The 72089-nt window shown below is 39.8% G+C and overlaps 2 protein-coding genes across 2 annotated transcripts in view; both read left to right on the forward strand.

Moving 5' to 3' along the window:
• The first annotated feature begins 33520 nt into the window (after positions 1-33520).
• Positions 33521-53561, forward strand: LOC114657391 (cytochrome P450 2B11-like). The gene is made up of 9 exons (XM_028809188.2): positions 33521-33801; positions 39258-39420; positions 39660-39809; positions 43672-43832; positions 45687-45863; positions 46581-46722; positions 48350-48537; positions 48702-48843; positions 53226-53561. The coding sequence occupies exons 1-9, from the start codon at positions 33622-33624 to the stop codon at positions 53411-53413; spliced, it is 1491 nt and encodes a 496-aa protein (XP_028665021.1). The 5' UTR covers positions 33521-33621; the 3' UTR covers positions 53414-53561.
• A 5541-nt stretch (positions 53562-59102) lies between these two features.
• The window catches only part of sardh (sarcosine dehydrogenase), a 278779-nt gene continuing 265792 nt past the window's right edge, over positions 59103-72089 (forward strand). Inside the window, exon 1 of the mRNA XM_051931764.1 lies at positions 59103-59233. The gene's annotated coding sequence lies outside the window, so the exon portion shown is untranslated. The remainder of the gene's footprint in view (positions 59234-72089) is intronic.

A 72089-nucleotide genomic window follows, 5' to 3' on the forward strand; every position in this document is an offset into this window, starting at 1 on the left:
ATAATATTATATAATTAGTAACAAAACCGAAACATAACACCCAGAGACCTGCATGGTAGATTGTTAAGCCATTCTAAAATTGTCCTTCTCATTTTGGCTGGGTGTTTGCTCTGATTCATATTGTCACCTGTTGGACGTTTCTTAGACAGGAGTGTGTGCCTTTCCTAATCATTTCAAGTGACATAGCAAATCGTCTGAATCCTTACACTGGCTCCCGGTTAAGTTTAGGGCAGATTTCAAAATCCTCCTTTTAACATATAAAGCTTTAAATGGCCAAGGTCTGGCTTACTTATCTGAACTTATCATGACTTACAAACCAGAGCGCACATTAAGATCTCAAGATGCTGGTCTGCTTATGATTCCAAGAATTCATAAAATAACAGAGGGAGGTCGAGATTTTAGTGACAGAGGCCCTAAACTGTGGAATGGTCTGCCTGCTACTATAAGAGATGCTCCTTCTGTCTCAGCTTTCAAATTCCGCCTGAAGACTCACTACTTCAGTTTAGCATATACTGACTAGAGGTGCTGATTAACTGTACAGACTGCATCTCTGTTATTAGTCATTAGCACTTAAACATAAGTAACAAGATAGTTATAATTTATTAACCCTCATCTATTCTGTTTCTCTCCTCGGTACTGAAATGTGGCACTTGGTTCCACTGCCCACCTGGCCAAGTTGTTTTGCCTGCCAACGGTAAAGTCATCTCTGATGGAGGATCACAGGAATCATCAAGTAGAGGAGTCCTTTCATCGGATTGGCTGGCCCAGCACTGACTCAGCTGTGGAATGGCCAATTGGGAGAGGCAGCTTGATGGCCGAGATCTCCAGGACTCTAAACAAATCCAAATCCTATTATGTGATATCATCTACTGTTGAGTTCTGCTCTGTACTTGTAAGATTTCTATTGTACTATTATATTGTAGTGAGGATTACTTGTGTTCTGTTCGGTGTGTTGTATTGTATTTACCCCCTTTTTTAACACCCACTGCACGCTCAACCTACCTGGAAAGGAGTCTCCTTGTCTGATTTTGGGCTATACACAAATAAATTGTATTATATTGTATTGTACTTATATCAAATGGATAATTTAGTTTTGTATTTTGTTAAATTGCAAAAATTCCTAAATCTTGTTTTTTCTTTGTCCTTCTGAGGTATCAATTGATGTTCAATGAGGGAAAAACTGAATGTAAATTATTTTAGCACAATACTGCAACATGTCAAAATGTTAACAAAGTGAAAGGCTCGGAATACTTTATGAATCCACTGTATATTACTAGAGTTTGAAATGTATGCTTCCGAATAACAAATAAATTAAGGTTTAGAGTCACTGTGAAAGGCGAATTATTTTACAAGATTTTATATTATAAAAGACTTATTAGGCTCATATGCTTGGCGGAGTAAATAGATGAATGGGTGATTAGAGGAATTTCTACCAGCAGCAGAGGCAGTGCATTTGGATTCATGCACAATGCTGTTTTTCTTAATGTAATTTTTAATGTAATTTTAATTTAATTTAAAATTCAATTACATTTTTAATTAAATGACATTTAATTTTAATTTTATTTTTTCCTGTGTGGGGCATGCAGTGCTGCAATTTGAATGGTAGCTTAAATATCTTGAATCTCATGTATTTTGAAAAAAGTATTTCTCCAGATACTAGAGTTTTCCTCCCACATCACAAAGAGGTGCGTGTTAAAGCAATTTGTGTCTCTAAACTGGCCCTGTTTGGTATGTGAACAAATGGAACCCCGGATTAACAGGCACCCCATCAATCCAATAATACCAGAGCAGGCTCTAGTCTCCCACAACTTTGAATTTGAGAATGTTACTATGTACTGATTTCAGCAACAGTGGAATTTCCATTAGAAACAGCTTACACAAAATTGTTATGGTATTGCCATATTTTATTGTTCTTTGCATTCTCAGTTAAAAATTAAGGTTTTAAAATTATGTTTACTCTCTCCTTTTTGCAGTTTATTATTCTTTAACACAAATTTTGTGCATTTTGTCTATGTATGAATTACCGTATTTTTCGCACCATAAGACGCACTTTTTTTTCCCTAAAAGAAGGTTGGAAATGTCTGTGCGTCTTATGGAGCGAATATTGCATCACAGACCATGATGTGTAATACCTGACAAAAGTCGACATCCAGGGGTAGAGGGCGCCAAAACTCACTGTTACGTTACAGGCATTCCCTCTGTGCTTGGAGGAATGTTAGACTCATTGACTCGGCATCTAATCCTTGCGTGTGCGTGAGTTGCGAAATCTAAACAAATATAAACAAAGGCAAGATAGCATCTACATCTCATGAGGGAGCGAAGCGAGTGCAGAAAACAAAATACTCAGTGCATATGTTTTGCGCATTATCACTGAGTTGGACTCTGGACTCGATAGATTACCAGCCGCTGGACTACTTCAGGCTGTTCTTTCCTGAAGCTGCCTTTCAGCTACTGTCAGACGAGACAAACAGGTATGCAGAGCAATTTTTTGAATCGAGGGCTGTGCTTGCACCGCATTCTCATTTTTCAAACTGGAAACCCACAACAAAACACGAGATGAAGGGCTTTGTGGCATTACAAATATAGATGGGACTAGACTGGCGATATAACTTCAGGGAGCATTGGTCCAAACGTGCTTTGTCCCCTGGTGGCTTTGGACAGGTTATGTCCTGTGATGATAGGTACGTGATGCTGCAAAGTGATTGTGAGCAACTGAGCTTAATAAATTCTGACACTAGTGATGAGGAGTTCTTGGGGTTTCCATATAACTAGAAGAGTGCTTGAACCTTAAAGTCTCTCCTTATTTGTTAATGACAGTGATGTTTCTTAATACCGCTGTTGAATTTACATGGTTGAAATATTATTCTGCTATATTTTATTAAACATATTAGTGCACCATTTGGTTCAGAATATTTTTTTTCTTCTTTTCCTCCTCTAAACCTAGGTGCGTCTAATGGTCAGGTGCGTCTTATGGTGCAAAAAATACGGTATGTTCTTCTATTCAGTCATATTTGTTCTCTGACTTATATTTTTTATCTTTATATGCTGAGTCTAAAGGGGTAGGGTCCCCTGACACCCCCAGGCCTTTATAAACCTGCATAAATCTCATGGCTAATGCCAACTATTGTGTATTTTTGTATATTTGTTTGGCTACCTTTTAATTTTTGATTTGTCCAGGCATTTTTGACTGTGTTGATACTCTTTTCCTGATTCTTTGATTTATGTACTCTGGTCTAATATTTGGAATTTCATTTCTGGATAATGGATTTGGTTTTGTTAAACTTTTTTGCCCCTTTAAGGCAAACCTTTTTAATCCTCATTATTTTTTTTCTTGCTTTTGTATTCTTGCTAATTTAATTTTTTGATATAGAGAATCATTGTTTTGTTGCTGGGGTCTGAGATTTTTATGGGCCCCTTACAGGTTTTTTTTTCCCCAGTAATCTAGAACAATCACAGAAGTATGATGATTCATAGCACATGAAGAATGGCAAAAAGAAGCATTAGGCCTTCAAGATGGAGTCAAAAAGCAGGCCAGATTCCCTTACAGCCTGCCCAGAAAAGGTTCACTCCAAGGCAGCCTGATTGCCTGCTCCAATGGCTGGCTTCAGCCTACGCCAGGCCAAATGGTTTTATTATATTGAATTGTAACTGAATTGTATTTTGTTCTGAGCTCTTTACTTGTGATGATCAATTCTCTAACTTTGTCATGTAGCACTTGTTCCCAAACAGTCCTACTGTGTGATGTTTACTCAATTATTTTTATTTCTTTTCTATGTTGCTTTGTATAAAAAACTCTGCTAAATTTAAATGGTGTTTTGGCTTCAAAAGTGCTAAAATAATGTCAGAGTTCCAAAAAGTCTTTAAAATGCCCTACAAGGTAGGAGAACACTTTCAATGCTAGGCTTATGTAAAAAGAGCAACAAAAAGAATATCAATAAAAAATAATGTATTGACACTAATGGAAAAAAATGCTCAAAAATATAACAGGGCAAAAAGATTTGTCTTAAAGGAATTCCACAGAGAGACCAACTCCCAATGCAAACATCTTATAACTCTCAACATCCAAAGAAGGGCAAAATTTCCAGCAAATCAAGAAAGTCAAAATAAGGGCAATTCATACCATATAAATGCTCTACTCCACAAAGCCCATTTAAATGAACTGCAAGGTTACTCACTTTTGCAGCTGGCCTTATAGGATGGGGTGGCAGTTCCTTAGTGATGAGGCCTAGCCAGCAGCCATACCACATACACTTCAGAACAGGTAATTCACCTGAAGCTACACATGTTCAGGCTTGGCCAGTACTTGGATGGGAGACCAACCAGGTAAAATGCTTGGGTTGCTGCTGTGATTAAATATATATGTATATATACATTATGTATACATACAGTATACTAGCTGTCCCCCGCAGCTCCGCCCATGTAGTAGTGAAGCAGCATAAACTTTAAAAATCAATAAACAAACAGGTATCGCTAGCTAAGCAGAGGCAAGGTATGCTCCAAGCCATGGCAAGAGGTATACCGACTCGAACGGAGGCTGGTGTGTGAGTCAGGATGGCCCCGCCAGGCTCCCCACTCCTGACATCACGCTTCCCCCTACCCTTGGCCCACAGCCTCTGTCTCACATTAGTGTGAATAAATCACTGCCGCAAGTGAACTATGATACTTAGCACAATGAGAGAAGTCGCAAAATCAACCAGAATCTTCAGGCAAATTACAGGAAAAAAAAGATCTAAATCCGTTAAGTAGTTCTCTCGCGAAAAGCAGACAGACAGACATTGGATTTTATATATATCTCTGTATTATATAAAAAAATCTTGGGATGAGACAAGACTTTCAGAGAGACGAGACGTGACTTTCTCAGAGAGACACTTTCACGTCTTGCGAGACGAGACTTTGTGCCAAGAGATTTAACCACGCTCGGGGCCGGAAATAAAAGACAAAGAGTAGATGACAAAGAAGAACATCGTAAAGAGTTCAAAAACATTGGTGCGATATACATGCAGTGCAGGTTAGAGATAATGGAAGTCCGAAAATTCGAACGTCTCAAAAAAATGATAGTAAAGATCATATTAGCGCAAACAAATGGAAATTATTACTCGGTGAAATAATGGAACAGCGAAAAGAGATCGAATATATTGTTCGGATTTACACTTTAAGTTGGAGACTTGTAGATTGTCTAATTCATGTTGCCATCAGGGAAAAGTAGTGTTTCTTCCCAATGAAGAGGCGTATACGCAAGAATTTAAAGATTTGTTGTTTGTTGAAAGTGAAATCCACATACGCTGTCATGCTTGGGTTACAGAGTTGCACAGATACACAGGAGATTTTAGAGACAGAAACATTATTCAGACATTTCAAACAAAACCTAAGTCTCTTTCAGGAGTGAATCGAGCTCTGTGTGTAGTCGGAGGGAGACAGTTCCGTCTCTCAATTAAAAGAATACAAAATCTTCCTGTTCATAGGGGCGCGCTTCAGGAGTGGGACCCCCAACAGGAGCAGAGGATGTCTGGGGGAGAAGAGAGACAAGGCAGTGAGAGAAAAGGACAGCTGCTGTACAGGCTTTTAAATGTTTAAAGTGCAGAGTGAGATGCAGATCATGTGGCACGGCAGCAGCAGCAAGCCAGCAGCTGATTGAGCAAAGAGGAGGTAAGAAACTGTATTTGTTTCCCATTGTATCACCATTTAAGAGGGGGTTTCGGAGGAGCGACTGCATCTACTTTGGGGTGCATTCAGCCCCCCTCTTTACAATGCCAGCGGCCCACTAGTGTGTTTATATAGTTTTTTTTTTGTTTTTTTTTTAATGTTGCTAGCTGTGATCATTTGTTGTATGTTGTTTGTGGTTAGCATTTTATCTGTGTCTTTTCTTCTTTGAGGCATGGTGTTGTACTGTTTAGCACTGCTGCCTCATAGATTTGGTCACATTTTTTGCCACAATAATCTATCCAGCATATTGGCAGATTGTTTTCAGGCCCTCAAGGACACTTACACAACCAATGCAGCATTATAATCCACTCAAATCAAGCTGAGTTCCTTTTTTCCACATTGGCGAAGTTCCCAAATATTTCTGCAATTTCGCTGAACTCAGGGTGAAGCAAATTCCATGGGGTTCACTCATCTCTATTAATGAATTAAAAATGCACAGAAAAGAGAAACAAAAGAAATTTAAACATAAGTCAGGGGAGGAACCCTGGCTTAAACATGACATTAGTGTTCCTCTGTGTTCATTCTGTGAACAGAAACCTTACCTGAGAGTTGCCACAGAGTTCCCAATGATGAAACACAAAGAATATTTATTGATTCAAGCTATCAAAAGAGATGAAGGACCACATTTTGTTATATACTGTGTGTTGGTAGCCGGCAGCTCAGATCTGATGAGTACATAAAGATTAAGTGCTGCCTTAAAATTGATATGTGCTGAGCCTTCTTAGCTGGAAAACCTTAAATGTTTTACTGACACTTGAATCGGGGGCAAATGCTCATCTTGGAGTGAATGTGTGAGAGTCTGCGCGAATGGAAACAGTGCTCTAAGTCCCCCCACAATGTAGCCCAACTATGCAGCAGCGCCTGCTCCTGATCAGTAAACACAACTTAACATAACTGCGATGTGATTCTTTTTTTTTTCTAATCATGAACCATGAGTTTAAAATGCTTGAGCAAGAGGTGGAAAGTGGCAGACCAAAAGGGCAGAGAAAAATGGATCAGAAGATGAAACGTAAGTCAGCAACTTGCAAGACAAAGGCAATAAATCAAGCCCACCATGACTCCATAAAACTAGGACATAAACCAAAGTTGTAGTCAGAAGCTCCATTGTTAGCTCATGATACTTACTTTGTACAAGACTTCCAGAGAGTATCCACAAGCGTGGACAAGGAGTCACTTGAGCTTTGGGCTTATACACAGTCGCACCAATGAGGTCATATGACACAACTTCCAGGACACGCCCCCTGGCAATGGGATGCTGCATCATGGTAGCAGTTTCCCAAAATGGGGGTGCCTAGAGAAAAACAAAATGATGTTGTGATATAAATCAGATCATAATAAAAAATTAATTAACAAGTCTCAAACAAAATTACAATAGGAATTATTCTCTGGGATTCTCTTTCATCTCCTTCACTGCCAACGGGCATTAGTTTAGCAATGGATAGATATCAGTTTCTGGTTTGTTTTCTGTATTGGTCATTATGTGTGCTACTTCTGCATAAAATCTGATCTTGCATTTTTCTTGAGAACTTGTAAGAGCACTCTGCACCCGCACTCAGTGAAGAGCACTACTCAAAAAATACACTGAAAATAAATTGAAATCTAATTCCACACCTAAAAAAAACTAAAACAAATGTGAGTTCAGAAATACATTTATAAAGCTCATCAAATCTATAAAACCTTAGAATTATAACACTTTCATGGCAGGAACTTAATAATTAATGTACAACAGATGTGAAAAAAAGAATATGAAGATAAATGGGTGCTGGGAAAAAAGATCAAATGCAGTTAATTTACAAAATTAAAGCAAATTTATCTTTTGTAATATATTAACATCTGTTATATAAAAAAACAGGTTAGCTGAAACTGTTCACATATTGACCTAAGAATGTTTTCAGTCCTAAGGAATTAGAAAAGAATTCCTCCATTACAGATGTTTTTTGGTGTTTAGTGTTTTTCAACAATACTTCTTACATCACTAAAATTGATGTTTGGCAGAGAGATGTGGAGTGGACATGGTCCATTGCTGGCTAACAGAAAGCAGGTTTACCCATTGATGGTCACTCCTGATTTCTGTAAAAAGAGCGAGCTACAAACTTCCACTGAATTTCAGTTAAAGAGCTTTGGCGCCCTCTACAGTTGCTCTTCGTCGCTTTACTAGTGACTAGATGGAGAACAGTGCAGCCAACAGTCATACTACTTCAGGAGTCCAGGATTGAGTCCCCCTCACAGTCTGCATCTGCTTGTTCTCGTCTCTGTCCGTTCTCTGCTCCACTTTATCTTCCACATCACTAAGACATAAGCGTTAGAGTCATTTTGGACACTAAATTAGTCTAGTGTGGGAGAGTGTACCTTGGCATAAAACTGGTGTTGCTTTCATCATTCTTCCTGCTTTGTGCTAAATAGTATCAGGATCAACCCCTATGCTGGATGGATGTATGGACTTCCATATTTCTGTTGCATGCTCACTGGGAATTGCAGCCTGTGGTAGCCAAAGAGAGTGCAAGACATGAAGTGAACCAACTTCTCCCCTGCAGGGGTCAATAATCCTAACCTCCAAGCCTTCATGAAGGTAGGAACATTTGGAAGAAACCTGCACAGGCAGGGGGACAGTATGCACACACCACACAAATAGCAACATGGAGGATGTGACCTAGGATACTGGAAATGTGAAGTAGCAGAGTCATCAAATTTCCAAACAAGGTGGAAGGTCCGAGCACTGAATAAAGCTCAAGTCATCATGACAGTCACATTGGTGAACACTTCTTTGTGTGAATGTTCCCCATAGTCTAATTTGCCATGGGTAAACTTATAAGGAGAAGACCCCCAAAAGTACAGGTCTTGAGGCATACAAGTTCCCAAAACCACTTCAAGGTCACAGTTTCACTAGAAACAATATCAAAAATATTAGAGTTAATGAAAAAAAAATGTGAGTGCATGTTGCCATAGCCCTAAGGAAATAAACTGATGCACTCCTAGTTACAGGGGCATCTGTGAAGCCATCAGGCCCGTTTTCTGACATAAGCAAGCTAATCGACTGTTTGAGACTCTGCAGCCAGTGGGGCACCCTGAGTCCTACAGAGAAGATGGGTGAAAATGTATGAAGGCTCAAAATAAATATAACACCTAGAAATGTGAGACTAGAAATGTGAGATTAGGTTAATATTATATAAAATGAAACCTCATTTTGTAATGAAAATTACATCGGAATATCTAAAAGACTTGATGATTAATGAGTGAATAAGTCATTAAAAAATTACCAAAAGCAACTATAGCTGAAATTTGACAGGAAGCATTCATTGCATTAAGAATTTGTTAACCACTTTTCCCTTTGTGACTATTATTATGTATATTTGGCTGTTTCTTCTGCTTTTGAAACATTGTTTTCCCCAAGTCTCCTTCAATCTGTGACTCCAGTGTCATGGAAGCAGAGTCCCTTTATGTCTTACTGAAGTGATTTGGCGCCCTCCAGTGTTACTTTTCAGTAATTCCTTTTATACATTGAATGTACAGATTGTACATGCATTAATACAAATCCTGAAAGAATGAAAATGATGATGTGTGTATGTGGTAGGAGAAAAAAAACAGTAATAAGCTTAGAGGAGAGCACTTCTGTCCTTCATGTCTTCTGCATTTCCTGAGGCAGTGCTGGCTCCTCGGGGTGTTTTGTGTGTTTGTGGTTGCAGCTGTTCTCTGTTACATCGTAGTAGGTAGGGTTGCAGCAGCTGTAGGTCTAGTAGAGTGGTCACCTTTACAGAGTGCAGTGAAATTCTTGCTTGCATGTCCGACCAGCCAACCAACCACACTCTAGCACCTTGATAAGTACAGAATGCTCCTTTCAAGCAACAGTTACAGCAAAATCTGTATGCTTTATTGTGTTTTACATTTAAATTTAAATGGATTTACTTCCCATTTTTGCACATCAGTCTATACTCAGTAACCCATAACAACAAAGCGAAAACTTGTTTTCATTAAGTTTTACAAATTTATTAAAACTCAAAAATAGAAATTTCTCATTCATAGCAGCATTCACACCCTTTTCTGTGGTACTCAAAATTGTGGTTTGGTGCCTCCTGTTTGCTTTAATTTTCCTTGAGATGTGTCTAGAACTTCATTGGAGTCCACCAGTAGCAATTTGAATCAGCTGGACAGGAACACACCTGTGTAGAGAAAGTCACATAATTCACACTCCATGGCAGAAGAAAAGGCAAGCAATGAAGTCCAAGGAAGTCTTGGTAGACTTCTGGGATCAAATTGTGGTGACACAAAGATCAAGGCATGGGTTTTAAACCATTAGTAAACCTTTTGAGTGTTTCTAGGAGCACAGTGGCTTCAATAATTGTGAGATGGAAGAAGTTTGGAACCACCAGGACTCTTCTTAGAGTGGGCCATCTAGCCAAACTGAGTTAATGGAAAAGAAAGGCTTTGGTCAGGGAGCTGAGAAAGAACCCAATGGTCACTCTAACAGAGCTTCAGAAATACTCTGCTGAGATGGGAGAGCCTGTTGTAAGGATCTCAGCAGCACTTCATCAATCACAGGTGTTTATGTTAGACTGACTAGATGGTGTCACAAAATAAAAAGACAGAAACAAGCATAAAGTGTTGGGAAATTCCCCGTATAATCTCCTGAACAATGAGTAGTCAAATGTGACTGGGTTTTTCATCATATAATAATAATTCATTACATTTATATAGTGCTTTTCTCAGTACTCAAAGTGCTATCCACACAGGGAGGAAACGGGAAGCGAACCCACAATGTTCCACAATCTCCTTACTGAAAATCAGCAGCACTACCACTGCACCACCTGTGAGGATATGTAAGATATATAGTTGACAGCCTTGTATAGTTGGTAGCGTTCTTTTATAGCAGGAGTGAGAAAGTTACAATAAAGTAGAGGAACAGGAAATGCCACGAAAAAGCGTCACAGGAAGTGATGTCTTCAAGAAGTGATGGATGTGATGTCATTCAGACGAGGAGGAAAGTGACTTAATCATACGGAGACTGGACGTAACGTCATCATTTGGGAACCAGACGTGACATCATCAGATGGAGACTGGAATTGACGTCATCATATGGAGAGCGGATGTGACGTTATTGTTCTGGGCCGGAAGTGATGTCATAAGGTTGGTAGTGGAATTGCCTTCATCTGGTTGTGATGAAAAAGAATCATTATTCTTCCATAGGTCTGTTGGAAAAGGGACAAAGATGTTAGTAATTGTTTCTAATCCTCTATCTGTTGTACTTTCACTCTCATTTGGACCTTTTGGCTACCTCCTAAGTGCATGTGTGTGACAATGGCTTATCCCTGGCTAATACCATCCCTACAGTGAAGCATGATGGTGGCAGCCTCATGCTATAAAGGGTGCTTTTCAGCAGCAGGCACCGGGAGACTGGTCAGAATTGAGGAATGGATGAAAGCAATCAAATACAGAGAGGCCTTTGAAGAAAATCTGCTCCAGAGTACACGCCACCTCAGACTGGGGTGACAGTTCAGCTTTTAGCATGACAATGACACGAAACAGGAGTGGCTTTGGGACAAGTCTCTGACTGTCTTTGAGTGGCTCAACCAAGGCTCAGACTTAAACTCCATGGAACATCTGTGGGGAGATCTGAAGATGGCAATTTACAGCTGCTTTTCATCCAGGAGTTGGGGAGCTCTGTCAGGAAGAATGGGATAAATTGCTTGTAGAGACATACCTAAGAAGATTCAAAGCTGTAATTTTTGCTAAAGAGGCTTCTCCAAAGTACTGAATTAAGAATCTAAACACTTACATGAAAGAGAGATTTCAGTTTTTGATTTTTAATAAATTTGCCACAATTTCTGAAGACATCTTTCCACTTTGTCATTTTGAGAGACTGAGAGTAACTGATGGACAAAAATGGCCAATTTATCCATCCACTTAAATAAAAGTGTCTGTCTGGTTGGTAAAACTCTGCCATTCCAAAAGATGGTTCATCACTAACATTTTTAGTAATAAAATGCATTTCATTTGTCATTCATTGGCTGAAAGTCCTCAGTGTTAGTGTGTCACAACAACAACATTTATTTCTATAGCACATTTTCATACAAATGGTGTAGTAGCTCAAAGTGCTTTACAAGATGAAGAAAGGAAAGTTTATAAAAAATAAAAATACCATTATGCAGTACTAAGTAACAAAGAATAAAGTAAGGTCAGATGGCTCTGGATGGGCAGGAGAAAAAATAAACAAAATCTGCAGGGGTCTCAATGCCAAACGACAACCCAGCCCACACTGGGCATTCTACCTAACATAAATGATCTAAATCAGTCCTTATGGCTTTCAAGCTTCGCGTCACAGAGAGGATGTGCAGCATTGTTTATAATGCCACTCAGTTTTGTTTTAATTCTTTCCTTTACTATGACCTTCAGGGGGTCCAGAACGAGCTTGCCATTTTAATTAGCTTGTCGATTCGGTGAGCTTCTCTTGAAGTGATGTTACCAGCCCAACACACCACAGTGTAAAAATTTGCACTGGTCATCAGAGAGTTGTAGGACATGTAAAGGATGTCACTTCCCAAAATAAAGGAACACAGTCTCCTAAGGAAAAACAGCCTGCTCTGCCCTTTCTTATATAGTTCCTCTGTGTTCCGAGACCAGGTCAACTTGTCATCAATGTGGACCCCTAAGTACCTGTAGGAGTGCACCACCTTTTCATCCACTCCTTAAACTGTGACAGAACATAGAGTCTCCATGTTGTGGAGAATTAGTTTTGCTGATGTTAACATGCAGACACTTCTCTTTGCACCAAGAAACAAAGTTCTCTACCTGACTCCCCTCCTCTATGACTCATCACCTTTATCCATACTCCCCATAAGCACAGAAACACGACAGTGGACACCACAAGGTTGGTCAGCAAAGGTCTTAAGAACTTGAGGACTGACTCTGTCTGGTCCCACAGCTTTTCCTGTGTGTAGCTTCCTCAGTTGTCTCCTTACTTGGTCTTCAGTTGTGGACAGTCCTCACTGATGGCTAGAGGTGGACTTGTCACTGGCCATTCCAACTGACATGGTAGGAGTTGTTGATGTAGCAGGGATGGTGTGGGGAGACTGGTCATTGGAAGGAGGTGGTAGTGGGAGGGAAAATCTACTAAAAAATTGGTTCAACATGTTACCTTTGTCCACATCCCCTTCTAGCACATGAGCCCCAGATTTCTCGAGTCCAGTAATCATGCACAGTCCATTTCAGAAATTCTTCATGTTATTCTGAGTAAGTTTGTTTGCTAATTTTAGCTTTGTAAGCTTCCTTTCCTTCACTCAGCTTTTTCTTTAGCACATGTTGTACATCCTTCAGAACCCCTTTGTCACCGAATTTGAATGCTCTCTTTTTCTCATTCAGGCTACAGCTACAATATTATAAAAGAAGAGAAAAATGAAGGGCTGCATAAGTGTGAATCTGCAAAGGAAAAAGGTGAAAGGTTATTTTCAAATTAAAATAAAGAAGGTAAGAGAACAGATTTTATCTGTTTAGTAACACTACAGCCAAAATGTTGTATCTCTCACTTTCTTTTCTGTGTTGAAATAACCTTTACATTTTTTCAGTTTATAAAGCTGGTTCCGTGCCTGAATAGATGATACATCTTTGATCTATAATGAGTACAACAGAGTAAGATATTAACATCTTCGGCTTTAACCCATTAACTCAGGCTCAGAAGTCTATGTAATGATGGTTAGCCGAATGTCTAATATGATCAATTTAAAGCATTAAGCCTAAATAACTCTTGAGACAACAACAACAACATTTATTTCTATAGCACATTTTCATACAATTGATGAAGCTCAAAGTGCTTTACAAGATGAAGAAAGAAAAAAGAAAAAATATAAAAATTAGGCAATACTAATTAACAAAGAGTAAAGTAAGGTCCGATGGCAAGGGAGGACAGAAAAAACAAACTCCAGAGGGCTGAAGAAAAAAACAGAATCTGCAGGGTTTGTGAGGTCACGAGACCACCCAGTCCCCACTAGGCATTCTACATAACATAAATGATCGCAATCAGTCCTCATGGTTTTCAGGCTTCACATGAAGGAATTAGACGATGCCGGTCATATGGACATCTGGCCTTCAATCTGTGCCACCACAGAAAAACAGAAAAAGAAGAGTAGAGAAAGTAGGGGTTAGTGTGGATTTCGGAGCCACGACAAAAATAATAATTAAATGCATATACAGAATATCACGGTTATACTAAAATGAAGCTATGGGAAAGAAATGTTAAAGTAATGGGTTTTTAGCAGTTTTTTAAAATGCTCCACCGTATTAGCCTGACAAATTTCTTTTGGTATTTCTCTCTGCTGTCATCTACTGGATAAAATAACATTATGCTGCAAACAAATCATGAATATTTCAATGTGTTTTGCCACTTTAAGGTAACTCATCAATATTCATAAGTGGGCGGAGTCTTCAACCAAAACCCAATGACATGTAAATGAGAAGCTGTAAAGCCAGTTTTTGAACAAACTAAAATTGAACCATTGCTCGAATAAAGCGATAGTGATGACAATGTGAATTGGTCATCAGATTTTGACACGGATAGTGAAACTGATATAGATGGCACATACAGTACTGCAATGATATGCTGGGTGACTTCTGTCACCTGAATGTTCACCGTGGTGCCAGTAGGAGTGTGGAAAAAAAGGCAAAATGATAGCAATCAAGTAGAAAGGCAAGAGAGACATGAGCCCCCCTAAGCAATGTTCAATGTTCCTAGAACGTGGAAGTCACTTAGCTTTGTGCTGTGGTAGCCCACAATAACACAATGGGCACCTTGATCATGCAGATCAGGCACTGACAGTCTACTCACTCATGCGCAAGCAACAGAAAAAATATAAGAAAAGTGTGCAAAGAAACCCGCGTCTACTGTCCGGAATGCAGCGTCTGACTGTGTGTTTGTGACTGTTTCAAAGCATATCACACAAATGACGTGTATTGCTCCAGTAGAGCACTGGACACTGGTCATACCTTTCCTAGTATACTTAGGGTGATGTTTTGGTTTTTAAATGCTTCTGTTACACATACTAACATTTTTCTTGTTTGAAAAGAAAACAATATTTTCAATTTGATTTACTAGGGGTCAACATAATGCTAAGGAGACTACTGAAAAAAAACCTCTAGTTGAGGCAATTGGAAAAAAGATATTCAGACTAAATAAAATTAATTCTGCATAAAACCTATCCCTGTTTTACAATCTTATTTTAACTTACTGTATATAGCATGCTATCTTTATCTGCTGTATGTAATAGCTGAAAAGAGATTGAAGGCAATATTGATGGCCATTATGAACAAAGCTGCACATCCCTTCTTTGAAACACCATCATGGAGTACAGTGATCCCTCGCTATATCGCGCTTCGCCTTTAGCAGCTTCACTCTATCGCGGATTTTATATGTAAGCATATTTAAATATATATCGCGGATTTTTTGCTGGTTCGCGGATTTCTGAGGACAATGGGTCTTTTAATTTCTGGTACATGCTTCCTCAGTTGGTTTGCCCAGTTGATTTCATACAAGGGACGCTATTGGCAGATGGCTGAGAAGCTACCCAACTTACTTTTCTCTGTCTCTCTTGCGCTGACCTTCTCTGATCCTGACGTAGGGGGTGTGAGCAGGGGGGCTGTTCGCACAACTAGACGATACGGACGCTCGTCTAAAAATGCTGAAAGATTATCTTCACGTTGCTACCGTCTGTGTGCAGCTGCTTCGTGAAGCGACATGCTGCACGGTGCTTCACATACTTAAAAGCTCAAAGGGCACGTATTGATTTTTCACTGTTTTGTTTTTCTCTGTCTCTCTCTCTCTCTCTCTCTCTCTCCCTGCTCCTGACAGAGGGGGTGTGAGCTGCCGCCTTCAACAGCTTTGTACCGCGGTGCTTCGCATACTTAAAAGCAAAACAGCCCTATTGATTTGTTTGCTTTCCTCTCTGTTTCTGACAGCCTGTGCTCCTGACGCGCACTCCTTTGAAGAGGAAGATATGTTTGCATTCTTTTAATTGTGAGACAGAACTGTCATCTCTGTCTTGTCATGGAGCACAGTTTAAACTTTTGAAAAAGAGACAAATGTTTGTTTGCAGTGTTTGAATAAAGTTCCTGTCTCTCTACAACCTCCTGTGTTTCTGCGCAAATCTGTGACCCAAGCATGACAATATAAAAATAACCATATAAACATATGGTTTCTACTTCGCGGATTTTCTTATTTCGCGGGTGGCTCTGGAACGCAACCCCCGCGATGGAGGAGGGATTACTGTACTTTTAGCCAACAAAACAGAAACTCTACCAGGGCTCCTTTATACCTATGGCAGCACACCTTAATAATGTCTCACTGTGACTACACTCACCATATTGGACAATGAAGATTTTACTTCCTGAACACTTTTGGGTGTATTTTATGGATTTTGGCCTGCAGATGGCAAAAATCGTTTTTACATTTTCCTTTTACATACTATTTTAGTGCAGTCCCCTATTTTTAATATTTCCTTTCATATAATAAGTATACATTGTCATGTGCATGTGCATAGGGGATAGCTGAGGGGCTCTAGTGACTGTAATTCTACCTCCACACCAGGGGCTGGCGCTGTGTCCTAATGCCTTTTTCTCTTCACCCTCTGCAAACCGTGTGATTGATAGCGTTGTAGCAGAAACACACTGCTCAAAGAAGGCACTCTGAGACCTCAGGATGTGCAGGCAGAATTAAGCTTTACTGTGTGATGTACACACGGTCTCAGTTCAAACAAACTAAGCAATTAGCAACTCGGCTCCCTTTCATTTATTACAGTCCTTACCAAACTTTTACCTCACTCACTATCTGACTCCAACTTCCCATTGTCTTGGTCCTTCCTCTAATTAGTTCCACCAATATTTCCCATCCTAAAGAGCGTAGCACTCTATCCATCATGGCCACCTGGCAGACTCTCTCCCCACTTTGAACTCATCCAGTTCCTGCCACCATTATCTCTACTCCTCAGCTCATGTTCACCACCTGGAGAGCACGGGGGGTTCTACCTGTTAGCCTCTCTGTACATGCCTGACCTTCACTCACTCATGAAATATTGGTGGTTTCCAGGTTGCTAAAAAAAATAAAAATATACAGTCTCAGGCATTTTTGTGATTTTGTGACTTGCTTTACTAACATGCTCAATGATATAATGCTTATTTTCATATATGCTCACGATTCTCTTTGTATACTGTATATGAAAATCATCAATTTTAAGAACATACTTTGCTATAACACCTCTGACATAATTTCTGGTGTCTGTCCACCTGTACCCACCTCTTCCAGATGGAAAGACCAAAAACTGGAAGCTTTGCGATCTTCGGCAGTTCTGTTGTGAACTCGCATCTGTAAAGACATCTCAGCAATTATTGCTGCCTTTTTCTTTATTTTTTGCAAATCAATTATATGGGGTGACCAGGCTGGAACTCCAACTCTTTATCATTGTCGTTTCCTTCTCGTACAACATATGTAATACAACAACTACAAATGGAACATCTATGGTGATCTTAAAGTTGTGCCACTTGGATATTCCAAGTACTGCATATGGGACAGTCTCATTACATAAAAAATAACTCGTTGCTCCATAAGCTTTCATCCCAGGGCAGAAACATTTGGTATGTAAACCACTTGTTGACCCAAAAAAGACATTTTTGACTCTTCTTCATATGAAAGTGTTGTATAAGGAAGGTGAGACAGCAGTTTCTACAAATAACTGATGCCAGGATAAAGGAAGACATTTTTGTCGGTCCACAAATCTGATACATCATCAATGACTAGTAGTTTGAAGATCTTCCAGTGGGGTTTGGAGGAAATCACATGGAAGGCATTTAAAGATGTTATTGAGAATTTTCTTGGCAATTTTAAAGCTTCAAACTACATCTAGCTTGACAAATAAAACTTTTTGAAAAAAATTGTTGTCCAGTATAATTACTCAAATCAGAAATTTTCTCCTTTTTTGTAATTTTTTCTTTGTATTTGTGGCTCATTGTTGTTGTTTGGTAGAATATTTCCCACTTAGGACAAATAAAGTACTATCTATCTATCTATCTATCTATCTATCTATCTATCTATCTATCTATCTATCTATCTATCTATCTATCTATCTATCTATCTATCTATCAAACTGGATAGTCATTATGGCCTGGTTGCTAATGCGTGGATTACAAACCAACAAGGCTGACAGTTCAATCCATAGCACTAACTCACATAGTATGCAAAAATATACATAGAAGCAATTGCACTGTGTGCGAAAAGGTTTCTCAGGATCGTTTTTAACATTGATACAGTAGGTACTATATAAAATACATTTTTGCATAATAATATAATTATGGGTAACCCAACTGAGTATGGTCTAGAGCTGAATATGTTGGACTGTAAATCACAAAGCTGCCAGGTCAGTCCCCACTGCTGTCACACCGTTTGACCCTGAGTGCGTCACTTCTTCTGACTCTACTCCAAGTGTCCCTTGAGTGCCAGAGGAAAAGCAGGTTTTCACTCCAGGCAGCTTCTTAATTAGCGGCGAATTACTGCTGCTAATGAAACATACTTTTTTCCCTTCATTTTAATTGACTCGCTTTTTAAGATTCAAAGCTCTTAATTGCTTATTTTTTTCCATAACCAACAGCCAATTAACGATGAAATTTAAAGGATGCCAACAGCTAACCAGCTGTCCCATTTGCACCTGTGTTTTTATTATGTAATATCTTTTGCAGTCAATATATTGTGTGGCAAATATAATTAATAATCTTTATGATTTATTCTTTAATTGGTAATGAAGACATTTATGATTTTATTTTCTATATTTTCACATAGATTTAGTTTGCTTTTATCTACACATTGGGAAGATGGAATACCGCTATTATGTGCAGCATGTTCTACTGTCTCTTACTAGAGCTGCCATCGGTGATAGGAACATTCTTGGGAAAATGACCTGACCACTTTCTGCTGTCTTTGAGCAGATCATCAGACTAACATGTTGAAACCAGAATGATTGGACAGCCATCCTCACTCCTGTGATGAACGGTGAGGCACAATGTGCACTTTGCAACAATCCTTCAAGCTGAATTTATGATTATGACATCTTGAAGCAACAGACCCCTTTAAGTCTATAGCTTCTGGATCAACCAATAATGTTTAGCATGAGCCCAGCTCTTGATTTCATTAGTCTCCTATGCTGCTGACAGAGTTACACTGGCGTATCACAGACCTCCTTGCAATAGTGGAGGGTAAGACCCCACTCTGAAAAAAAGCATTTATTTCAAATCTTCCGGCATCTTCTCTGAAGTCAGAAACTGTTCAAATAAACTTTTTTTTTGTAGCCAGGAAACATGGGAAGTGCCCTTTGCAGGCTGGGAAGGAGATGGTACCTAAAGTGGGGTCTTATTCACAAGTGAGGGAAAAAGGGATTGAGAGATTGCCAGGTGTATCAGAACAGCTTAAACAGTTATGTGGACATTGTACTAGTTAGTCTAAGTTCCTACCTTTACCTAAGGCCACAAGCTTTTGGTAGTGTCTGAATTAACTAGATTATGGCTGCAAGTAACAGAAATGAACTTACTTCACAAGGTGTATGAGCTTACCCATACAGATAGGGTTGAGGAGCACAGACATTCAGGAAGAGCTCAAAGTAGAGCTGTTACTCTTCTGAATCGAAAGGAGCCAGTTGAGGAAGTCTGGGCACCTGATTAGGATGCCTCTTTGATGTCTTCCTGCGGTGGTGTTTTGGGCATGTCTAAATATGAGGAAACCTCAGGGGCAGATATAGGACATGCTGGAGAGATTATATCTCCCAGTGTGCTCGGGAATGCCTCTGTACCCCTCCAGAGGAGTTGGAAAAGGTGGCTGGATAAAGTGACATCTCGGCATCTTTGATTAGACTGCTGCCTGCTTCAACCCAGATCTGTTTGAACAGAAGAAAATGGTTGGATGATTTTTTTTGGAGACCAAATTAAATGAAACCTGTGCTGTCCATGGCCATTTCGAGTAATGACAATTCAGAGTAGACTGCTGTAATGCTAGCACAATGCATCAACGAGAAGATTGCCATGAAAATGCACAGTGTCACACACGTGCGCATGGGAGCCAGCCACAGGGACCAAAAGAAGGGAATTCTATGCCCGGCCAGGGGTGGCTGGGTGCACTCAACCTCTTATTTTGTCCCTGCAGACCAGATATTACGAAATTCTGCCTGAGTGCGAAGATGTCACTTGTACCTTCGCTCTGAGGACATCACTTCCTGTCCTGGCCCTGAGCACGACATCACTTCCTGTCATGGTCCAGAGGACCACATCACTTCCTATAACCTCCCTATAAAACCCATCTTCCTTCCTCTGTAGAGGAGTTGTGTTTTGGACTCTGGTCTACACACCATTGTATTGAAACTTTGCCTTTTGCAGCCAAGGTCAAGTGCACGGGTGACTGCCCCAAACCTTTGTCTTGTATCGAGGCTCATCTTTTCACAACAGGTACATGAAGTCCTGCATCTCACAAGCTTCGGAAAAGTTCAGGAATGTATGTCAGGAATAACTTTCAGAGGAGAGAATAAATTGGATGCCATTGCAAAAGACAGTGACTGGTCTTTGGTGCATAGCAGACAGGCAGCGTGACAGTGAAGGATGACCAAACATGCCGTGTGTGCTACGTAACGGGGGACATCACAATGGTAGCTATGTCCAGTGTATGCTTTATCAACAGAAAAGTGCAACAAGGAAAATGAAGCTTCATGAGGTATAGAATAATGGTTTATCACTGTTAAATGAACGCCCCAGTTGTTGGATTTAAATGCTGTTTGGTGTGTTCCTCAGTCTTTCCACCTTGGTATTCATTACAACAATCCATATTACTAACCGATAGTAGACCGGATATGGACGGAGGTACACGGCGATGAGACCATGAGACGTACTGCGCAGGCGCACGTCTCATAAACCGCAAGCGAAGTCGTATCCACCGCGAACGAAGGTGTCACGGCCCAAGAACGAAAGAGCTCAACTAACGTGAATGAGAAATGAATCAACAACGCGCCCATAGCTAAAGACTAACGACATAACCACACAAAAAAGAGGAATCTGCGCTGCACCTTAACCCACAACCCCCCCCCCCCCCGAGTCACACGTAAGAGGCTACAAAGGCCCCACAGGTCCACAAAGACCGCACAGTGAAGTTAGGAATAATGTGCTGCTTGGGACCGCCATATTGTGAATGGCACTACTGCGGAGTGAAGTTAGGAATAATGTGCTGCTTGGAATTGTACAAACCGCTGAACACTTTACACCAAATACAAACACAATACATCTCAACTAACGGAAATAATAAATAAAACAACAAGCCCATACCTAATGACACGGCCACAGAGAACGGCCACAGAACAAACAAACACAACAGGATTCGGCGCCCCGCCCAAAGTCAAACCGAAGAGAGTATGGATGCTGCAAACGTCCACACTACACAGCATAGTGAAGCAAAGCAGGCACGACTCCAGAAAGAAACAGCTCGACTGACGGAGATACAAACACGAGCCTGCCTGCATGAAAACAATGCATGCAGGCGCCTACAACGCGGTTACACATGGACAACTGTATAAACATACGGCATCCTCACACGTCCAAACCATATAGCATATGTGAATCACATTACAGTGATGCAGTATTGACAGTACAACCACAGAAAACGCTCCGTATTAACAGTAAGTGGAATTATCCATATTACTAACGGTAGACAACGGATAACTAATGGAGTCACGGTCACGGCTCCAAAACGATCCAGCTCAACTAACGGAGCTACAAAAATGAGCCCGCATGGATAAAAAAAATAAACGTAGGCACCTCACAACGCGCGTCTGAAAGCGCGGAAGCAAAATTGTCTCGGCTCCAAACCCAAAAAGCTTGACTAACGGAGTTACAAAAACGAGCCCACATGGACAACTTTATGTGGCCTTCTCAAGAGTTCGGCGTTCTGACATTAAGGTTAAAGTTACAGATACTCCAGACCAAGGAAAACTCATTCAAGGACAACACACCATCTTTACTACAAATGTTGTGTATAAAGAATTATTCCAATAAATATTTCTAATGTGCCATACTATGGATTCTTTACTTCCTTTGTACGTCATCTGCACCTTTACACTCCAATATATCTCATACATTCATCTAGGTATTTCGGGTTACCCATTTCCAGGGGTTGGCGAGGGAAGCGAGCAGGGGGCGGAGCCCCCTAGTAATAATAATGAGTAATTTTGATACTCAAGTGTTAATATTTACTTATTTGTTTAAATGATCTATACTGGCAGGTCACTCAGCACATCCTTGTTGATGATAGACTGGTGGTCGTCTCCAATGGGAAGAGGTGGGCAGGTAGAAGAAACTCTGTGGATGACACTGGTAGCATTTTGCCAGCTCTCTCTTCCGCTAATAATTTAAACAGATTTGTTATTGTTGGTAGATTGGCAATGCCATGTTGTGCCAATTGATGGCTGCCGCATTTCTAAGCACCATTTGTATATTTGATGGAATGCTTGTCTACTAGCTAACTTATGCAGATTACAAGTTTTATCACACCCACCCATCTGTTGCCTGAGAAGTCTTACAATATGACATGCCAGTTTCTCACTTGTGTTGCCTAAAAAATCAGAAGTATTAATTTTTGTTTTCAAAAATTAATACATATTTTTTGTAACTGGCTTTTGTGGAGTTTCGATGAAAGAAACATTTATATCTGGAGACTCCTCTGCTTTGCAGGGTCCACCCCTAGCAAGTTTAGAGAGACGGCTCAATGGAGCAAATTCTTGCTAAGCTTTCAAATGATATAATGCCCAACAGCATGAAGATATACTCAGAATGAATATCTAAACCTCCGCTAAGCTGGTGTGAAAGTTTGATTTTATGAAGATGATGGAGACTCTCAGCCTTGTCTCAGGAATCCACCAGATGCTGTGACCAGTAGGGGGCACTGCAGCACCCCAAACCCAAGGCACAACTTTACAGACACAAGTTCTGGTTTTAATTAAAGGGCTTTTGTTAAAAGCAATTACCTTTACAAAGGCTTCTTTATTGTATTGGCACTTCTTCTCTTTTCCTCCACTCCTCCCAAGCAAACTTTGTCCAGTCGACTCCAACTTGCCTGGATGAGGTCAAGTGACTTCTTTTATCTTAGATACAGGGGCATTTCCAGTGCTAGGGCAGAGCCCGTTGCAAGCACTTCCAGGTCAAGCAGAAGCCCCACAATGGAGGGATCACGGCTCGTTACAGACCCTGTGATGGCACCCATGGAACACGATAACCCAGCATACCTTGCAGGTGTTCATACAGGTAGTGTTACCTAGAGAAGCTGCCACCTAGCCTGTCAGGGGAGCATGTAGCCTAGAAAGGTTGTCTCCCCATGTCCTTCCATCACACTGGCCTCCTGACTAGGTATTGTTCCTTGGTCCAACCCCGCAGGGTTACCAGCATACCCTCTTCTGCACTGGCATCTTCTACCACCAACCTGGCAAAGGCAGTGAACTTCCTGTCCACTTACTACCAGGGCCTTTCAGCCTGACATTCCTTCCATTACAATGCCATGCAGGATTAAACAACTCTTCCCATGAGCCCTTCAAGTCAGCAATTCAACAGCTTTGTTAGATGCCGATGTCACAGGGACACTATCGACCTGACAGAGCACACCTGCTTCTGTTGTGGACAAGTGGACCATATCTGTGCCATGCTGACGTCTCTCACCGAACTGTTATAAAAGCTAATCCATATTACTAACCGAGAATGGTAAACCAGATATGGATGCAGGGACCTGCCCGTGGACACAGGAGACATAGTGCGCAGGCGCCACACAAAGCCCCCCTCCCCAGAGTGAAACGGGAGAGATTACGAACGTGCACAGGCGCCACACAAAGCCCCCCCGCCCCGGAGCGAAACGGGAGAGACAACGAACCGTCTGACATGCCGCAAGCAGGATAAAGTGAGGTCAGAAATAAAAGACAGAGTAGGAAACAAAGTAAAACGTCATAAACAGGTTAAAGAACGGGGCCAAACACATGGAGAGCAGGTTACAGATGATGAAAACTGGAATGCAACAGCTTCAAAAAAACCTAGGCACGAAACACATGCACAGCGAGATACAGAATATAAAAGCAGAAAAAATGACAGTTAAACGTCCACACCACACAGCGGAGGCAGACCCGAAAGGTGCAGGCACCTACATCGCGCGTTGGAAGGCGCGGGAAAGTACGAAAGGCAAAGGCGCCTACACAGCATGGTAAAACCCGACATAATACGGAAGGCGCAGGCGTTGCCGCCATTTTGTGTGTGGCACTACTACGGAGTGAAGTTAGGAATAATGTGCTGCTTGGGATCGTACAAAACGCCGAACGCGACCCACCGTCTGAAACTGCGGAGGCAAAGCAGGCACGGGTTCAAACCGAACGAGCTTGACTGATGGATATATGCCTACAACGTGCGTCTCAAACCGCAGAAGCAGGGCAAGCACGGGTTCAAAACAACGCAAGCTCCTACAACGCGCGTCTGAAACTACGCCTGCCCAGCGGGCACGGGTTCAAAACGCCGGGGGTAGGCGAGCGAAGCGAGCAGGGGGCGGAGCCCCCTTGTGTTTGTATAAACTGTCAGGTAATGGGACATTACATCCCTGCCCTTGTGGAATCAGGACATAAACTGTGTGAACCAAAAAGAATTGCTGTGTGGCTGCCCTAATTGAAGAAAGGGTTAGTTCTATAAATTATTAAATTCTAAATTAAAGTGAAGGTTCTCAGCAAGGGTGAAGTCTACACAATTGTGGTTTGTGGTATGACAGGGAGAGCACAGAGGAAAGGCTCTTGACTGAAAATGGAACTGTTGAGGAGCATACTGTTCCCATTGGGAGATGATTTAACTTAAGCACAGAAGGAACAGTTATGGAAATTAATTGAAAGGATTAACAGCATATTTTGCAGTCTTCCTAGGAAGATAATGCTGGCCAAGTATAATTACAGAATTTGGCATGAAATTTCAAAGGCATCCTTATAGTCTCCCGGAGGCTTACAGAACAGCTATTTGTGATAAACTAAACAAGAAGCTTGAGGTGGTCATAATAAAATAAAGTAGCAGCAAGTGGTGCACCCCTATTGTGATGGTACCTAAACCCAGTAAGATTACTGAACAGACATCAGGTGATTACACAAAGTGCCTGGATTTGATGCTTATCTTGTGCAATGCACTCATAAACTTTAAGAAAAACATGGCTGAGTAATCTCAACATTTGACATAACAAGAATCTAGCAGTAGAAGTGCTTTTTTAACCCCCAATGGATGCTACAAGTTTGTCAGCCCCCACTAAGATTTGGATCACATCACATTTTAAACTCTAATGTGGAATACTTGGTTTCTGGTTTATCCAGCAAAACTCTTCTCAAAAGGCACTCTACAGTGCCTAATTTATTTGCCTGATTCATACATACATCCTGCACTACGTACACCTCAAATACAAAGCAAGGGTACCTTAACAATGGCCAAGGCTGGCTAACGCAACTTCGACACCTTACCAGGGTCTAGTGGCCACTCTGCTCATGAGCCACACTCCTGCTAGGATTCATGGACGTGTCAGTCTGTCTCCGGATTTCCTGCCCTGAAAGGTCCACACTTCAGTATACCTCAACAAAGACCAGAAGACCCCTTGATGGCTTTGATCCTGCTGTGACTCAGGATCACCTAAATAATTACCTTTGAAAGGGCTGCACAAATCTAACAGAAGCCAAGGCCTTAGTTATGGATATAATTTCACACTTGAATTACTATCCCTGAAGAACATATACTACATGAACACAATTTGTTATATTAATACTAGCTGTGTAAGCCCGTGCTGTAATGTCATGGGGTCCTAGAAACTATTGAAATAATCAGAGAAAAAAATTGAAACGTAGAGATGTCAGGTAATTGAAAGGAACTACTCTGGGCATCTCTCTCCTAGGAGGTTTCATTTTGCCGACGTGCTCGCCTCGCTTGTGTATTAGCGGCAGGAGGAAAAGTAAAAGGGACACCGTTTTGGTGATGTAAGCGAGTGATTCTCTCTTCAGATGTTTCGTTTTGTCAACATGCTGGCCTCGCTTGCGTATCCTTGGAGGTGGAGCCCTTACCCCGACTCTACCTCTCACTTACGGGCCGGACAGACACACACACACTTCCACACGTAGACGTTTATATATAAGATAACACTTGTGTCACACGTGCACATGGGAGGCAACTAAAAGCCTAATCCTTGCTCGTTTTCATTGAGAGACCGATCACGGGAAAGTTTGCTTGGGTCTGATGACATCACTTCCGGTTTCGAGCCAAAGATGTCACTTCCGGACACCGAGGATGTCACGTCCGATTCCGGCAATGTCATTTCCGGTCCTGGCCCCAAGGGTGTCACTTCCGGTTCCTGTCTGATGACATAATTTCCCGTTTCCCATTATAAAACCACCACATTTGCGTGTTTGTTTTGTTCTTGTTCTAGACTGAAACTCGTATCATTGAACCACAACTTTTTGCTTTATTTGGCAGCCAAATTTATTTGTTCTACTGCAGGTTTGATAATCCCTCTTTCACACCTCTCACCCACGCCAATCAAAATACAGTCCCAGCACTCACTACCAAGCCCCTGCCCCTCCCCACTGACACCATACCTGCACTCAGGATCTGTGAAGGGGACGTGAGTCAGCTCTTCAGGAGACAGAAGATCAGGAAGGCACCAGGTCCAGATGGTGTGTCACCCTCCTGTCTTAAAGTCTGTGCTGATCAGCTGGCCCCCATATTTACACAGATCTTCAACAGATCCCTGGAGCTATGTGAAGTTCCCTCCTGCCTTAAGCGTTCCACAATTATCCCGATTCCAAAGAAAACCTCCATTGCAGGGTTAAATGACTACAGGCCAGTCGCCCTGACGTCTGTGGTCATGAAATCCTTTGAAAGACTGGTGTTGACCTACCTGAAGGACATTACAGACCCCCTGCTTGACCCCCTACAGTTTGCTTACCGAGCAAACAGGTCAGTGGATGATGCAATCAACATGGGACTGCACTACATCCTGCAACATCTCGACTCTCCAGGGACATATGATAGGATCCTGTTTGTGGACTTCAGCTCGGCGTTCAACACTATCATTCCAGAAGTCCTCCACACCAAACTCACTTGGCTCACTGTACCAGCTCCCATCTCCCAGTGGATCAAAAACTTCCTGACAGATAGGAAGCAGCAAGTGAGACTGGGAAAAATCACATCCAGCACACGAACAGTCAGCACTGGCGCCCCCCAGGGATGTGTCCTCTCTCCTCTGCTCTTCTCCCTCTACACAAATGACTGCACCTCAAGAGACCCATCTGTTAAAATCCTGAAGTTCGCAGATGATATGACAGTCATTGGCCTCATCAAGGACAGTGATGAGTCTGTATACAGACGAGAGGTCGAACAGCTGGCCCTCTGGTGCGGTCAAAACAACCTGGAGCTGAACAAGCTTAAAACTGTGGAGATGACAGTGGACTTCAGGAGGAGCCCCCCAGTGCTGCCCCCTCTCACACTACTCAAAAGCATTGTGTCCGCTGTGGAAAACTTTAGGTTTCTGGGATCCACAATTTCCCAGGACCTAAAGTGGGAACTAAACATAAACACAATTGTTAAAAAGGCCCAGCAGAGGTTGTACTTCCTGCGCCAGCTCAGGAAGTTCAACCTGCCTCAGGAGCTGCTCATCCAATTTTACTCTGCAGTAATCCAGTCTGTTCTCTGTTCATCTATCACAGTCTGGTTTGGCTCAGCCACAAAACAGGACAGGAACAGACTTCAACGGACAGTCAGGATTGCAGAAAAAGTCATTGGTGTTGATCTGCCCTCCATTCAAGACTTATACAGATCTCGAGTCAGGAAACGGGCAGAAAACATCATTGCAGACCCATCACACCCTGGTTACAACCTTTTTCAACTTCTTCCCTCTGGTAGGCGCTACAGAGCACTGTACGCCAAAACTACCAGACATGTGAACAGTTTCTTTCCTCAGGCCATCACTCTCATGAACACTTAAGTCAATCTCACAGCATCAGGGACAATACTAGGTAAAACCGGAGTCCAATTCCTTGTATGTGTACATATACTTGGCCAATAAAGCTGATTCTGATTCTGATTCTGATTCTGATTCTGATATGGGCAGCTGTCCCCAAACCTCTTCCATGTTGTGTGAAACTTATTACACACTTATATTATCTCTCTATTATAAAAAAAAAATCTTGGGAGGGAGGCGAGGGAGACAAGACATGATGTTCTCAGAAGACACTTTGATGTCACGCAAGACGAGGCAGTGAGACAAAAGGACAGCTGCTATACAGGCTTTTAAATGATCACGCGCAGCAGCAGCAAGACAGCAGCTGATCCAACCGCATCTCCTTAGAGTGCATTCAGCCACCCCCCCATTCACAATGCGAAGTGGCAAAAGGACAGCTGCTATACAGACTTTTAAATGATTGGTGCACAGCGCAACAAGCAGAACATGCAGCTCGCCAACAGCAGCAGCAGCAAGCCAGCAGATGATTCGACCTCATCTCTTTAGTGTGGGTTCAGCCCCACCCCCACCCCTTCACAACACAAGCAACGTTATATGTCCCACAAGAAAGAGATTTAACCATGGCCGGGGCCGGAAATAAAGGACAAAGAGTAGATGACAAAGTAGAACATCGTAAAGAATTCAAAAATGTGGGCATGGTACGCATACAAACAGGTTAGAGATAATGGAAGTATGAAAATTCCAAAGTCTCAAAAAAGGATAGGAAAGATCGCATTAGCACAAAAAAATGGAAATTATTACTCAGTGAAATAACAGAACAGCGAAAAGAGATCGAATATATTGTTCGGATTTAAACTTTAAGTCGGAGACTTGTAGATCGTCTAATTCATGTTGCCAGCGAGAACTAAAAGATTCCAGACTTTTAACATGAGATTCGTTCAAGTCACGCCTTCCAACTTCCAACTATTTTCAAACAAGACAACAGTCATCTAACCTCAGTCGTGTGAATGCTTTTGTTAGACACACTTCCTGCGCTCTCAGCTCTTATAAATTTTAGCAGGACAATAATTTTATACATTCTAGATGACCCGTCAATGACAAATCGAAGAAGAAAGAGCATGGACAAACATTTGAGAAAGTCGTTTTATTTATTAGAGAGAAAGAAACGATATTCACTCACAGGCAGTTAGAAGTTGAAGAAAAGTTAATTCCAAATCTTGTTTTAACAAACATTTTAAAGTAAAAGTGAAAATAATGCATATGTAACAATTCCCATGAAAATAACAATCTCTTTAAATTGTACATCCGGTAAACCAAACCCAGGTGTGGGCGAGCAAAGCGAGCAGGGGGCAGAGCCCCCTAGTTATTGTTATATTATATTAACACTCATCAGTCATTACAAAGACAACTTCAACTAAGTAATACTACTTTTTAATACTTTATTTCAATCATTACTTATGTTATTTTACATTTTTGATCCTTTACTAAGGATATAGCATCCTATGGACCTCTATGAACTGTTGCAAAATGACACATTTCTATTACAGTTGAGGATATTTAGACTTTAAATGTTTAAATTGAAGCACAAATGTTACTATTTTAAATATCTGATGCAAAAATTCTTGTTTATTATGTTCTTCTACCTCATGAAGTTAAATATTACGTTTCTTATGAACACCCTCAATTTAGGGTACATTACACTAATTCAGACCTTTTAAATATAGCTAGTCATATTTAGTATACTGCAGAAGCACATTTGTTTTATCTGGTTTTTACTTAGACAATGTTGTAATCTTTAGTAATAATGACAGAGAAACCTGAGCTGGTACTGAGCAGTCTGTGAGAAGCTGCTCTAACTGTAAAACCCATAAAATTCAAACTTTGCATGGCAGAGGTTCACTGTCTTGGATAAGTGATGGGTAGTGGATTAATTAAGGCATAAATGCATAAATGAAGACAGCTAGGGAAGTGGCATTTCTCCATACTGAAATCCAGAAACAGGAAATTCTGGAGAAACAGGTGTTCTATAAATATGAACGCTGCAGGCCTGTTTCTGGCTGAAGGGGCTAAGGCAATTGGCCCTGCAGTGTTCATGGTTTACCCTTATATGTGTGTGTGTATGTGTGTGCATGTGCAGCCTGAACTTTCCAGTTTAGTGATGATGAGGCTTAAAGCTAGAGCTTCTTGCTCTTTTTTCTACTTTCCTAAAATTTTGCGAGTGGGGAAGCACTTGGGTAATAGTTGCTGTCTGTACAGACTCTCCAGTCTCAGCCACTTTGACTCGTAACTCTTTTAGAGCTATCATAATCTTGTGGTGGCCTCCCTCACTCACTTTTTGTGGACTGCCTGCTCCAGGCAGATTTCCGGCTGTGCCATACTCTTTCCATTTCTGAACGATTGACTTAACTGAACTCAAAAAGATATACAGTGACTTGGATATTTTCTTTTTTCATCCTCTGGCTAATGCTTTTCAATCAATTTTCCACTGGGGTCTTTTGACTTTATTTTGTAGGTGAGGCTACCATACTGACTCACTACAAGCTGAAGCTTCCATATACAGGAGTATTTATACTACAATCAACTGAAACCCTGAACAGTTGGCATCCGTTGAACCAATTCTGTGACTTCTAAAACCAATTGGCTGCACCAATGATTGTTAAGGGGTGTCATATTAAATGGTGAATACTTATGTAAATAATTATTTAGTGTTTTAACAGGGGAGTTCTAAATTTTGAATTTACACCCAAAAGTTAATAATTTTTGGGAATCTCATTGAATTATTCACAGAAACCTGAAATTTTCAGGTTCATAGGTCAGTATTTCGGTATACGGTATTATTCTTGCATGGAGACTAGAAATGAGGTCAAAAGTGAACATGGTGCATGCCCACGAATGAAGGTGCTCAGCCACATTTTCATTGCAGTTTATCAATGGTCAAAAGCTTCAAGAAACTGGAACCTCATCTTGGCGACTGTAGCTGCTGTGGCTACTAGAGGGAGCTCCACCACCCAGCCTCTACACAGACAGACGCAGACACAAGTCCAGCCACAAAACATGGCTTTATTATTGTGGGGAAGCACCTTTGTCTCGCTCCCCACAACACAGCACAGTACAGTACACGCACCACTATCACAATGCAAGAGAGTCCTTCTTCCTTTCTTCTCTCTTTGTTGTTCTGCCTCCACTCCACACCTCTTCTCTTCTGGCAACCTTCACTCTCTTCCACCAGACTCTGACTCCCTGGGTGAAGCTGGTCCTGGGAGTATTCCAGGTGGTTCACTCATCAGACCTGGAATCACTCCCAGGTGGGATGAAAGCCCAATGTAGGGCTCTGCAGAGCCCTCTGGTGGCCCCCACGGAACCCAACAAGGCTGTCCTGAACTCCAATTCACATGAAGCCCTGCGGGAGAGCCACAGCAACCCAGGGGGGCTGCCCTCTAGCGCTCTGGGGGAGGCAGCATCCTGTGTGTGTCAGCTCCCGGGATCCTTCCAATATATCAGCCTCCTGGCCGGGCAAGAGCCAAAGCCATCCGTCATATTGCATTTGTCAAGGACTTTCAAATACTTTAATATAGTCCAAAATGCAGCTATCAGAAAGGTTCCCCAGTAATTAATATGACTTGTTGTACGAAAAAAAAAAATCAACAGTCCAAGTGTCTTCCTTTTAAAATGAACAATTCACACAAAATATTGGGAAAAGGTTTATAACACACAAAAAAAGAAATGATCTTCTTGTCTAAGTTGTTTCATAACACTTAAAGTTCTTAAAGATTCTATATGTTGTCACATACACTAAGACCTATGTTTGATATATGTAGATACACTCAGAAAACTATATGCCCACTCACAGAAACAGTTCATGTTTCTTCATGGCTGTCTAACTTCAGTCTGAGATGATTCTATCGTTGCACAGGGTTATAGCTGAATATTAAGAACATTCCATTGTTAGCTTATGGAGATTAATCTTCCATTATCTATGTCACTACATTCTATTCAAATTTAGTGAAAAGTAAGGTAAATTTTACCTTAAGATTAACTTAAAAGATTTGGACCTTACCACGAATCAGAGAACTATCCAAAAGTGGTTTGCCTGGTTTCAGACGTCTACACAAAGAAATATTTGACTGAAGATTATTCCAAATCTCAAGAGACATCACCCCCAAATGCAAGTTGAAGGACTGGTTTCTTTACCAATACAATGCTCCTGTGAACGGAGCCACCAAGACCGTCTTCTTCATTGGTGTCTCTGGGATGCCCTACCCTACTTGCCTGATCAGGACTTCTTCTAACTTCTGGCCCTTCCTTAAAATCAAATGCAATGAGGATCGAGAAGATGTGATCAAGGCAGTGGATGAACAGCTGGCAATGCAGAAAAAAGATTATTTTGGGGGGTGTTTTGAAAAATGGATGTCTAAATTGCAAAAGTACATTGAGAGTGATGGCAATTACATTATGTGGAGAAGCGAAGAATGAATAATACTTCTGAGGAAAAATCTGAAGGCTATTTCTTTTATTTCTATTAAAGCTATACACTTCTGGAATTTCCCGCATACATTTGCAATTAATTTAGACCATTTTGCAGAGAACTACTTTCACTTTGACATTAAATGACTATATATGAGTGCATAGTCAATGGAAGGTTCTTATAACCCCCACAAGCTGAACTGCATTGGTATATTCTAACTACTTCTTGTCTCTCTGATTCTAGACTAGTCTCAGTTAGTGACCTACCTTGCCGCGAGTAAGACATGAAGCGCACACGGTTTTAGACGGTGCCTTAATGTACCCCATATGTAACGCAATGAGCTCTATTGAACATGCAGTGCCTTGCGTTTAGAGCGTACTGAAGGCGAAGTAAAGCAATGGCATCTTTAAACAACTGAAGATTGACAAGAAAGGCTAAGTTTAGAAATGACATTTTCCCTCTTTTGCCTTTTATTCTACGTATGTAACAATCCGTTTTTCCTTATTCTTGTATGGACTGTTTGCTCTGAATTTTGACTAAATCTTTTAAAACGAACTTTTGGACTGAGGTTTCTTTCGGCTCGCGTTTGACCCTTGCTTGATCCTGCCTTACTTACCAGCAGCTACAAATGCCAAACTGGTCAAATTAGCATTGTTTAAGACATTTTTTTTTTTACATATAAGGGGTAATGTGCAGGCATCTTCAAGTACTTAAATTATAATACTTGCTGAGATCTGGTAGCCCATTCGGCGTTAATTTCTGCTTGCCGTCCAGAGTACCCAGAGAAGATTCATACTACTCGTGATGCCGTAGTGGAAAGAGTGAGTTCACAAAGTAGATGCCCGAATTTTTCAGGTGGTATAGGAGGACTGACCTATGCTGGAATTAAAGGTACGTGTGTGTTATAACCTCGCCACTCAACCCAGATAGCGCTTCTCCATTCAGTACATGCGTAGAAAAAGCCGAACGGGGAAGACCCTTTTGATACTGTACTTGAGGACATCAGAAACCTCGCGACAGAAGTAATGCTTCAAGAGTAATTAAAAATCAAATTATACGTTTTCTTGTTTTTCTTCTGTAAATAAACGAATGCAAAAAAACGATGAAGTTTTTCTCTTACTGACTGTTATAACACATGGGTACCGATTTAAAAATTTCCGTAAATACGAATACATCCATCTATTTACTATATCTGCATTATTCTGTACTTGGTCTCGCGGTTCCTTAACTACAGCATACTGCAATTTCAATAATAAAAATTCCAATCCAGTAGGTGGCACTGCAAGACCGGCGTCTTTGAATTCGGAGCAGGGAGTCGGCCCAGCCCGTTTTCTTTCACTCTGAACTTTGTGTGCCAACAAAGTGCTTCTTCAGATTATTGTAAACTTCCTGGCCCTTCCCAGAATAAACTTTAGAGGAAGTGCTATTAAACCACGTACGTAGAATCATTATGGATTTAGGGCTCTGCATTAGTGTTTCTTTAATGTTTTTCAGTACACTTTTATTTTTAATTGTTAGAAAGAATACATCTGGACCAAAGCAATCTCTTCCTCCAGGACCTCGACCGTTGCCTCTTCTGGGAAATTTATTGCACCTAAAAGGAGAAACATTGGTGAATGCTTTTCTAAAGGTTAGTATATAATACAATTTAACTTGCATAATTCTGTAAAACAAAGGTAGGCTAAATTTAACCTACACGTTAGTTCTTTTGCTAGCACACACACACTATATATTTAGCAATATTTTCAGTTCTGGCTGTTTGGAGCCATCATTGCATCGAGGGGCTCCCATTCCAGCACGTTTGACAGGTTTGAGTCGCCGATCAGGTTATCAGTGTGTTTAAAAAGTATGTGTGACGCAACAGGAAAGCACAGGAACATGGGAAAGGCTTTCAAAAGCTCCAGAGGTAACCGTGAGGTGACAACGTTAACGGGCGTTACCGCTCCGCAAGTCTTACGTCGGTATTTATTAATTTGTGCCTCGTTTCATTGTAAAGCAGAACCCAAGTGTTTTTCGAGTACAGTGCAATCTACAAAGCTAATCAGTTCACTTATGAATTGCACGCGTAAAGAGTCTCTGATATGCATCAGTGGCGACATTTGAATCTGCAGTCCAGTGACCTGTCAACTGCCTCAACGGCTACACCAGACAGCCATCTGTTAAAACTGATAAAATGTCATGTGAAAAGAAACATAAATCAACACATCACGTCTTCTTCGAATACAAACGCATTACAGATAGTTTGAAACTTTGTAACCTTTGTTCCGCGTGAGCTAACGCGGTTAGTTATTAACTGTCAAACCTCATACGTGGCAAGTCCACAAAAGGGTCTAATTTGGCAGCAGCAGTTGTTAAAAGTATTCGCTCCAGATCGGATGCCAGGTAACTACTGGGCACACAGTGCCAACGGTCACGCAACGATCTTCTGTTTTAATGGTCCTGTATAACTTTCAGCCTTTACGTACTCCACTGCTTTATTTTCTCGCACTTTTCCGCATTCACTGGTCCTCATGTTTCATGTTGTGCATGACGGGCGTCATCGTGAAAATGAGAGGGAGATAAATATGAAAGTTCATTTAAAACAACATGTTTGTGAGACGCAAAGCCTTCTTCCATTCATAAAAATTAACTTTGGAAGGGGGGAATATATACTTGATATATGCAGTGGCAGCGTTTGGCATGTCAGTTTCACTTCTTCCGAGTCCTTTCTAAGTCGAATTTTTAATCACATTATATTCACAAAATAAAAGCAAAAGAAATTTAATAAATATTGTATGCTTAATGTATACACCTACTAAAACAGTCAGTCATTTTCTAACCCGCTTAGTCCTGAACAGGGTCACGGAGTCTACTGGAGCATATCCCAGCTAGCACATCATGCAAAGCAGGGACAAACCCTGGGCAGAATGCCAGTCCACTGCAGGGCGAACACAATTACACACACACACACACACACACTAGGGCTAATAGCCAACATGTGTCTGGACTGTGGGGGGAAACTAGAGCACACAGAGGATGCCCACGCAGACATGGGAAGAACATGCGAGCTATGCACAGGGAAGACGTGGGATGTGAATCCTGGTCTACTCCCTGATAGGCAGTAGCCATACCACTGTGCCTCCCTTCCAGTAAAACAGTTAATATATAAATAGTAATAGAGTATTAAGACCCATAGATAAAAGTTAATCATTAAAAACTACCAAAGGCACACTTAAAGGTTTATTTTGAAAATAGCCAATGATACTGTAGAAAGTTTCTGTGGAGAGGGTGAAGAGTTAGGCCAGGATCTGTCTGTGAGGTTGAACTTGAACCAGTTTAAAGCAAAACTGCTAATTCAGAGTTTCCCAAGGTAAGATTTAAGTAGGGAGTGATTAACGGTAAAAAAAAATAATAATAAAAGGAAAAGGTAAAGCATGCAGAAAATTTCCCTTATATGTTCCAGCTGCTCCACAAAGGATACCACACCTTATGTCATATAGATTTTCGCTCAGCATTTTACATTGATATACAGTACCATCAAATCTGACCACCAATCTCTTGGGATTACTTTCACCATCTGCAAGTGGGTTTTGTGCCTTCTAACTGGTAGACCCCAGCATGTTCTGGTCGGGCAGCATCTCTTGCTGTGTACTGAGCCTAAACACATGCAGCCCACAGGGTTGTGTGCTGAGTCCCCTGCTGTACTCATTTTACTCCACTGACTGTATGGCCAGACAGTTCCAACTGCACCATTACATTTGCTGATGACAATACTGTTGTTGGCTTTTCATCAACAAAGATGATACAGCTTACAGAGGTGAGCCTTCTGACACAGGGGTGCCAGTGTGTGTTGGTCTGCAAAACCAAACAGCAGGTAGTTATAGACTACAGAAAGGTGGAATCAGACCACACTACCATGTACATTGCTGGGGATGCTGTGGCAAACATAACCATTTGTGGGAGTCACCGTCACTGATAACATCTCAGCTATCTATTATCCAGAAGGCTCATCATGTCTTTACTTTTTCAGATATCTGAGGAAGGCCCGGATGCCTCCATTTTTTCCTCACCATCATCTGAAAGTGCACAGTGGAGCACTTGTTTTACAGTCTGCCCAATGTCCTTCAGCTCAAAATCTCAAATTACTACAAAATGTGGTGATGATGGTTCCAGCTGTCTTTTGTTCAGGATATATACTGTAGATATGTATATATATATATATACATTACAGGATGGCCCATATTTATGTAAATGATTGAAAAGACATTATTGTCAGGAAACTGCCAATGTTATTATCAAGTAACATAATGGAACATGAACATTAAGAACCTTAAATGTTTTTTCATCCCCTGTTCCCCATGGTGTGGTCCACCAATGCGTCATCCAGTTTGATACCCGTCAGAAGACGAAGAGCAACGTTGGCACAGGTGGCTTGGCACATCTGTGTTGGTATCCTCTGAAATTCTTCTGTGATAGCTGCACTAGCGACAATCCACTGTCATTCTGTATTTGAACACAGCAGGGGTTGCCGGGTCCAGCACATTCACAGGCTTTATTTCTGGCCCCGGGCGTGGTTAAATCTCTTGGCACAAAGTCTCGTCTAGCAGGACGTGAAAGTATCTCTCTGAAAAAGTCACGTCTCATCCCAGGCTAAAAAGTCTTGTCTCGACTCAGGATTTTTTTTATTATAATAGAGAGATTAGATCTTTTCAAATTTGAGATAATATATAACATAATTTTCCCACTGAGTTATAAAAAGTGGATTAGGATTCTCCAAGTTTACTAAAATAAGTCTTTATGCAGGTAGTGCATTATTTGACACCGTGTACTTAAGAAGTACTCATGAACCCTATGAAATCACCTCAGTTTTTGTATCCAGCAACTCCTGACTCTAAACCCCTCTAGGTCCCTCTAGACCAGAAAGCCCTCATTTTTAGGCCATTTTTGGACACTATATTGTGCAGGAAATTACACCTTTACGATAAAGAGTAAACCATATTTATTTTCAGTGAAAATGATTAGAATGACATGAAGTTGTGCATACCACATCAGTCGACCCAAGGGATTCACCCTGTAATGGGATATGAGGGGTCAAAGTTATTATTCCTTTTCACAGAATTTGAAAAAAATGGATCAGCCGAGGTTTGGAGGTTGCTGGTGTCTACACTGTTAAATTTACAAATGTTTTAATGCTCTAAAATGAAAATATTTTTGATATTTGATTCTTTACTGGTGGACCTAGCACGCTATGAACAACCCCCAGAAGGTTAAAAATGATACATTTCAAACATAAGCATGTGTGGTATCGTTTTAGATTATTTCAAGGTCAGCCCTGTATGGACTTCAATCTGAGGGTGAAAAATTACACATTTCTATTACAATTGAGAATATTTAGACTTATAAATATTTTAATTGAAGCACACATTACCCTGCATAATATTTCAAATATATGATGCAACTATTCTTGCTTATTTTGTACTTCTCCCTCATATTACATTTCTTATAAACTCCCCTAAATTAGGGCAGCTTATGCTAATTCAGATTTTTTACAGCTGATTTTTCATTGCACACTTTTAAGCCATCTGGTGTTGCTCCAAATACTGCTGTTAGGTTGTCAGAAGTGATTTTAAATCCAAGACTATCAAATATACAAACATTTTCTCCCAAAATGGTTTAGGCCAGTACAATAGGTCATTCACTTCAATAAGCTTGTCTATCTTATTTGCCAAGATTGTCCAAAATAACATCAAGTTGAGATTTGAAGGTCCTTAAAACACCTTGTCTCCACCACACTACTCATCTACTTTCCACCACACTACTTGGTAATTTATTCCATAGTCTTTGGTTCTTTGCAGGAAGAAAAACTTTCTAACCATTTGTGTGAAATCTTCTTTAACAAGATTCCAACCATGTGCCGATTTTCTTGTTGCAGAATTTGTGTTCAAATAACTGATGGGATCCACTGTACTAATTCCCTTCATAATTTTAAACACTTTGATAATGCAATAAACAAAAATATGTGACATATGGTTCTTCCATTATGACAACTAATACAAACTGTACTTTATGTGTTGCTTGATTTGGACAAATACTTGCATATTATTACAGTAAGGTCAAAGTGCAACATGTAAATAAAAGGAACATTAATTTTAAGCTTTATTAAGATGAAGAGTAATGACCTACAAAAAGCAAAATCTGTAATGGTTAAAGAGTTTGTGTTATCAGACATTGTTATCCCCTGGGCAACATCAAGAAGCAATTAAAAGGGTAGTAATATGTTAAATTATTAAATAACAAAACAATAAAATATAACTGTTCAGTATAAATCAGCGGATCACCTGCTTAATGTAAAAAAAAATTATGAATGGAGTCCTAATTTGGAATTATGTGCTCAGGTCTGGGTGTGACTCCACAACAAAGACATAACAGCAGCAAAAGCTGTGAAGAGCAACCAAGTGATCATGTCACACTGTATATCATTGCTTTACATGGGGACCAAACAGAGGGGGCTTGATGGGCCAAATGTTATTCTCACGCTTGTTGATTTCATGAGAAATCTAAAATAACTGACATATTTTGCCTCCCCAGCTTCACTCCATAGGCTACCATGATTTGGGTTCCTATATTTTGTTTTATTTTATTTCCTTATGCAATAGTTTTATTGTAATTTTACTTTTAGCAATGTAACCATTTCCTAATGTCAAGGTAAATGACTATTTTATAGTTGTGGCAGAATGTAATCAAGAGCAACTGTGTTCTCCAGTGCAGTCACTCACACTGAACAGTGTATTAATTACAAAGATTTTCAAAATTAGTCCATAAAGGTTGAATCAGTCATTGCTTTTGTCTTTGTGAAGGCTGAATTACCTCCAGTGGTGTTTTATTTTGGAGACGAATGTATGAGAGTGTGTGTCAGTATGCCCTGATATAGCCTGGTGTGCCATTTATGGTTGGTTTCTTCTTTTAACCTTATGCTGCTTAGATAGATACTGGCAGACTGGATACGTGGGGCAGAAAATGGATGAGAGGATGGATACAAAGCAGAAAAATATAAAGTTTCTGTTTATTTTCATTAGTGTTATTAATAACAATTTCTTTCTCTTGTAGCTTGCTGACAAATATGGACAGGTATTCACATTGCATTTAGGACCTAGGCGGGTGGTGGTAATTTGTGGATACAACCATGTGAAGAAAGCCCTCGTGGATCAAGCTGAGGACTTTGCTGCAAAACCTGACTTTGCAATTACAGATAGGACCAGTAAGGGATATGGTAAGTATGGTTGTTCTCAGGCATAAGCAAGCTAAGCAGCTGCTGGGGGTTTCGCAATCAATACAGAAAAGGGGATGAGGAGACCAAAATAGGTATCCTTTTTAGGGCATCAAAAAATCTAGATGCAGTCCTAACAGTGATTGAGATTTTAGTTCCATACTTCCATTTAGAGAGGCATATCTTCTATTTATTGTAAGTTCACCTATTAAAAGGAATTTTGTCTTCTTCTGATTGCTCAGGAATTGCGTTCACTAATGGAAACAGATGGAAGCAGCTTCGACGCTTTTCCCTCATGACGCTGAGGAATTTTGGAATGGGAAAATGCAGTATTGAAGAGCGCATCCAGGAGGAAATTAGTTTCCTGGTCGAAGAAATTAAGAAAACAAAAGGTTTCTCATATTCAGAGTTATTATATTGTGTTGTTAGATCACCTTTGAAATGTTCCTAACTTCTAAGGTTGCTTTCTTAAGTCACACAGGAACGTTACTAAATCAGTATCGCAAGCTCAAGGTTATTTTCTTATGGGAGTCAAAAGCTGCTTAAAGCTGCAAACATACCAGCTACATAAAACATTCAAAGGATCTTTCTTCACTTTTTAAGTATGTAAAATACTCTCAGTCCTGCTTGGCCTTTTAGCTTTCCCAGAGTAAAGTACACTTCTGTTCTGCAGGACAAGACTTTCAGGCTTAGACCTCTTACCTGAAATATGTCAGTCAAAAATGTTAAAGTGTATCTCATACAAAAGTATACTACAACTGTATCTTGTATATGTAGTGTTTAAAAAGATGTCCAGTAGTCAATTTATTAAACCTACAAGTTTACATTTGTAGAAGGAAATGAGCAACACTCTGGCAACTCCTTAATTTGTCAAGAAAGCAGGCAGTCTCCCCTATTGATTGTCAGACATTTCAATTTGATTTATTCTTATATAGCATACTTTCATTTACAAGCCAAGTGCGTGGTTACTCTATACATTTTTGAACCCACTTGATCCAGTTCAGGGTCATGTAGCCAGTAATCAATGTAACACATTATCACACTTAATTAATCTTCTCCTTCTTTTGGCTGCTCCAGTTAGGGGTTGCCACAGCGTATCATCTTCTTCCATATCTTCCTGTCCTCTACATCTTGCTCTGTTACACCCATCATCTGCATGTCCTCTCTCACCACGTCCATAAACCTTCTCTTAGGCCTTCCTCTTTTCCTCTTCCCTGGCAGCTCTATCTTTAACATCCTTCTCCCAATATACTCAGCATCTCTCCTCTGCACATGTCCAAACCAACGCAATCTTGCCTCTCTGACTTTGTCTCCCAACCGTCCAACTTGAGCCGACCCTCTAATGTCCTCGTTTCTAATCCTGACCAAACTTAATTAATCCTTTTCCTTAAAAGGCATGGGCTGAGCCTGGCCCACTTACTCAGAGCCAATTTTGCATCACCAGATACCCAACTAAGCATATCTTTGCGAAGTGGCAGGAAAACCTATGCAGAAATGAGGAGGAGATGCAAATTCCACACCGACTCCACCATTTACAGTATGTTATCAGAAAACATGCAAAATATCATGCAATAAATTGACAAATGCAATGGTGAATAGAAAAATGTAATGCAATATATCCATAGAAATAAATATTGTTTTATTAATTAGGTTTTTCTTTTTTAATTAGGCTCTATTTGATGTCAATTTTATTTGCGCACAATTAATCCATTGAGAAGCTACAGGGAGTCAGATCCTATCCAAATAGCAACTTGATAAAACAGCAATAACTAGGTATTAACAGCTCGTGTTACTAAATAAATGGGAAAATGTGACTGGACAATGTTACAGTTGAAGCCATCTGGCAGTATTTATCCATCCATCCATTATCCAACCTGCTATATCCTAACACAGGGTCACGGGGGTCTGCTAGAGCCAATCCCAGCCAACACATTGCACAAGGCAGGATACAAACCCCGGGCAGGGCGCCAGCCCACTGCAGGGCACACACACACACCAAGCACACACTAGGGACAATTTTAGGATCGCCAATGCACCTAACCTGCATGTCTTTGGACTGTGGGAGGAAATCCACACAGACACGGGGAGAACATGCAAACTCCACGCAGAGAGGACCCAGGAAGCGAACCCAGGTCTCCTAATTGCTACCCCTGCACCACCGTCATCTGGAAACAGTAAAGAGATAATCAATAATTCAGCCTACAAATATTTCAAAGAAAATAAACCTCTAAGGCTCATGATCCTTAGATTTTGACCTGCTTCATTTCTGTCCTATTTGCTGTTGAACTCCCATGACACAGGGGGCAGGGGGTATCTCTTGCCACAGTGAGTTTGTCCATCCATCCATCTATTCAGCAATCCATTTGTAAAACCAATGAATCATATCAGGGTCACAAGGAGCAGGAACCTGCACTGACAGCATGTAGCATGAGGCAGTAACAAACCCTGGATGGATATCAGTTCATTTCAATGCACACAGCCATATTTTGTCATAGTAGGACAATTTGGAGCCACCCTAAAAAATAGCACAAATGTTTTAGGTTCTTCAGGGAAACAGTGGAAGGCCCAAAATAAAGACTCAAATATGTGTGTTTGTAATTTTTACACTAAGCACCCGTTTTATCCACTGTACCATGGAATTCTTTAGGGGCTCCAGATGCTGGTCACCTCCTTAAGTGTTAGCATTTAAAGTTGTAACCTACGGTGGATATTCAACTGAATTGCAGACTGCAGTAATATTTAATACTTATGTATCTTTTTTTACCATTATACTGTATATAGTCTAATAATATCCAATTACATCTGAATGATTGTCTGTAACCTGTGACAAAAACACTGCATCCAGAAATGATCTAATTTCATTAATATGAAGGAAAACAGTAACCAGAAAGAACAAATATAATTTTAAAAAATCAAGAATTTCTTGACGGCGACATATACAGTAACTATTACAAATATAAAATATACTCCACCTATACTGCTAGACATTTTTTATTATAGTAGAACAATGACTGGTTTGCTCTTATACAATGTCTCCGTTCTTCGTTCTCATTAAGGAATGGCACTTTGTTGATTGATTTTCATGGCACCTCCAAGTATCTATTCCATTTGTTGCGCGAAAACGCAGATATTCAAATCCCTTGTAACTGAGAATTTGCTTGCCTTTCTGACTGGTTGAAAACTCCATCTCGCTTATTCAAAAAAAAAAATGTTGACTTGCCTTGCTCGAAAGTTAGGGAAGATTAAAGAAAACTCTAACTGTGTGGCCTATTTATAGGACGACCTTTACTTACTTGCCATAATCAAAACTATAAAACCCTAATTTGCCTACCTGTGGCATAAGAAGATATAATATAAATTCTGAAAACTATTGTAAAGAATAATAATTTCCTAGAAATGGTAATTTAGGCACAACAATGACAGTAATAAAAGGATTAATGACTATTTTATTTTATGGACCATCTTACAGCCCACTACCCCAATAAGCACAAATTAAAACATACAAGCTTATAAATACAGTACGTTTAGATAGATAGATAGATAGATAGATAGATAGATAGATAGATAGATAGATAGATAGATAGATAGATAGATAGATTTAGTGAACAATTATACAATTTCATTTATTGCGATGTATAATATAAAATGTTTTTCTTCTTTGCATATACGCCTTTGCCGTATCCGCACATTTTCCACGTGCAGTTTTTCCTGTGTGCGCATTTTTCCGTGTGCGCTTATTTTCCATGCGCTTATATGACTGTACGCTTTTTTCTGTGCGGATATTTCCTGTGCACTTTTTTTCTGTGCACATCTTTCCGGTCACCTATTTCCAGGACTCGATTCTATAAACCCAACTTGATGTGAATATAGATTTTGATTTTGGGTTGTTCTTAAAAATAATTTTACGTTTTGATAGTGCTGAATACGTCTGTTTTATAATTAGGCTAAATATATATAACTATTTTACAAAGTCTATGACTAATTAGAGGAGCTGAGGTATAAAGTGTTGTTGTAGTAGAACAGGTGATTAGCTTGATGAACTTGATAAACTGGGATCCTAGCAAATCATCTTACAGTGTTACAGACTTTAACTTCCATACACTATATTTTTTCCATACTTAATTATTTTTGTCAGTATGATAAAACTGATAAACCAAGGTGTTTTGTTGCTCCTTTAAGTGCATTCAGGAAAATTATTTTTTTTAATTCAAGTTTTAGCCTGCTAAATGTTTTTTATTACTTTGTTTTCATCAGAGATGCCCTTCAATCCTGGATTTTTCTTAAAGCGGTCTGTGTCAAACATCATTTGCTCAATTATGTTTGGGAAACGCTACGAATACAATGATGAAGAGTTTCACAAATTACTTGATCTACTCAATGAAAACCTACGCCTTGTGGACAGTTTTTGGGTTCAGGTAGGTCTTTGATTATTATCCTCACTCAGAACTATGACTCTTCTTAATTCACTTGCTACGGCAAAGACAGTTCTAGTTTATTGAGCGGTCATTTGTTTTTCATGTTAAACTGCTGATTGTTCATAACCACACCTCTTTTCCAGCCAACAGATGTGACATCCATTACTGAATACAGCCTTGTACGTAAAGAATGCTCAATCTACTCATAATTGCTTTTTGTGTCTTAGACACTGCTAGTTCACAGTCATAATCTTTGCATGTTTGTCACTTTGGCTACCTCATAGTTTTTAGTTTGTGAGTTTTGCTGTCAGATTGATGGGAAAAAGAAATTTACTTATTCACAAGTGCTCAACAGTGACAGGATGGCAAAACAAATGGTAAAGATATAATTCATCTGGCGAATGGAAGCATTTTGTCCAATTTTGACATTGCACAAACGTAAGAGACTAAAATTATGCTGGGTCTTAAATTTTTGCCTAGTATTTTTCTGTCATATATTAAATGAACAGATTCTTCAGCATTGTACCAAACTACTTGGTTTAATGTGTTCTTAATTTATGTTGGTGGGTTTAGCATGCTGTGGACATAGATTCTTCGAAACCTAAAACACTCAAATATGATGCAGTGTAAGTCAATGCTGACCAATGTTTGATAACAGCAAATAATATCAAAACAGCATGTTACTTATGTTGCACATGTGAAGTTAGCCAATCTTATGCTCACAAGGTCCCAAACACATGTACTTTTACAAACGTTGTTTAGTAAATCATTTACAGAAGACAGTCTTGTGAATTAAAGTGGATATTCAGACGTAGATGTGCAGTTGAATTGAAGACCTGCCTCCTGCAGTCATTTATTGGTCACACGTCCAGCACAGTAACAGCCTAGCCATTGGTGAAGACTGAATTACACGTGGTAGTGACGATGCAAAGCTCACAGAGACATGTACACCTCAAGGTTAAAAGTTAATGAAACGTGAGAGAAAATACCAGGAGGAGAATATTCTTCAGGCAGAAGGTCAACTCACCCGTACAGTTTCAAAGACTGCCGCTAAATAATTCTGAGGTTCTCTATTTGTGGAAAGGAATGTAACTGCAAGAACGTGAGGTGGGACTACAATCAAATGCTTATTCATGTTTGAGCGAGTTCCATTTTAGGTCATGAAAGCATTTTCCAATAGTTCCATATTTAACAATATTTTAGTAAAAATACCTGTATCTGGGACATAGTAAGTATTTGACTGGATGAATTCACATTGCATAGATTTCAGTTTTTGATTTTTAATAAATTTGCAGACATTTTTGAAAATATATTTTCTCTTTCTCATTATGATTGAGTGTAGATTGTTGGGCAAAAATGGCAAATTTATCCATTCAGACTTAAATCTACATCCCAATCAAGTGTGCAGAAAGTAAAGAGGTCTGAATACCATCTGAATCCACTGACTGTTATGAGGAGCAAACTACTATAGTGGTCACTGAGTGCACCTTTGGCTTTGAACTCTTGTATTCGATGTTTATGGAGGATAATATCTTTGCTGCAGTTCTTATTATAGCAAAGATTTTTATGATCATGGATTTGATGTTCAAATCTACCCTTCTATCTACTGTTGAGCTCACTTCCTCCAAGTAAATGTTTTAATTTGTTATATTTCAAGAAGCATCTGTTCATACTATTGGTGTAAATTCTATTTTTTTTTTCAGCAGTAGAGATGCATAGAGAATTTAAACTGTACAACAATGTGAATTATGCTTGAATTTAGTGGACAGCGTTATGTAACGTTTACCACAGAGGAATGAAAGAGATACAACAAAATAAATGGAGAAAAATATACTCAATATCTTTTCTTTGCAGATGTACAGTCTTTTTCCTAGCGTTGTGAAGTACCTCTGGGGATCCCACAATCTACTGTTTGAAAACTATAAAAAACAGAAACAGTTTGTGGCAAAAATTGTAGAAGATCACGAAAAGTCTTTTGACCCATCATCCCCTAGGGACTACATTGACGCCTTTTTAATCAAAATACTAGAGGTGAGACAACATGCTTTCCTTTTCTATACTACTGAATTATAGTCTTTGCAGTCTGTTCAGAACCCGCCGTCTGTCTTATTGCCATGTGACCAAATCCTGGAAACACCAGACATACTGAACATACTAAATGTGTTTATAATAGTACTATTATTATTATTGTTGTTGTTATGGCTGTTTATTTGTCAGACCCTAGGTAATGTATAAAATCAGAGTAAATTGTAAGTGTTTAGAAATGTGTTTTTACAAGAAGAGTATACAGGTTAAGTGACTTTTATTAACATAATCAGGTTCACACAATGAATCTAATGACGTTAGTAGGAAGACGCCTTGGCATTGCACTACACTGTCTAACATGAATCTGGTGATTCTGTGCACTCTTCCAATTCAGCTACAAAACATAACACTGTAAATTCAGTGCGTCTCACCGTCTCAGTTTACCTGAAGCTCACACATGTTATAGAAGTATTAGAACCAGTCCTACTGTTGTGATTTGCAAGTCAACTTGGATATAAATAAATCCCAATAAGTGTTTGCAGGTGCCAAGTAGAAATCAACCCTGACTACCCCATTATTAGAACAACTGATTTCCAGTCATAATGGCTAGGAAGTTTGCACAGAAAGGAATGTGGTAATCTAGCATAAACATACTCAAAAATCGTAATCTGTTTTATACTTAAGAGTGCTATTTCACAGCTTCTCATCTTTATTCCATTTTAGGATAAAGGAAACCTAAATTCAGAATTTCATCATGAAAACCTGGTAGTAACAGCACTTGACATATTTTTTGCTGGAACTGAGACAACAAGTGTGACATTACAATATGGACTCCTACTTCTTTTAAAATTCCCTCATGTTGAAAGTAAGTTGAATGGATGTAAGATTTTTAGTACTTGTTGGTTTAAATGTTTTTTTTTTTCCCATTGTTATTATTATTTTAATAATCATAATGATAAAATGAGTGGCATGGTGGTCTACTGCTAGCTTTGCTGCCTCGCTACAAGGAGGCCAGGGTTCACGTCTGATTTTTCAAAAGTATTAACAATATTTTGGTAAAAAATGCAAGCATTTTGCCCATTGTGAAATATGACTGGGTGATTTCATGCATGGATTGTGCAACACAACTAACTTTTTTTTCCATAGATGTTTTTATACAGTTTGCTGTGGTCAACATACTACCTGCACCTCAGAACATGTCATTCACCTGAAGCTAAGCAAGTTTGGGTTTGGCCAGTACTTGGATGGGAAATCATCTAGGAAAAGCTTGGTTTGCTGCTGGAAAATGTGTTAGTGAGGCCATCAGTGATTGCTTACCCTGTGGTCTGAGTGTGGATCCCAGTGCCCCATTGCAGTGACAGGGCCATGATGCTGTAAAAATGGCACCATCCTTAGGATGAGGTCCAGACTGTCTGTTGTCATTAAAGATTCTTGCCCATCTTTTGAAAAGAGTAGGGTTTATCCTGATATCCTGACTGAATTGCTCACCCTGGCCTTGTTCATTCTGGCTCCCTAATCATGTAGTGTTTCTAATTGGCTATCTCTCTCACCCTTTCACCACCTTATAGCTAATGTGTGGTGTGCGTATTGGCGCAATAATGGCTGTCATCACATCATCCAGGTGGGTGCTACACATTGGTGGTGATTGAAGTGGTTCTCCTTTCTCTAGATAGATAGATAGATAGATACTTTATTAATCCCAAGGGGAAATTCACATACTCCAGCAGCAGCATACTGATAAAGAACAATATTAAATTAAAGAGTGATAACAATGCCGATAACAATGTAGGTATACAGACAACTTTGTATAATTTTAATGTTAACCCCCCTCTGGTGGAATTGATGAGTCGCATCGTGTCGGGGAGGAACGATCTCCTCAGTCTGTCAGTGGAGCAGGACATTGACAGCAGTCTGTCGCTGAAGCTGCTCCTCTGTCTGGAGATGACAATGTTTAGTGGATGCAGTGGATTCTCCATGATTGACAGGAGCCTGCTCAGCGCCCGTCGCTCTGCCACGGATGTCAAACTGTCCAGCATTTCAGTAGTGTGAAAAGCGCTATATAAATATAGTTAATTATTATAATTTAACATAGACACCCATTCAATCAGAACGTTTGTTATCCCCACTCTCCATGAGAACATGAGATTATTTTTTTTTCTTGCTCATCACTATAAACTTCATGGGGTTTGGGTGGAGTACTCCTTTAATACTCTACTTGCCTATTCTTAGCACATTGTACTTCAATTCATCATTAAGATGATATCTATCTATCTATCTATCTATCTATCTATCTATCTATCTATCTATCTATCTATCTATCTATCTATCTATCTATCTATCTATCTATCTATCTATCTATCTATCTATCTATCTAAATCTTTAAATAAGCCTATAGAATACTAGTGTCAAATCAACTTTGTTGTTACAATACTCACCTAAGTAAATTAAAATGTAAACATAGAATTTGTTTTATGTTATCCAAAATGTTACAGAAAAAATTAATGAAGAGATTTTGCAAGTGATTGGCCCAAATCGCAGCCCTTGTATGGAGCACAGAAGCCAGATGCCCTACACAGAAGCTGTGATACATGAGATTCAGCGATTCATTGACATTGTACCGATTGGCATCCCAAGAGCGACAACACGAGACACAAAATTCAATGAATACAATATTCCTAAGGTATAAAACTATTTTAGTAAAATATCCACTACACTAATTGTTTAGTGAAATGTTTTGACAAGAACCTTGTGGAACAAAGTTTCCATTTGCAACTTGGACAAAGACAATCTTCACAAAGGTCCATAAGCCTGAGTCAGAAATAACTATCTATGTATTACTTTTAGGACACCTTTATTTTTCCTGTCTTGAATTCTGTTCACTTCGATCCAACACAATATAAGGACCCAGAGAACTTCAATCCCAATCATTTTCTGGATGAAAACGAACATTTTAAAAGGAATGATGCTTTCATGCCATTCTCTGCAGGTTGGTACTTTTGAGTGTTTCTTTAGTAAGAACCGACATATTCTGAAATCTTACAGAGGTGCCTTATATACAGAAACGGCTTAATGTGAATGCATTGTAATTATTACTATTCATTATGTATTTTAAATCAACATCATTATTAACTAGTGTGGTATATTTCATCCAAATGTGCACAGCAAAGTTGTTAGTGTAGCTGCTTCACGGATGCTGCATTTTCAGTTTGAATCCCATGATTGGTTGTTGTTTTTGTGGATTTTGCGTGTTCACCCTATGCCTGTAGAGTGTTTTCCCCCAGGTATGCCAATATTCCTAAAATGTCCCCATAAAAAAATGCAGAATAGATTAATTACTGATTCTAAATGGTCTCTTGTGTGTTACAGTGCTCTGCGATAGACTTGTGTCTTGTCCAGGGCTGTTTTCCTGTCAAAATGTCCTGTGAAGGTAGGATAGGCTCTAGCCTCCTGGAACACTACGTTGGATTAAGTGATCAGTCTCATAAAAGCTCATTACCTATCAGTAATTAATGTAAATTTGCCAACAGCTTATTGAAAATATGTAAAAGCAATGAAACAATACATTATATAGTAGTCAGTTTGGTGAACCCCAATCAAACAGTATATTAAAAAATATCATGGACAGATTTGAGTAAGTTTAAAAAAATCACCAATGTTCTTCAAAAGGTTTCTGTCCTTTTTCACTTCCAATTCATTTTTGTGGTGTAGCTCACTGAGACTCTCTTAATCTGGTGGTTCAGTGCAAATACACATGGATTTGCGTCAGGTAGTTTGCGCCAGAAAGAATGCAAAAGTGTTATACAATTCTTGTGGGCAGAAGATTGTAAAGGAGCTGAATCACTCACTGCTGTATATGTTGTGGCAATGATTCATAGTTGGTTCAGAAAGTATTCAAGACCCCTTGAGTTTCTGCACACATTATTGTGTAGTAGATTTTATTTTAAATGGATACATTGGCCATTTTTGCCCATCAATCTACACTCAATAACTCACAAAGACAAAGAGAGCTGTTTTTGAAAAGTTTGCAAATTTATTAAAAATCCAAAACTGAAATCTTTCATTTATATAAGTATTCAGACCCTTTGTTGTGGCACTGTGGTCAGGTGCATCCTATTTGCTTTAGATGTGTCTAGAACTTGAGTAGAGTCCAACTATTGCAAACTGAATTGATTGAACATCATTTTGAAAGGGACACCCCTGTGTATAAATAAGGCTCCACAATTCACACCGTATGGCAAAACAAAAACCAAGCCATGAGGTCCAAGGACCTCTCTGCAGACCTCTGGGTTGACTCTCTGAGAGTTGGCCGTCTAGTCAAACTGAGTAACCAGGTAAGATGGGCCTTGGTCAGGGAAGTGATAAAGAACATAATGGTCACAACTAGAAGAGCTTCAGAAGATCTCTGCTGAGATGGGCGAGCCCATCGCAGGAATAAGCATCTCAGCAGCACTCCTTCAATCAGCTGTTTATTGCAGAGTGGACACTTGTTTGTGTAAAAGGCATTTAAAGGATTCTGGGAGCATGAGAAAAAAAGATTCTTTGGTCTAATGAGGCAAAAATTGAATTGTTTGGGCAGAACTCTGAGCAGTATGTCTGGTGAAGATGTTGCACTGCTTGTCACCTGTCTAATAACATCCATATGCTGAAGAGTTGTGGCCAATAGTATCATGCTATTATGGTGCTTGGTGCTTTTTAGCATAAGGAATAGGGAGAATGGTCAGAACTGAGGAAAGGATAAATTCAACCAAAGTGAGGCCCTTGAAGGAAACCTGTTCCAGAGTGCATGCATCTTCAAACTCTGGTGACAATTCGTCTCAGAATGAGAATGACCTGAAGCATATAGCCAAGACAATACTGAAGTGGCTTAAGGTCAAGTCTCACTCTCTTTGAGTGACCCTGATAAATACGACATAATATCTGCAGAGAAACCTTAAAATTGCAGTTTACTGACACTTTCCATCCAATCTAACGAAGCTTGAGAGGATCTGCTAGGAAGAATAATATAAACCACCCGAAACTAGCTGTGCAAAGCTTATAAAGTCTTACCCAAGTTGATTCAAAGCTGTATTTGCTGCCAGTGAGGCTTCTACAAAGTACTGAATTAAGGTTTCTAATACTTCTAAGAATAAGAAATATCAACCTTTTAAATTTTTAATAAATTTACAAACCTTTCTGAAAACATGTTTTCAGTTTGTCATTATGGGTAATTGAGTGCAGATTACAAATTTATCCCTACAATGCAATAAAGTGCACAGAAAGTGAAGGTCTCAATACTTTCTGAATCCATTGTACTTACTGAAGTACATACAACTGATTACAGAGTTTCAGAAAAAGCTATAAACACATGATGGATACAGAGAACGCAGGAGCATCAGCCACTAATGAGAAACAGGAAAATCTAGGGCCATCAGTGTCATCAACAGAAGAGTAACAGGTACTCAGAATGACAAGGTAAAACAAGCAATACATAAATGAACTGCACTTAAATTCTTTCCTGAAGCCATTTCAAAGCTTTTAGTCTGCTGCTGTAAGGAGGGCAACTATTCTGAAAATTAATGAATTTCAAATGTCTCTACATTTATTTTTACAGCACATTTTTGAGTTTAAAGTGCTTAACAAATAGCAAAAGAAAAATTACAATTGTATAAATAAATAGAGAAATAGAACAAATCTCTAACAGAAATGAAGCAAAAAATAAAATATAATTTAGGCACTTTTTGAGTAATTAAATTAAAAAAAAAATAAAACAAAATTAAGATTTCAGAACATTTTGAGGAGCGCTTGTGCATCAAGTCACAACTTTATAAGGTGCCCATAACTAACAATGAATTGGGGCTGCACTGAGCATGAAAAGAGTGAGGTGGTACTGTGCAGCGCTGAGATGTTTGTCCATACTTATTACAGGCTAGTTAGTGATGGAAATCCACCCCAGAAAAGTTGCTTCATCCCACCCCTGTGATGCCCAGCCGAGTTAACCAATTTTTTTAGCACACTGCAACTACACCTCTTTGTTTTTTTACCAAGAGGAAAGGAACTCCATCAGCTGCTGTACTGCATTCATGAAAATTTACAGTAGTCTGCAAACTTTGATATGAACACAACAGACAGTCGAGTCAATATAGTCCGTGTCAACCTCCATGATGCTCCTTCATCAATCGATAGACTATTTATGATAACAAGACTGTTCGTAGTGGGATATTTTGGATGGTGCCCCTAAACTTGCAGCATAATTGTATTATAAAAGAGCCAGTTCCATTTATACAACTTTACCAGTGTATCTGGAGAGTAGTATCATGCTGACTTAGAGGCCACTTACATCTTTAGGCTTTTCCATTGCCTCACTTTATCACACCCCATGCACAATCCATTGGGAGAGCCTTACCTTCCTTAAATACTGTTGGTTTCTACCATGTGTGCCAGATAGTGCCAGGATAAGCTTTGGCTATGTGCAATTATGCAATGAAAAATGTGGCTTTAGTATGTGCTTACTGGGTAGACATATGATGCTCAATTACTGTAAATGAAAACAGAATTGGTACTACCTACGAAAGTGACAACTCAATGTAAATATCTCAGACAAAGCTATAAAACAGCATTTTCGAACTCCGTTAGAGTAAACACTAAATAAACCTAAATAATGATATATTATTTGCCCTATACAACTCCAGGCACCTCATACCCAGATAAACAGACTTGAGCTGGGAGAACGTTTTTGCCCGAGTTGAGCTGCGGTGGTGGGTTGGGTGATGGGACAGCAGGCTACTTGCTGCTTGTGCTGATCAACACATTTACAAAACAAAAGACGCTAATGGAGAGGTGCAAAGGAAGTTAAGGTGGCCTAGGATTTTGTAGGCTTTAGGAATTCTAGTGTAAATAAGCCTCAAGAATGATCAGGTTGTTGCTAAGCGTATCTCCCCAATGGCACAGCATTTCAAAGATAATGTCAACATACCTGGGCCCAACAGCATTACCATTCACGGTGCCTTTGGTGTTCATGTCCTCCTATGCATGGCATTAGTTTTCATTAGGGACCTTCACAGTCCAAATCCATGAATTGTTAGACAGACTGGTGCCTCAAAAGTGAACAGTGATGAGGGTGTGTTTGTGTTTGTAAGACAGAGCCCTGGAATCTAATCCAAGCCTTGTTCATTCTTTGTGTCCCCAGCTACTTTGTGTCTTCAGTAGCCTGTGACTTTGTACTTGAAAAAGTGGGTTCAGAAAAGGAATGATAAATGGAACATTTATTTTCAGATTTCAAACTAAATTGAAATTAATGCTAAAGTGGTGGATTTCAAAATATTCTAAAAATTACATTTAATGTCGGCTTGTGTTATAAACCATTAAAACTTCTCTTTCAATGTTTTATAGGAAAACGAATCTGCATTGGAGAAGGCCTAGCTCGAATGGAGTTGTTTTTATTCCTTACCACCATTCTACAAAACTTCTCAATTAAAGCTCCCACTGATGTCAAAGAAATTGATATCTCACCGGAGTACAGTGGGTTTGGCAAAATGCCCCCTTATTATGAGTTCTGCCTTCTACCTCGCTCTACCTAAGCATTGAACTGCAGGATTTCTGAAGAACATTACACCACCAATGTGCATAATTCATTTCACGATGCTTTCAAATTCCCAAGTCAGTGTACTGTAATCTGTCAGTGGACAAGAATTATCACCTTACTGTAAAAGTAAAAATAATATGAAAGACAGAGAGAGGGGAAACTCAAACTATACATTTCATATCTTACCATTAATGTATACATCAGTAATTTGTTGCTTCCATTATTTTTAATTAAGAGCATAAAATTGTGCATCTGCGCAATGCACAATTCTGATCCTAAACGTGTGGTTCAGACAAGTTACAGAAATAATTTTAACTTCAATCATTTTATGTTGTTTGTGTTATTCTTTGGCACATTTGTCATTTAACAAATATTGATAGAAATATATACAATATAACTTTTCAATAAAATTTCGATACAGATTTAATGTATGAACCGATATTTACATCTACAATAATGTTCTGTGGTAAATAAACACAGTGGATTCAAAACGTATTCAGACATCTTCACTTTCTATACAAGTTAGTATGTTGTTAGTTTAACTTTAAAAGGATAAATTAGCCATTTTTTCCTTCAATCTACACTTAATAACCCATAATGACATAGTAAAAATATATGTTTTCAGAAAGGTGTGCAAATTTATTTCAAATCAAAAACTGATTGTGGTCAAGTACATCACTTGTCCTTTAATTCTCCTTGAACTTAATTGGAGCCCACCTTTGACAAACTGGACATAGTTTAGAATGGCACACACCAGTGTATATAAGGCCCACAATTCGCACTGCACGTCTGGATAAAAACCAAGTCATGATGTAAACCTCTGCCATTAAATTGTAGTGAGGCACAAATCAGGGCATGGATATAAAACCATTTCTAAAAACGTAAGTGTTTCAAGGAGCACAGTAGCCTAAATAATTATAAAATGGAAGAAGTTTGTAATCACCAGGGGCCTCATGTATAAATGGTGCGTACGCACAGAAATGTTGCATAAGAACGTTTCCACGTTCAAATCGCGATGTATAAAACCTACATTTGGCGTAAAGCCACGCACTTTTCCACGGTACCTCATACCCTGTCGTACGCAAGTTCTCCGCTTGGTTTTGCAGACTGGCGGCACCCAGCGTCAAAGCAGTGCTACTGTTCCTGTGTGGTTATCCTTTCTTAGATCCACATCCACGACGGCGGCTTTATCAAATACACTGAAATTAACCACATATCATTCACAAATTTAATGTATCTGATTGTAATTAACCTGTAACAATATAATAGTCCACAGAATGGTCAAACTATTCTAAGCGTTGTTACTCTCACTGCACCTTCTTCTTTTCTGTCAGCTGCTCCCGTTAGGGGCTGCCACAGCGGATCATCTTTTTCCATATCACTCTCACTGCACCACTCTTGAGTATTTATATCACTGTATCTGAGTGTGAATCACAGATCTACAGCGATTGGAAAAAGAATTATCGGTATACAGCATCAAGCACTTGCTGCCTCAGCCATTCGCTATTTGAACTGCTCTCATCCAACCAACGCTTCACAGCCTTTCCTGTTCGGACCTCGTGGTTCACAAACAGTTTCATCCCAAGAACTATAAACGCACTCAATCAGTCCATCAAGTGCTCCTTGTAGAACTGTTTGTACTTGCAAGTTACCGTGAGGTAATTGTACTTATGATACAGTTATGGTATTGCACATCCTGAGCCACTTTATAAAGCGCGTATTTATATATGATGACGATATCATTTTGAAGATGAAATGCAGCAAAATATGTTGATTATATTATACAGAAAAAACTTTAACTACACGGTGCCGCAGCACTAGCGAGCTTGAGCTTCGTTCACGGTTTGTTCCTGCCTCGTGCTGTTTTCATGCTGTGGCTGGCGCGACACTGGAAGGATCGATGGATAGAATAATTAAACATTACGAAGATATTTCGATGTTCCTTAAAAGTTTTGAAGAATCTGCGTTCTAAGCTTACAGATGGCTTAACTTCTATTACAGAGCTGATTGTGTGGTGATTGGGTATTTGGAGAAAAAAAGTAAGGACAGGAATTGGGGGTTAGTACGTTTGAAAAAGACAGTACTTCTGTAATAAAGCATTTCATTGAAGGTCGTGCATGGCGCAGAAAGCATCTTGCTGTAAGACATGAACAATCACTGCGCCACCGTGTTCCCATGTTTAATAACATGCTTTAACTCATATCATCATGAAAATGATATCATGTATACTTCTCAGTATTTTAATTACTCAGAGAGCTGTAATATTATGAACGTAATGGATTCTGTGTCCTGTCGGAGGAAGAGCACGTAGTGATTCGGGCACATAGAGTACATATAAGATCAAATACACAACAAAGCATTTAACGTGCTACTTTATTTACGATGGGATTTGAGAAACTAGTAAATTAAATGATTTAGGATGAAGTTTATAATGTTCTACTTTAATGACAAAATAAACTACGTGATTAAAGTGGAAATTTCGAGATTAAAGTTGATGTTTCGTGCTTTTTTCACACTGTGTGCCTTTTTGTTCACTGTACCCTAATAAGCTTTCATATGACACTCAGACGGTGGGCTACGAGTCACCTTTTCACGCCGACTTTGATATGTGACAACTTTTTTATTTCGGGCACTGTGCGACTTTGTGAACTTGAGCTTTCGAGTTTCTCCGACACATTATGTCACTCTATCAACTTCCTTTTGTTGCTTATATAACTGTTTAAACCAACAAATGGTACGTTTTTCTTTGCCTCCATTTGGTATTCGCTGAAATTCTTCTATTTTTCCTCGTATTTTTGCCATTACCTTTTCACAGAACGCTGGGCTTAAGGGCTATTTATATTGATTTGCATATTCAAAGAGGCATAATTTTGGGAGGAGTTGGGGCGGGACAGCAAGCACGTGCACGTGCGTTTATTTCCACGCTGAGCGGGATTTATGTTGCGGAAGAACGCAGAAGTTAGCGAACACACAGATTCCTGCATCTGGATTTTTCTGTGCATAAGAACGTTTCGGCTTTTGTGCTTACGTCATGTTATAGTGCGAATTCTATGCACGGTGTTATGCATGAGGCCCCAGGACTCTTCCTAGAATTGTCCATTCAGCCAAACTGAGTAACCAGGTGAGTAGGGCCTTCATCAGGGTGATGACCAAGACCCCAGTGGTCACTCTAAAAGAGCTTCAGAAGTCCTCTGCTGAAGTGAAAAAAAAAATTTTGGAAAGACGACCAACTCAGCAACACTCCATTAATCAGGCATTTATGGTATAGTGGATAGACAGATGCCACTTGAGTAAAAGGCATATGAGAGACCTCACTATGAGATTGCCTAATGCCATTTAAAGGACTCTGGTCTGATGAGGAAAAATTACACTCTCTGGCAAGGCCATCTTAACAGCATCATAAGATTTACATTTACATTTACAACATTTAGCAGACGCTCTTATCCAGAGCGACTTACAACAGTGCTTAGTAGTCTACGACTGTTCTTCAGGGCCATCTTAACATCATCATTACCCCGGGGCAAAGTAGTTAGCTGGGGCCCCTGTCTTGATAGCAAAACAGAAACATACATAGGCATCAGAAGCATTTTGGGCCCCTGTGCTCCTGGGGCCCCCAGCCACTGCTCATTGTGCCTATACGTTAAGATGGCACTGCTTTTTGGGCAGAACTCCAAGAATTATGTCTGGCGTAGACCAAGCACTGCTCATCACCTGCCAAATACCACCCCTATGGTGAATGCAGAAAGTGTGGAGTAGTAGTAAAGGCTTTGGACTTCAAACCCTGACGTTGTGAGTTCAAATCCCTCTACTGCCACTGTATGACCATAAGCAAGTCACTTCACTTGCTTGTGCTCCAACTGGAACAACAAAAGAAAAGTAAAGAAATTGTATTTAAAATGTTGTAAGTCACCTTGGATAAAGGCATCAGTCAAATAAGTAAATGTAAACGGCAAATCATGTTATGGGGGTGTTTAATAGACTAGTCAGAATTGGGGTAAGGATGAATGCAGCCAAATACAGAAATGTCCTCCAAGAAAACCTGCATCAGACTGCACCTGGCTTGAGGCTGGGGTGATGGTTCATCCTACAGCAGGACAATGACCCAAAGCACACAGCCAGGACAACACTGGAATGGCTCTGGGACAAATCTGACTGTCTTCGAGTTCCCTGTCAAAAAAACCCAGATTTACATCCCATGGAACATCTCAAGAGTGACCTGAAGATGGCAGCTTACAGAGGCGTTTCGTCCAGTCTAACGGAGCCTGAGAGGCACTGTCACGAAGAATGGATTAAACTGACCAAATTTAAGCATGCAAAGCTTTAAACACAATATAAAGTAGATTTTTTAGTGTAAATCGTTATCTGCCAGATCTGCGCCATCATTGTTCAGTATCATGCTCATACATCGTACACTATTAGGCAATATTTTAGCGTAGGACGTTTCTTATTTTCGATTCATTTTCTACGTAAGTATGGATGTAACAACACTCAGAGTTCTCCAAAACCAGCAGCTATTGCTGCACCTTTTAGAAAAATCCTGGAAAAGTTTGGAATACTGTACTGTCATTGTAACGCAGGTCTCTTTCGACAGCTGTTTGTCTCTGGCGCATGTGTCTGGGTACCACCACAACTGCCTTCTTTCGATCCGAAGTTGCAGTGACTACACTCCAATATACTGTAATAGCCCGCACTGTCGCTCTAGAGATGGGCGGGGTCTACACAGGTGATTGACAGTAGGGTAATCACGGGCGTGCTTAGCTCTGCGTTCCAGGATTACCTGGAACTTTCTCGTTATATCTTTCAAGTACGAGAAGGCTTGAGAAAGCAAGTGGAGAACCCATGGCATTATAAACACAGCCTTGCAGATGATAACCGAGTCACTGGGAAAAGGGACACGACATTAAACAACGATCGGGAACACTGCGAGAGTGAAATAGCCTGCCTATTGAAGTGACTGTTAGTTTTACGGGGCGTTTGCGAGTTTGAGTTTGCTAGAAGACTGCTGTAAATGATTTGTTGAGGAATAAACGCGCACGTTAATGGGCTTAACTGCCATTCGCTGTGTGTCTTGGGCTTTCCATCTCGGTGTTCATTACAGTACACTGCTAAAAAGTGCAGTATAATCCGTTATGTGGTGACGGATAAACAAACTGCTCGCACTGTAACGTTAAATAAACGGTTGAATGCTTAAATTGTGTTTATGTATACTGTGGATTTTAGTATACTTAATCGAAATTGGAATATATCATATTTATTATTAAAACTAAAAACGTTATGTCTGTTTGGCGAAGGAGCAAAACCCACCACAACAGGAACAACGTTTAACAAAAAAAGCAGCAGTTACAAAACAACTTTAAAAGGCGCTGTATACATTATGCAGCACAGTTGAGAAAACGACATAATCTTATGTTTTTCAGTGCTTAATTACAATCCGTAGATAACTGTCATGTTGAAAAAGCGGAGAGTTTTAACTCCAAATTGTTTGCCAATCAGAAGTGGCCGTCAGCGGAAGCCGACAACTATGTATATATGTATTTATGCGAGTCTCTTGGCACTAATTGGGTCGCTAATAAGTGATTGACAGGTATTTCCCGCGTCTGATTAGTTCTCATCCAACGCCCCTCGTAGCCAACTGGTTCTTTGCGGACGCACCCATTTAGATGCTCCACCCATAGCCTTTCCCCCAACCCTCCCACCTGACTAAGTTTCTCACCGTGGCTGACAGATGGTGTGTTTAACGCTTGTGGGTGTTTTGTTAAGTGTTCGAAAAAACGTTTGAGAAGAACAAGAGTTAACGCACGCACAAAACAATCAGGTAAATTCTAAATCTCCTGTGTCATACACACATTCATGTGTTTTGTTATTGGAGTTATTAAAGGTAAATTTTTAAACTGTGGAATGCATGAAACCTCGCCAAAGCAGATTGTATTATTGTGCAAGCTGCAAGTTTTCACAATATTTGCTTGAAGTTACTGCGTGCATGTGTAGAGTGTCACGTCAAATTTTAAAAGTATAATAAAAACGATCCGTTGTCTGAAGTGGGGTGCGTGGTCATTAAAAGTGACAACTGTTTTGCATGTTCAGCGTAAGGTACGTTTCTGTCCAAGATGACATATGTAGGTGCATGTTGAAGCTTCCCCAAAAATCAAGAATCCGATGCTTTGGTGAATCTTCGAGACTTAATCTGAGTAGTAGCAGCATTCAGATTAACAGTCAGACATTCGGTGACACGATTGTGGAATTTCAAAGTAGTTATAAAAGCAAGTCATTGTTATAAGAAGCGCTATGTGGTCTTCCACTTCTCGAAGTGTTCGCTGACTATTTTTTAAACTGACTGACCCCTCTGAATTCACCACATGGAAGAATAGGGCCCAAAATAGACCCTTCTCACTTTTTTTTACGATTCCACGCGTCATCTTACGTCTAAATGTTAACCCTTTGTTGACAGATCTCCGAAAACGAGTTGGGGAAGCACAATTTTAAATCTGTACAGATTATTTCAATATAGCGCCTTTTACAGTAGGTGCGATAAGAGCACTTGTCAGCATCGCAAAACAAATAAGGACCTTATTGCAATGCTTGTGCACACCAACCCAAATCAATTCATAAGGACTATAGTTTGGCGAAGTTTCTTATTTTGCTGCTGCACAGGTTAAAGTTCCCATAGTGAGTCAGGTGGGGATTGAAGTGTCAGCCTTGTGGTTTCTGGTCCACAATCGTAACTACTGGGTATTATAAACATTCCCAAATGGGAGTTTAAGATTATGTGATGGTATAAGCCTGGCAATTAATAAAGCATAAAGTAACATGTCTAGTTTGGTTTACTGTGCATGCCTAATCTTATAATGGTTGTCATGGTAAAAATTGTAGGAATTATGAGCACCTTGATTATATAATACAGACTGCATTCTATTTTTGAAACTAGAATTGCACTGGTAATAACGAATGCAGTCAGAATCTCTTTTTCCCTTTTGTGCAGAGCATGTTTTAAAGAGCTTTACTGCATTCGGAACATTCTGCATTAAGGTATTTGTTAGATTAGCTTGAGTTAACATTTTATAAATGCACACTGAAAATGAATTCAATTACGTTATTTGGTTGTTTTCAGTTGGATCATCATGATAGAGTTTTCTGCAGTTTGGTTACTACAGTACTTTGGAGTGACATTTCTGCTTCTTAGTGCCAGGATGATAGAGTTACTTTTGTGTGCTGCATGTTTGTAGACTATATTGACTTGTATAAGTGATGAAGAGTGGATGTGACTGCGAGTATTGCTTGCCACAAATGGCTCTAGCAATTCTGAGTGGGCTTAAAGAAGTTCATTAATGGATAGATCAGAACCATAAACATTTGCTATCATTTTGGCTAAAGCATATATTCTTTGGTTATAATTTTTACTTAACATTATTATCTCAAAGCCATACTTTGTGCATGTGTAGATGGAATCCTATATGGAATGAACAAGAAGTCTAAAAGTCCTGGAAGAATGATGGAGTTTCCTATACTGCTAAGCTTGCTTTGTACTCTGATGTGGTTAATGTGCTAGAGTAGCTTCATGTTTGTCTGAATCTTTTATCCAAGGTGACTTAAAATCTATATGTGTGTTGTATAGTTGTTTCCATACTTCTTTGTGATATGCTTAGGGTCATGGAGTGTGTAGGCAGAGGAGGTTAGAAAACCAACCTCACGGTTCACAGTTCATTGCCTTCACGTTTGCCACAGACATATACAGTACAAACAGACCACTGTACACTGATCAAACAAATACCAGGTCTGTGTACCAAGTACATCAATTATGTATTGGTGGTCTAGGCAAAGCTTTTCACACAGTGCATTAGACTTCATCTTCAATGAAAGGACAGAAATGAAAATCTTGGTAAGCTGAACTTCAGAATTGTTACTGTTATTTTACAAATGGCTTTTGTTGAACATTTAACTAACACCAAACAGGCTTACAATGGCTATATTTACCCCTTGGATGTTCAAATTTTATTGTTACAACATTGAATCACAGTGGGTTTAATTTGACTTTTTTGAAATTGGTTAACAGCAAAAAGTCTCATTAGTCATGATAGTCTCATTAGTGTCAAAGTGTACAAAGTGGTCTGAATTAATTAAAAATATGACATGCATTTCATAAGTATTCACCCTCTTTAAAATCAGTATTTATTGGATGTACCTTTTCAGCCATGACAGACTCGTGTAAGTATTCACTTACATTAACATCCTCTTTAATATGACACACCTAAATCCTCACTAGTGCAAGAACTGATTTTAGTAGTCCCCTAATGAGTTCAATGGAGATCATCTGTCTGGGGTTTCCGTCAATTTTAGTATAAATGTGCCAGTATGTGGAAGGTCCAACTTGACGTGATTGAGTATGGTAGCCTAACCTACACAAGGAAGACAAAGAGGACACTCCAGGTAGCTCTGTGAAAAGGTGATCAATCTTTAAGATATGAAAAGAGTACGGCACAGCTGTAAACCTGTCTAGAGCAGACTGTCCACAAACATTGTGTGATTGTGCAAGAAAAAGACTAGTGAGGGAGGACACCAGGATAGCTATGAGAACTTGGGAGGAGTTACAAGCTAAAGTCACGTCAAGTCAAGATGGGGAGCGTGCACTGGTACAGTGCATTGCCGCACCCACTACACAATGAAACAACTCAGGATCCCGGTTGGCAACCCCCCAGGCAGACACGCGGTCCAGTTCCACCCTCTGGAAAAGAGCCTCTATCTGCCGTAGTCAGGTGTTACATGGGCAACCCCTTGGCCTGGTCCAGCCACTCGGTCCCCAACAATGAGGATCTTACAAGCTGGATCACCCTCGGAGAAACCTGCCACATAGCTGTAGTGCCGTAATTGACGCTCCCTCACAATGCAGGTAACGTGCCTCATTTGGAACTCCATGAGCAACCGCTCATTCAACACAAAGTCAAACCAACGGTACCCAAGGATTTTCCGGAGAGACACAGTACCAAAGGAGTCCAGTCTTCGTCTCAGGTCACTGGATAGCGTCCATGTCTCGCAACCATATAGCAAGACAGGAAGCACCAGGACTCTAAAGACTTGGACCTTCATCCTTTTGCATAGATATCCCCTTTCCAGCGACCTCATGACCCCCCATGTTCTCCCAATCCGCCTACTGACTTCATAGAAAGAGTCACCAGAGACATGAATGTCACTGCCAAGGTAAGTAAACCTCTCGACAGGGTTGACACTCTCTCCGCAAACAGACACACTGCTGATGGCTGTGCTCAATAGGTCATTAAAGGCCTGGATCTTGGTTTTTATCCAGGACACTCGCAAGCCCAGACCCTCCCAGACTCCTTGCTCAGTCTCTCGAGTGCCCCGATCAGCGCCTCCATGGACTCCGTGAAGATCACAATATCGTCAGCAAAGTCAAGATCCGTGAATCTTTCTTCACCAACAGATGCCCCACAGCCGCTGGACCCCACTACCTTGCTCAACACCCATTCTAACCATCTTCTTAATTATTGAGCCATGTTTGCTGCTGATTAACTTGTTTTGACTTAGTTTTAATTGACGTGACTCAGACCACTTAGTTGTTTCTTTTACCTTAACAAACAATAGCAAACAAACAATAATGAGTCACAAAACCAGCCGCCACATGACCAGTTAACTTGAAAATAAAGAAAGGTGAAGGTCTCGGTCATGTTGGGCTGCTCAGGTCACCAAAACATCTTGATGGTGGTCTTAGAAAAAACAGAAAATCAGCATTCTGTTGTGACAGAATGAGAGCAGCAACAAGTCATGATATTCAATAATGGCTTTAATTAACAGCAAGAATTGGCTTCTCTTTAAGAAACTGGTTGGAGTGAAATTGGCTGGAGTTTGACGTTCCAATTTAGCTGGTCGTCTGTTGGATGTCAGAGGATGTTGATGGAGAAGTTTAGAGAAGGCCAGAAGGAGTTACATTGTGTCTTTGTGGACATGGAGAAAGCATATGACAGGGTGCCTTGAGAGGAGCTGTGATATTGTATGAGAAAGTCGGGAGTGGCAGAGAAGTATGTAAGAGTTGTACAGGATATGTACGAGGGAAGTGTGACTGCGATGAGGTCTGTGGTAGAAGTGATGGATGCATTCAAGTTGGAGGTGGGATTACATCAGGGATCAGCTCTGAGCCCTTTCTTATTTGCAATGGTGATGGACAGGTTGACAGATGAGATTAGACAGGAGTCCCTGTGGACTATGATATTTGCTGATGACATTGTGTTCTGTAGCGATAGTAGGGAGCAGGTTGAGGAGACCCTGGAGAGGTGGAGATATGCTGTAGAGAGGAGAGGAATGAAGGTCAGCAGGAACAAGACAGAATACATGTGTGTAAATGAGAGGGAGGTCAGTGGAATGGTGAGGATGCAAGGAGTAGAGTTGGCGAAGGTGGATGAGTTTAAATACATGGGATCAACAGGACAGAGTAATGGGGATTGTGGAAGAGAGGTGAAAAAGAGAGTTCAGGCAGGATGGAGTGAGTGGAGAAGAGTGTCAGGAGTGATTTGTGACAGACGGGTATCAGCAAGAGTGAAAGGGAAGGTCTACAGGACAGTAGTGAGACCAGTTATGTTATATGGGTTGGAGATGGTGGCACTGACCAGAAAGCAGGAGACAGAGCTGGAGGTAGCAGAGTTAAAGATGCTAAGATTTGCATTGGGTGTGATGAGGATGGATAGGATTAGAAATGAGTACATTAGAGGGTCAGCTCAAGTTGGACGGTTGGGAGGCAAAGTCAGAGAGGCGAGATTGCGTTGGTTTGGACATGTGCAGAGGGGAGATGCTGAGTATATCGGGAGAAGGATGCTAAGGATAGAGCTGCCAGGCAAGAGAAAAAGAGGAAGGCCTAAGAGAAGGTTTATGGATGTGGTGAGAGAGGACATGCAGGTGATGGGTGTAACAGAACAAGATGCAGAGGACAGAAAGATATGGAAGAAGATGATCTGCTGTGGCAACCTCTAACGGGAGCAGCCGAAAGAAGAAGAAGAAGAAGTCTGTTGGCTCATTTCACATCTTATTTCTGTTTGGCTGCCATTTAATGAAGAAACAAATCAATTCAGAGGACTGATAAACAGGGCTCTTAAAATGAAGGGAAATAGAGTTAATTAGCAGTGAAAACTGCTCGCCGATTAGGAAAAGGATTAGAATGAAAACCTACAGCCACTGCGGCCTACCAGGACTGCAGCTGGACACCCCTGGTGTAATGCATTTGGGTAATGGAAGAATCCAGAGATTTCAGGGTATCCTCAGAGATTGACTAGAATTATTTGCTGATTGTTGCACCAGGGAGTGGCAGGGCATTGGATGTTGCAGACATGCAAATAAGAATTTAATGCAAATCATTTTGTACATGAAATATTATTGCAGAATCTAGCATTGTAGGGTGTGATGCTGAAATATTGGGAATGGAGTAAACAAGTAAGTTACTAGAATGTGAAATAAAGATGTAGGGGGCATTAATTTAGAAAGAGATGCCATTCAAGTTTCAAAGCAGAAATTTCACATACACATTTAATACCCATTTTATATTTAATAATACAGAGTCAGTGGCTTTTACACAGGTAAAGGTTATAATGCCTTGTTAGGTATAAAGAACTTTGCCCATCTGAGAGCTGCAACTTAGGGTTAGGTGGAATTTCAGCATTCTTTTACTGGTTAGTTTAATTTTAATTTGAAGTAAAATAAACATATTAAGTCCTGCGGTGGGTTGGCACCCTGCCCGGGATTGGTTCCTGCCTTGTGCCTTGTGTTGGCTGGGATTGGCTCCAGCAGACCCCCGTGACCCTGTGTTTGGATTCAGCAGGTTGGAAAATGGATGGATGGATAAACATATTAAAAAATAGTAGGAGGAAAGTTTGCTTTTTTACTTTCTCTTATACACTTTCTCATATAAAGTTTTGTAATTGTCCAAAAATTCGATTTTGATGAATCTCGAAGTTTTAGACTTCCCTGAGTCCGAAAATATCATTTTTGGAATTATGCCTCTCTGTGTGTGTATGTAAACACGATAACTTGAGTACGCTTTCAATTAGGTCAACCAAATTTGGCATACAAGTTTTAGGTACAAATGTAGATTTCTATTAACCCATCCATCCATTTTCCAACCCGCTGAATCCGAACACAGGGTCACGGGGGTCTGCTGGAGCCAATCCCAGCCAACACAGGGCACAAGGCAGGAACCAATCCCGGGCAGGGTGCCAACCCACCACAGGATTTCTATTAACATTTGAGTTATTTCCACTAACCGGAAGTTGTACTTTTTTATTCATGCAGCTACAGAGTCCGATTTATTCAATTTTACTTTTATTTTAATTGTTGAATCTATTATTAATTTGATTTGATTTGTTGTTGATAGTTCTTTAATGTACATAATATAAAAATATAAGCATTGTCTTGCGGTTTACTCCTTAAATATCCATCCAATATGTGAGAACGTCTAGGGGAGACCACTCCTGATTTTTTAAGACTGCATTTATGTGGATTTTTCCTCCCTCATCACAAAGAATAGGCTCTGTGATCGATTGATGCCTCATCCAGATCTGAGTGTTGTTGTGCCCAGGGCATAATCTCCAGTCCACTGCAACCTTGAATTAAATTAAGTTGGTTTCAGAATGTAGTTAAATGCAATGGAAAATTAGTAGTGTGTGACATTGGTTGCTAATGTGAGTGTGGTGCCAATAAAAATATTTACAGCGGTTTCAAAAAGCATTTAGGACCCTTTACTTTTATTTACATATCACTAAGTTGCCGCCTTGTGCTAAAATCGTTTAAATTAATTTATCCAAACATCAAGCAATACTCAGTATTCCTGAATGTTAAACCAAATTCAGTATTTTAGAAACTGTTGTAATCCCATTGCTGCAAGTATTTTGAGCCTTTAGTTTAGTTTCTCACATCTACACACAGGATCTCTGGAGCTTTGCCAAAGTGACCATTGGTTTCTTGATCACCTCTCTTACCAAAGGTCTTTCCCAGTTGCTTAGTTTGGCCAGGCTTCCAGCTTTTGGAAGAGTCATACATGTTCTAACTTCTTCCATTTAGGAGATATGGAGGCCATTGTGCTCTTGGGAACTTTTGATGCAGCTGGTATATTTTGTACTCTTTCCCTTTATGGTATCCTGTGTCTAGGCTAGACTATGCAAGCAATTCCTTCAGCCTTGGCTTTTGTTCTGATATACTGTATATTGTTAACTGTGGAACCTCCTATAGACAGCTGTGTGCCTTTCTTAATCGTGTGCAATCAATTGAATTGACCACAGTTGGACTCCAAACAAGGTATCAAAACATCTCAGTGATGATCATTTGAGTGGGATGCAGCTGAGCCATATTTTAAGCAAAGGGTCCAAATACTTATGTCAGTGTGATGTTTCAATTTTTTATTTTTAATAAAATTTACAAAAATTTGAAAAATCCTATAAGTTTTACATGGAAGGCAAATCAAATTTAAGGACTGCAACTGCTAAAATGTCCCAACTCCATAGTCACTGAAACTGTCACCTAAAGTGAATCACGGCGCATGACTAAATACAAAATTGTTTATGAGTTTTCACACTGATTCCAAGATTCACATTTCATCACACGTGTAGTACAAGGTGATGGAAGTTGTAGCAGCCATTTGATAAAGATAGCTGGAGTATGTACAATAACACTACGGAAGAGTATGCAAACAAGCACTATAGACAGCTTGGTTGCTGTATGCCCCCTTCAAAAATTCAAAGTCATTTGATAAATTAATTCAATTCACTTCAAGATTGGGTGCCACAATGGCCACTAATTTTAATGGTAGAGGAAACACGTCTGTTCACAGTGTAATCATCAATTTGATTATTTCAGCATATGGGGAGGCACAGTGGGTGATGCTGCCATGGATCTAGTGTTCTAGATTCAAATTCTCCACCTGATCATTGTCCCCATGAGCGTGCCTATTTTCTCTGTGCCTGTATGTTTTTTTATCTGGTATTCTTGTTTACTCCCACATGCCCAAAAATATACCTGTTAGATTAATTGGTCTTCTGTTGGTATGAGTGAATAGGCTCTGTAATGTACTGGGTCCCCGTCCAAGGCTATTTTCTGGCTTATGCTCATGGAAGAGCCTTTGACCAAGTTCGACCTGAATTAAGTGAGCGCAAACACAAAATATTGTTATTTCATCATATAGAGATGTATTATGTTACCTATGCAAGCTCAGAGCAGACATTTTGTCCTCAGGAGACTGTATTCCTTTAATGTGGGTAGTCAGATCCTTTATATACTCTACAACTCTGTGATATCCAGTGTGGCATGTTGTGCCGGTAACTTCACTTCAAGAGAGACCCATTGAATCAACAAGCTAATTAAGAAGGCCGACTCTGTTATGGGACACACTCTCGACCCATTAGAGGTAGTAGTGGAAGGAGGAGAGAATGAAGACGAAACAAATGGCTAGTATAAACTATGGTGAACATCCTCTCTCAGGCATACTATCTAGCACTTTTAGGCAACATATTTTTCTACAAAAGGGTGTCAAGAAATGATACTGGGGCTCGTTCATACCTACAGCAACACGCCTTCATAGTGCTTTGTTGTGACTGTGATTGCTTTTTTATCTATAGCCAAGTCAGAACTGTTTATTCTTTTTTTTTTTTTCATAATTCTTGGGCATATTTGAAGATGGTTGTTTTTTGTTGTGGGGTGGCACAGTGGTAGTGCTGCTGCCTCACAGTTCGGAGACCTGGGTTTGCTTCCCAGGTCCTCCTTCGTGGAGTTTGCATATTCACCCCGTGTCTGCGTGGGTTTCCTTCCACGGTCCAAAGACATGCAGGTTAGGTGTATTGGTGATCCTAAATTGTCCCTAGTGTGTGCGTGGTGTGTGGATGTGTGTGTGTGTGTGCGCCCTGTGGTGGGCTGGCGCCCTGCCCGGGGTTTGTTTCCTGCCTTGCACCCTGTGTTGGCTGGGATTGGCTCCAGCAGACCCCTGTGACCCTGTGGTTAGGATATAGCGGGCTGGATAATGGATGGATGTTTTTGTTGTGTTATGATTTTTCTTTACCGTATATACTCACGTTTAAGTTCACGGATAAGTTGGGGCTTGATTTTACTGTATAATTTGCAGTATTTTTCTAATGTCGGTCATATAAGTCGAATGTGGAAAACTCACACTATTTGATCCAAGAGATTATGATATGCTAACGCCCACCTGAAAGAGTAACCAAGGAGCACACTGCCTATTATTTCTATGTATTGTGCCTACGTGACCACACGGTAATACCCGAACTATTCCGAAGTGACGTTGGCACTGTTTTGTGTTTTTTGTATCTCAAATCCTTATACATCTTTATCATAAGCACATCCCTTATCTACGATAGAGCGTTCGATCAGAAGAAAATATGAAGCTGGTTTTAAATTAAAAGTCATTGAAGTGGCGAAAGAAATTGGTAACTGCACTGCTGCAACAAAATTCAATGCGTCTGAGAAACTGGCGTGAGATTGGAGGAGGCAGGAAGATGTAAAAAAAAAATAAAAGTTAAGTGTCGTATTTTTGAGCGGGCATATAATTCGGGGTCTGATTTTTATGATCAATTTTTCGGGTTTCAAGACCTGACTTATATGCAAGTATATACAGTATTTCTTTAGTGTTTGTAAAAGCTGCATTCCTCATTGATCTATCTATCTATCTATCTATCTATCTATCTATCTATCTATCTATCTATCTATCTATCTATCTATCTATCTATCTATCTATCTATCTATCTATCTATCTATCTATCTATCTATCTATCTACAGTATCTGTCTGTCTGCGAAATAGTTAAAAATCACATCAGTGATAAAATGAGAACAAGGCCACCTATGAATATTATGGAAAGCTCAAGAAATGTGTAAGTTCAGTGCTAGATACAGTATTATTGTAGACTGGGAACTGTAGTACACCATAACCTGCAGTGGTTGAAAATTTGTGTATATTTATTTGTGGAAGTGATTTTATTGTGCTAGTTATGTGATTTGTTGTCTGGTACACTTGGTGGTTCACTGTGAGACTATGATAAATTATCCATACTTGGAACGTCAAATTAAACCACAGGAGCGAGTATATAGGAAATTGCTTTGACCCCAGAGAAATGACTATTTGAATGCACAATACTTGTAAACCTCTATATAAAGGTGAATGCTAAAGTGCCAACATTAAATTGTGCATCTAAAATACCTTCACTGATGAGTTCTTTAAAATTATTCCATTCTTCTGAAATTATGTGTTATGCTTTATATGGAGAAAGGTTTTTGTTATACTTCTGATTCCTTCTGTACTCTGTTGTTAACCAGCAGTTTATTATCTAAGTCTTGAAGTTAAACTTTAATTTCTGAAAGACCAACAAAGCTGAAAGGTACATAGAGTTGTTCTAATGTAAATAATCGTACTGTCTCTATGTTTCAAAGTAATTTTCAAATACTGGCAAATGTAAAAGTTCAATGTTCAGCTGTGTCTATAGGCACTGACCTCATTTCCCATTAATGTGTAAAATCGGAGAGTATGTACTGTACGTATGTACATAAGGGTTTAAGAACTTGATTTGGTTACTGGCTACTATAGTAAATTAGGAACTAGTGCCAGAGATATTCTGCTTTTTAAAGGTACAGTTGGATGCATTTATAGCATAACATTCTGAAACCCACTCAATCCGATTGATGACCAAGGGGAATGGAGCATATCATTGCAGAATTTGGTAAAAAGCAGAAACTAAGCCAGGTCACACTAACAAATTCATTACCATCAGGCCAATTTATACTTCGCAATTAGCAACGGGATGCAGGAGATAAACCAGAATATCCCGAGGAACACCACTCATAGTGGGAAGAACATGGACAACAGTCTGAAAGGTGGCTCTGAATCCAGGATGTTGGATCTGAAAGACCGCACCACTAGACACTGTGCCACCTCACTCCTTGGAAGTGTGGAGAGTTTATATTAGAACTGGAGGAAAAATCAATGCAGAAGAGTATGGTGATATTTTGCACTGCAGTACATAATTGATATATTGAGAAGCAACACAGAATGTATTTATTTTCATATTTTGTGGCATGTGTGGATGTGGAAATCTCTGCAATAGTGCTAACACAGCATTGTAACATCTGTTTAAAATAAAAAAGGCATTTTATTGATACTTAGTGGGGCTGTTGAATTAGTGAAAAAACTTAGATGTTAATGTTTAAGCTAAAAGTAAGTGTTATTTGAAAATAATTGAATGTAGTTTAAATATTTTGGGTACCACGTGAACATTTGTACTGTATGTGCTTTTTTAGATTATCAGTATTTTTTCTTTTTTTCTCATACTGCACCTGTAAAGCATGAAGTCCTTATTTCTTCTGCATTATTTCTCTAAAGGCACTGGTGAAATGTGCAGCCATTACACACGCAGTGGTCAGATTATTAGGAACAGTTGTACACCTGCTTTATCCATGCAATATCTAATTAGTCAATCATATGGCAGCAGCACAGTTCATAAAATCATGCACATACAGATCAGGAGCTTCAGTTAATGTTCTCATCAAACACCAGAATTGGAAACAAATGTGATTTCAGTGATCTCTACCATGGCTTGCTAGCTGAAGCCAAATGGGCTGATTTGAGTATTTCTGTAACTGCTGAACTCCTGGGTTTTTCACACACAACAATCTGTAGACTTTACTCAGAAAGTTGTGAAAAACAAAAAAAAAAGGGACAGACTTGTTTAAGCTGACAGAAAAACTGCAGGAACTCAGATAACCGTGTACAGTAATGTGGTACACAAAATATCATCTCAGAATGTTCAACATGTTCAACTTTGAAGTAGATGGGCTACAACAGCAGTAGATCACATCACTTTCTACTCCCCCAACAGCACATGCAGTAGCGAGACACGTCACAATATCAACACACATCTGGTGATTTACAACAAACCCATTTTCCCTCAGTGTGCCGTAAAAGTTGTATTTATGTGTATTAATAGCAGTTATCACTTGTTACGAGTTTGTGCACTAATACTGTAACTTTGATACCGCTGATAGTTCTTTTTTATTCTGTTAAATGCACTATTTGATGTGTTTGGGGATCGTATGGGTGCAGTGGTGTAACCGTAATGCTGGCTGCCTCACAATAAAAAGACTATGGGTTTGTGTCCCACATGGGGTGCAAAGCATTTTAAGTAGTGAGGAAAAAAACTCCATGTAAATATAAAAAATTATTATTATTGAAGGCTCAAAATATTTATTTTATTTCAAAAGGGAAAGAAATGTTATTGCTAATACTGTGTACTTTTTTGATTTTACACACTTTGAGATGTGCCTTAGGTCAGATATGAGCAAAATGTTTATTTTATTTCAAAACGGAAACACATTTTTTGCTGTTACTGTGCATTATTTTGTTTTTATGCACTTTGAGATATGCTTATTTTTTTTTTCAAAAAAAAAGTATTGCTACTGTCTTAAATTCTGCTCAGTTATAGCTTCTTTTATTGATTTTTTTATGCACTTTTTGATGTGCCTGTGTCAGATGTGACCAAATTTAAAAAGGAAAAAATGAATAAAAATCACTTGTTTTCCAATACATTCATTTGTGTTGGTTTAAAATTTGTCATTACCTGCTGTTTACTTGCCACTGAAAATGTCTGGCCTGGTTGAATTTCTTGGTTTGAAAATCTGGCCCAAC

Source organism: Erpetoichthys calabaricus, chromosome 9 (genome assembly GCF_900747795.2).
Source record: "Erpetoichthys calabaricus chromosome 9, fErpCal1.3, whole genome shotgun sequence".
In the NCBI taxonomy this organism is placed as follows: Eukaryota; Metazoa; Chordata; class Cladistia; order Polypteriformes; family Polypteridae; genus Erpetoichthys; species Erpetoichthys calabaricus.

Bases quoted from the DNA above. Each gene is read 5' to 3' on its own strand.
- LOC114657391 (XM_028809188.2), top strand. From the start codon at position 33,622: ATGGATTTAGGGCTCTGCATTAGTGTTTCTTTAATGTTTTTCAGTACA. The intron at 48,538-48,701 runs GTATAAAACTAT...TATTACTTTTAG, and splicing joins ATGAATACAATATTCCTAAG to GACACCTTTATTTTTCCTGT. The intron at 48,844-53,225 runs GTTGGTACTTTT...AATGTTTTATAG, and splicing joins TTTCATGCCATTCTCTGCAG to GAAAACGAATCTGCATTGGA.